A 72089-nucleotide genomic window follows, 5' to 3' on the forward strand; every position below is an offset into this window, starting at 1 on the left:
ATTTTTTTTTTAATAATTACTACATTCGTTGATATTTCGCTTTCATTTTTTAATACCACATCTAAACAAGAAATTATTGAAATATTAAAATTATTGAAAATTATTAAAATAGTATCAGTATTTTACTCCAAAAACTAGAAGTAATATGCTTCAAAATTCTCTTATACAAATAATATATGAATTCCAATCGCCATTAAAATGCTGCAAATGCATATAAAATACATTACCATATCCCTCTTTAGCAGCTGTTAAAGAGGGATATGGTAACAAATGACGAATTACAAAACAAATGCTTCACTAGACATAATTGAAAAAAAAATTAAACTAAAGTTTCATTCAGTAAATAATGACACGTGTTAGTAAATAAGAATGAAACAATGTAAAATCAAAACATACGAAAGAAACATACTATACATAGACAAGAAGTTATATAATATATTATAATTTTAAAAAAAGTAAAAAATTCTTTTAAAGTCTACAAAAATATTCAACTAAGTCAAATAAGTATGTTATAACAAGTTGAGTAAAAATATAGATTGAGCATATAATTCATGATACGTTCATATACAAATGTATCAAATATTGTTATCATCATCATCTTCCGTATTATCATTCTTGTTGTTATCTTGAAATGAGCTATATTTTGCTTTTCCTTTGCCTCTCTCAGGAGCATTCCTTCCGCCTCCAGGATCTCCTGCGTACTTTAACCATGACTTTATAATGTCCTCAATCCTTGCAGTATTTGCTTCAATAGACTTATTCATTTGCACGGCAGCTGTTCAAAACAAGTTAAATATCATATACATAAATACAAATTTATCAAATATGACTTATGGTCTGTGAACTAACTTACCTTTTATGCAATGAACAACTTGCAAATCTTTTACTCCAGCTTTATTGCAATGCCCTGCCCAGTTAAGTTGCTTAGCTAGATCATTGGTAAAAACATTCTCTAAAACACACCTTGTGGTGTCATTAACATTTAAGCCTCCTGTTACTCCCAAGTAAATACTCTAAAAAAATGAATTGGAAAGATGCTTAAAGTTGAAAAGAAATCCATATTTCAGATAAATGTGTAAATAAAATCTTACAACAGATTGAGCGTATTCCTTGTTTTGAATATTTTTTTCTAAGGTTTTAAGATCAAGTAAAGTTTTAACAGGTAAATCTATACACTTTGGTAGCTCATTTGTCTTTATTGCAACCAATGTTTGCAAAACACTAAACATGTTTTGCTGCACTTGAGAAACGCGTAAAAGCTCTTGCTGAATTGTTGCAAGTTTCTCCAAAATTAATTTCAAGGCTGAATTCGGAACAGCAGTTGTAAGAAAAATAATATAAAGCTTAAATCACAAAACAATAAATCATTGAAGAAATAGTTTCTTCAAAAAATTTCTCAAATGTTTATTAGCATACTCAATAACCATTAAAAAAAACTGATGTAGATTAAAACAAAACACATACTTGCTTCAGGTGATACATTTTTAACAAAATCAACCAAACTGTTGTTGCAGGTTGTCGGATTAGCAAACAATATTGATTTTTTATCTATGTCTAAAATTACTAAAGGTATTTATTGAATGATGATATGCAGAGTAAATTATAAAAAAAATTTCTCAAATCTTACCATTTTGCAAACAAACAGGGACTTTAAATGCTGTTTTCAAAAAATCACTAGAACAAGACATGGCGCTAGTACTAGAAGATTTTCTTTTTCTATTTATATCTAAAACAAAAAAAAATAATTTAGAACCAATTTGCAATTAGTAGTAATAAGGGTATGAAAATGATAAGGGGGGATATAATAATAGCTAATCCCCTATCATCACTTTTATAAGAAGTGTTAAAATAAACGTCTCTGTACTAAGTTAACAGATTTTAGCTTTATATAAATTGATATTTTAATAAAAAGTTACCTTTGTTTGACATGTTTGGAAATGCACAATTATTTAACTGGAGTGGGAAAGCAGGTGAAGGAGTTGCAGTAATATTATTCAAGAAAGCTAGCAACATGAAATTTAGTAAATTTTGCAATAATACTAAGTACTTTCTAAATATTATTACTTAAAAAAACTTGATTTAAAAAAAGTAAGAAACAATAATTTATTTTTAAACAATTAGTAATGAATAGGCTTTAATAATTTTTTTGCAACAGACACAACATGCTTGCACTGTAGTTTGTACTAAAATGTAAATAAAATCGTACCATTTTCTATTTTATTAGAAACTGAAATTCCTAAAGACATTGTAGCTGGGAGTAATGATATATTTGTATCACTAGGTTCATCTTCTTCACTGACATCACACACAACTTTTTTTCTACGACTTTTTAAATATACTGAATTTTCACTTTCTGATTCCAATGCAGAAGTGTCAAGTTCGGCTTTAGCTATATTAAGCCTTGCGTTATGATAAGTGTCTTTAAAAGAAAACTCTTTCATAGAAATAAAATACAATACAAATTAGCATTTAAAATAGCAGAAAATGTTCAACTTTTTCTCTTAACCATGTAATTTATTAACATAATTAATTTATTTTAATTTTAATTACCTAAAAAATGCAAAACACGAACATTATTGATGCACTCCCAATCAACTGTTGCATTTTCTTGTTCTTTTACCGATATATCAAGTCTTTATGCACGATAAGGTGGCCAGTAACATAACTTGCCTTCTCCAGCTATCCAAATTGACGGCACAATAATCACAGAATTTTCGACTTTGAAATGCACAATAGCAAAAGCCTTTTATTATTTGTAAAAATTATTTCTAGAATAAATAATTTGTTAGAATAGCTGTAATAATTTCTTATATTTCATATTGATTTATGAAAAGTCCATAAATATGTGGCAATACATATATATAATATGTTTATTTCAAAAAATATATTTTTAATATGTTAAAGAATATAAGTGATATTTTTAAAAAATTCTCTGGCTTTTAAGCCTATTTTGATAATCCTTATTTTTAAAATCAAAATCAAAATAAATATTAAAAGAATTACAGAAATTTTACCAATATATCATCCATAAAATTATAAACATAAGCAATTTAAAACAACAAACAAAAAATTATTTAAGAAGATTTACAATTACTTAAACAATTAACTTATTGTCAATCTTTTTGAACAAATAGATTATAAATGAAATAAACAAAACTAAAAAAAATGAATAAAAACTTCATTTACTAAATAATTATGAAAGTAAGAAATAATCTGGAAAATATATTTAGATAATATTAAATGAAAAAAATATTATTATAATCAATGCAAAATGGGAATAATAATGCATGAATCTTTAGAACTTGGTAAACAAATGCATTTACTAATAATATCTGTTAACTGGCAACTTTTCAATGGAGCAAACTTGTTTCTAAGAACTTTGCGAATACTTAGTCTTGAAGAAGGCAAAGGAAAAGTGAAGGCATCAGAAACAGTGCTAAAATTTTGACATACTAAAATTACATCACTTCCTTTCTCAATGATATTACGTATAAGATTGACACTTCCATCTTTTGCAATAAAACAGTTGTTACCTTCAGATGTTTTAAAATGCCAATGCTCTGTTTGAAGCTGTGAATATTGTCTTACATTTATTTCTCCGGGCATAATAAGAATTCTTTCAAAATGTTCTTTAGTTAAGATTGGAAATTTATTTTTTGAACCTCATTGTTCTTTACAAAAAACTTGTTTTTCTTGAAGTGGACGCAGTAGTTGTTGGATGGGTGATTGAGGTTTTCGAATTAGTTTTTTTAATTGGCCGAGCATATTTTCATATGGAAAACTACTAAATTCATCTAACGGCCCTAAATGTTTTACATCTTGTGCTATATGAACTAATGAATGCACATTATATACTAAACACTCTTGACCATATAGGTTAGCGGCCTTACTGACAAAATCAACTATTAAATTGTTGGCAAAATCTGTGTAATTCTTCGAAAGCTCAGAACTTGTAAGAATTCTAGAGCTAACATACAGCAACAAAAAATGATTGAGTAAATTTGTTGGTAGAACTCCATCTAGTGCAAATGGACCTAAATACAACAGAGACAATCTAAATTCAGTTGCTTTTCATCGCATTATATCACTTAAAGCTCTCGGTTTACTTGCAAATTCAACTGGAATATATGCAACATAGCTCAACGACTTGTCAGATAATTTTGAAACACCTCGTGAACTCATTCGAACATTTAGCGGACCAATTGGTCCTTTCCAATACAATAAAAATCTTCGCATAACTCCTAAATGCATAAAATCAAGTCCAAACTGAGTTACACCACCTATATTAAGTGGTTTTAATGCATAAGAACTTTTATGATGGTCTTCATCACACATTTCATTAAATGAAGCATCAGTTCTCAAAGCATTTATAGCACTTGCTGGTTTTTCTCTGCCACAAAAAACCCCAATAACGAACACTGTTTTAATAATATTGTTCTTTAGCATACCAAGTATGGGCCATAAACTTGTACTACTGCTTTTGAAAAGAGGTAATCCATCCGTACTAAATTGAACTTCAAGACAATCTGCATCAGAGAGCACACAACCTTGTAAAACTTGTTGAATTCCTTTCTCTAGTCCTATATAACTATACTCTCCTCCACTAGTAGTCTCTTAATCACATGTTTTCTAGGAGTATTTAGTAATGTTCTTGGATCTTTTGGCAAGCATGGAAAGTATGGTCTTAGTAACAAAAGAAGTGCTCCAACAGCTACCAAAGAAATTTTAAAATTAACACACCACTCAGCTAAAGATGTGGTAATTCCTTTTTCATCAGGATTGCTATCCAGATCACTTTCATTTTCTGAGTCTGATGTGAAATAGCGTTTATCCTGATCATCATCATATTGATTATTAGGAGTTTGAAAAGGAAAATTATCTTCATCATTGTCAATATCAATCTCATATGCATTGTCATTATAATAAACATTTTCACAATCATTAGAAATGCTACAGGTAGACACATTACTTTTCTGATAATAACTTTCACCATAAATTTCTTCCATATCTTTATCAACTTGCTCTTTCACTCTTCTTCTGTTTGTTGCATATGAAGCAGCCATCTAAACAATTATCAGTTAAATTATAACGTATAATATTAGTAGCATAATATTATTAATCATTGTTAATACAAAAAAACAAGATTTTAAAAAGATTTAACTTGACTACTTTAAAAATTAGAAGAGCAAGAGGTGATTTGATTTAATTTTATAAAATAAGTAAAAATATGGATAAAGTTAAATGGAATGATCCTCCTAAAATAATTAAATATGCAATAACAAGAGGTCATACTCAGAAAATGCAATAGCAATTCACACATAAATTCACTACCACAAGATTTAACTTCTTCACAAACAGAACAGTTAACAATTGGAATAATTAAACAAGAGAGATAATCAACTCTAATAATGTGAATGTCTTCAAAAACAAGTTTGATTGTTTCAAAAACAAACAAAAGAAAATTAAAAAAAATAATGAAAAATTGAAAAATAAAAAATAAGCACTTTTCCAAAAGCTGTCAAAGTTTAACATCTACATTGTATGTTAGATTCACCACATTGTATGTGCACAGCAAAAAAAAAAATTTATTATTATTATCATTATTATTATTATAAAATTCTAACATTTTACATCTTTTACCAATTTTACATTCTATTATAAATATTTAAAAGCAGTAAATTACTTAAAGTTTTTTAAGAACATTAAGAAATTTACTATTAATATTGATTAGTCCAAATATTGATTTATCAATTCAATTTTAATTAAGAAACATATATCTTTTAAATAAAATAAAAATCTAAGAGCATAAAATGTAGTCTTGATGCATGATATGGTAGCCTAATAGAAACGTAATAGCACAATTTTGTAGATTCTCCTGCAATCAGTGCTGCTTTGAGGAGAATTCGGTGAAGCAACACAAACTTCGTTCAGACCATGATAATAAATGGGGTACTCAAGTTCTTGAAATAAAATTAAAAATTCTACAATCTTTAATGTAAAATAGACAAGTTTATTTACAAATTATGTAGCTACATAACTAGTAAACTACTAGTATAAAGTTAAATAAACACAAAAATGAAAATAAATACCTGTATCTCTTTAGCCAACTGGATTCTAACAAAGGGGATTTTTTTTCACAACCACTTCTTCGCGTGATTCAATCTTTTTTGATTCTTTTAATACCACTTCTTCTCGTGATTCAAACTGTTTGTTTTAGAATAATTTCTTTACAACTTCTTTGCATAAACCACAGCTAACTATAAACGGGATTTTTTTAAGAACAGCCGAAATTTTTTTCAGCACTGAAACCTGTAACACACTGAACGTATTCAAGAAAGCAAAAATTCAGTCGTATTCCGACGTTGGTCCGACTTTGGTTTGACGTTATGACTTGAGTGATAAAATAAACCAACGCTTCCGACGTTGTGCCGACGTTGGCCCAATGTATGTGTGCTAGCTGGGTAAGTGCATAATTTGTGGAGTGTTTGCTACGATAACCATACTGGTGATTGTAAAGACATTGAATTTTTTCAAAAAAGTTGTAGAGTCTGATATGCATGGCTTTTTCAAATATTTTGCTTAAGTAAGAAAGAAGAGAAATTGGTCTATAATTTGTGTGGTCGAATTGAGAACCATTTTTATGGAGGGAAATGACTTTGGCTATTTTAAAAACATCCGGAAAAAGCCCTCTTTCAAAAGAATTATTTAATATGGTACAAAGAGGTTTAGAAATAACATGAGCAGCAAGAAGACGAGTGGGAAAACTGTTTGGACCTAAACTTTTCTCATTTTCCAGAGTATTACTTATTACGTCAGATACCTCGTTTTCAGTGACTGGATTAAGGAAAAAGGAACTAGAATTTGGGTTTTTTAAATAATCAGAAAAATTAGTTTAAGAGGAACTAATTTTGCTTGATGGTGGACGTTGTATAGTTTGAAAGTGTTTGTTGAATATGTCAGCGATGGCCACACCGTCTGAGGTTTACCATTATAAATAAGATTATAAGACTTATTTGGCGAAGAAGGTTTGATGTTAATAATTTCTTTTATTCCTTTCCGTGTGTTTTTTGAATTGGTGAGTTTATTAATACAGAAGGAAATATAGTAACACTTTTTAGAACTCTTTAATAAATTGCTTCTTTTATTTCTGTATAATTTAACTTTATTGAATAGAATAATTTTTGTGTTGGGATTTTTAGAATTTAAATTTGTTAAAAATTTAAACTGTTAAAAATTTAAACTACTATTTAAACTGTTAGAAGACATATTTTCATGTTTATTTACTACCATGCTAAACTTCTTAATTACATAATACAATTTTTTGCATGTAATTCTTTTTTTCTTGTGAAGGAGTGCAACTTTATTGTCACTTTTTTCAAGCTTAACTAACAAAAGTTTAACTCTTTTATTAAGATTTTTAATGACTTTATTATAAAAATCTTTCATTTCTTTTATTTCCTTATTTTTTTTTTAGTTTCCGAAACAGGTCGTTTAAAGATCATCAGCTTATATATATCTTTACTTTAACTGTTTTTTTTTAAAGATTTTAATTTATCGATAACAATTTTAATTTTGCTGTACAAGCTCAATATATTTTCAGTTACTGAAAACAAATTGGAGAATCGGCTTCTAAAATTCGAGCACACCATTTTTAAAGATTTATTACTCAAGCATAGATACCCAGCAAACATGACAACGTTAATTCAACGTTGAAAACCGGTCGCAAAAGATGTTGCGGAAACGTTGACAAAGTAATCGATTTTGCAAAGATATGTAACGTTGTTTAATAGACGTTGATTAAACGTTATTGCGTAACGTTGAAAAAACGTTACTTAATGACGTTACAAAAGCGTCGCAACTAAACGTTGAAAAAGCGTTACATAAAAAGCGTTGAATATACGTCGCAACTTAACGTTGAAAAAACGTTACTTAAGCGTTGCATAAACGCTGTTAAAGCAGTCTATTTTGCAAGGATTTGTAACGTTGTTAGTAAAACGTCGATTTAGCGTGACTCAAAGACGTTGAGTAAAGGTTAAAATATAACGTTGAACCAACGCTTAAATGCGCTGTATAAAATATCGCAAAGTATTATTAAACGTAATTAAAGGTGGCTATAATATATATTGAATTGGAAAATAAAACTAAATTGTAATTAGAACTGCGCCCTCGCAATATTTCTAAAATCAATTTTTAATACAAACAATAATATACAATGATATATATAAAAAAGCTTAAAATATACAATTTATAGATATATATATATATATATATATATATATAATATATATATATATATATATATATATATATATATATATATATATATATAAAAGTATAAATATTTTCTTTAAAATTTGAGTGTGTGAGTGTTTGCATATATATTTATGCAATATATAAAAAAAAAATTAACAGGATATCTATCGATAGGCCAGGATATCATTGAGATACAGAATCTAAATCAAAAAACAAAACTTGTACCATTAGTACTCTGAAAGCAAATGTAAAAACAAAAAGTTATAAAATTAGTATAATTATTATCAAATTTAAAAAGTAAAAATAAATATATATATATATATATATATATATATATATATACATATATATAACTTATTTATGTTTATAATTTATAATTATAGGTTCAGGTGTCACTCCATTAACTAGTTTTTAACTATATGAGTGACACCTAACCTTATTTATGGGAGTTTATAAATATTATTGTAAATTTTCATATTTTATGGTTAAATAAATGGATTATTATTATTATATATAAAATATATAGATAAATAAATTACATATATATATAATATATATATATATATATATATATATATATATATATATATATATATATATATATATGTATACATATTTATTTATTATACAGTAGACTCTCGGTTATTTGAAATGGCACTTATTAAAATTTTCTGCTTATTCGAAGCAATTTTCATTTCCTGTGAATTTTCTTTAACAAACTCATGCAATTGCTGTTATGCAGAAATGCAGTTATTCGAACCTGCAGTTGTTCTAAATTTCGGTTATTCGAAGCAATTTTTGCTCCCCTTGAAGATAAAAAAACACATTACAGTAACAAAAAATAAATAAAAAATGGACTATATTTTCAATGAATTGTAAAATATTTATTATTTTACAAGAATAAAACTGAAGTAGCACCAAATTCCAAGGGTCTTTTTCTTTTTTACTTTCTACTTTTAATAAAATTTAAAAGAAACTTAAAGTAGGTCATTTTAAAGAGCATATTCAGTTATTCGAGTTTTGGGTTATTCGAAATAAATTCTTATACCCCTTGGAGGTTCGAATAACCGGGAGTTTACTGTGTGTATATATATATATATATATATATATATATATATATATATATATATATATATATATATATATATATATATATTTATATATATATATATAGTCACAGGCAAAATTAAGTAGCATTAATGATAAAATCGAAACTCAAACAATAAAAACAAAATTATATACGGCAGAATCTATATAACTGCAAAAGTTTTATGTTTTTTTTTTAAATTTGATTCCAGAGAGAAAAAAAAACATTTATAACTCTTTTTAACTCAATGCAAAAGTAACTCTATTAAATGAACTTTGCTAACTTACAGTTTTTCTGTCTAAAATAAATGTGACAAAAGTAAGAAACATCTACATTTTTATTATGAAAAATAATGCTTTGTCAATAACTATTTACTTAAAAGTATTAACATCAAAAATATTTTGTTAAAGTTATTAGCAATAAGCATTTTAAACTATATTTTTTGGAATTTATTTTTAGAAAAAGTTAAAATAATAATAATGGTTTATCATCAAAATTATTCATTGGACATCAGATCTCAGGTCACTTGTGATCAAAAAAAGGGCCTAATCTACAAGCAATGTGATGAAAAATACCAAATATCAGTAAGTGGTGTTAGGAAGATGTGTATAATTTAATTGCACTGATAGAAAAAAAAATTAACAATAACCTCAATGCAGATTGTTGAAAATCCGTATTTAAATGTTTCACGTCGAACTGTACAGAAAAGACTTACTTTAAGTGGTTTAAAAATTTAGGTGGTTTAAAAAACCTTCTTCAGAAAAAAATAAACAAAAAAAAAATTTTAGCATTTGCAAAACTGCATATTAACAAGTGTGAGGCATTTTGGAACTTAGTGTTACGGTCTGATAAGAATAAATGTCAAATACTTGGCTTAAAAAACGACAAAGAGTTTGGCGCAGACCTTGTGATGCATTCTTAAATAGATATCTTACAAAAACATTCAAGCATGGAGGTGGCTCGCCTATGGTTAAGGAATGTTTTGATTCAAGTAGTGTGGGACGACGGGTGAATGTTTAATGTATAATGACAGGGATGTTGTATGTTAAATGGCTTTCAAAAAATTCATGTCAATCCATTAAAGATTTGATCGCAAACTTTTTTTTCACTATTACAACAACTCTAAACACACATGCAAAGTGACACAACAGTTCCTCAAAAAAATGTAAAGCTAACATCCTTAAATGGCCGCCACAAGGTCCAGACCTTAATCCTGTTGAAAATATAAAGCGGCAATTTTGAAATCTAAAATAACTGTAAGATAGCTCATTATATTTTATAGACTTACTTTTACAATGTTTAAAAAAAACTTATTAATATTTTATTTCTTGTTTACAATCAAATTTTAAAAAAGCATAAAGTTTTTGCAGTTATGTAGATTCCAACGTAAATAATTTTATTTTTATTGTTAGAGTTCTGAATTTATCAACAATGTTAATGCTGAACATGTATATACATATATATATATACATATATATATATATATATATATATATATATATATATATATATATATATATATATATATATATATATATATATATATAGTATATATATATATATATATATATATATATATATATATATATATATATATACGTATATATATATATATATATATATATGTATATACATATATATATATATATATATATATATATATATGTATATATATATGTATATGTATATACGTATATATATATATGTATATACATATATATTATATATATATATATATATATATATGCATATATATATGTATATACGTATATATATATGTATACACAAATATATATATATACATATATACATATAAATATATATATATGTATATATATATATACATATATATGTATGTATACATATATATCTATACATATATATATATATATATGTATATATATATATATATATATATATATATATATATATATATATATATACATACATATATATATATATATAAATATATATATATATATATATTTATATACATACATACATATATATATATATATATATATATATATATATATAAATATAGATATATACATTTTATGGAAGTAAATTTTACAATAAAAAATAGTCACAATTCCATACATAAATTAACTAAATTAAACTTACTTGAATAGTTGTAACTATAAACCATCAATTTAAATCTTATGATGTACTTCGTTCATAAGATGGAAACCAGTTAAAACCATATCATTCCTCTCTCTTTGATCCACCAGAACTTTACTAAATAAACTTACACCTAAAATCAAATTATCACATGTCAAATTATCAAATGTCAAAATAATTTAAACAGTATTATCAAAATCAGATATGACTAATAGTTATTATTAAGTTTTATTTATTCTTCACCGTATAAAAAGTTAAATGCAAAGAGAAACACAATCATTCACTAACATACAACCCTGTGTTAAAGCCGATGTCGGGTCGAGCTCGGCTGCCGACATCGGAACACCATCGTTTTTGTCCGTACGGATCGATGTCGGTCCGACATCGGCTAGCCCCCTAAACTATCGCGATGCATAGGCTGACCGATATTAAGCCGACGCGATACCGCTTATATCATCGGCTGGCCGATCTCGCCCCGACGCGATTCAGTAAGGAAACGAAGGATGGCGGTCTAATGTCAGCAGCTGATCTAGGCCCGAGGATTAAAAAAAGCCATAAATGCTCGACCAGACGATGAACTATCGTAAACAAATCTTTACACAAAAACATAAATCGGAATAATATCAAAATCAGTTTAATGTAAGAGTTAATATATCATGTAAGATAACTACGGAAAAAAGGATAAACTGAAGTATATTTAAAGCACAAATATAAAATAAAATTATATATTCTATTTAAATAAATAAATCTGGATCAGTTGAATCATCAAATAAATTTGATCGGGTGAACTTCCAACATTTTTTGTTTACTGACAATTCACTGTGTGCATCTAAAAAATTAAATTTTCACATATCAATAATATATGTAAATGTATTATTGATATGTGTTATAGTAAAATAATATAATTCACAAAGTAGATTTCAACTTAGAAACGTAGAAATCAACGTAGTTTCTACTTTCGATTTCAGAGAACGAAGCAATTATTTTATATTTCTAATATAAAAATTAATACATTTCTAATTAATTAAAAAGTTACTTGGGATTTTTGGATCAGGATGTGCACCGTTCAAAACATATCTCTGGCATTGTTTAATTTATTGCATTCAACAGCCCCTATAACAATTAAATATACATCTATGTATATATGTATATATATATATATATATATATATATATATATATATATATATATAAATATATATATATATATATATATATATATATATATACATATATATATATTACAAACTATATATGCATTACCAATTTTATTACTTATGGAAAAAATACAAGCTTTTAAAGTGTATTATCACATTCAAAACACCTAAATAAGTTGACTTTATGCAGCTTTAATGGCTAAAAGCACCCATCAAGAATTTATAGAAAACATTGGAAATATTATTACCAAGGATTCTTAAATACAAATACATAAATACATAGGTATATTGTTATATATAGCATTTTAAAAAATAATGATTTCAAATAAACAATTGAAACAACATTTCACAAAATAATTATACCTTTAGGATCTTTAGAAATTCGCCTTGCAACCCTGCCTCTTCTCTTTTATTTAAATCCCAAAGTTTTTTTACATCTAAATTAATAACTATTTATAAATAAAAAATTAGCATATAACCTATTATAAAAAAAAAAAAATTTAAAAACATTACTTTATTAACAAAAATTGTTTTACTTAGAAATATAATACTTACAATTGTTTTGAATTATCACGTTCAAAAGCACCTAAATAAATTGACCTAATGCATCCTTAATTGCTAAATGCACCCATCAAGAATTTACATAAAATATTGGAAATATTCATACCAAGGATTCCTACATAACTACATAGGGACATTGTTATATAAAGCATTTTAAAAAATAGTAATGACTTCGAATAACAATTAAAACAACATTTCACAAAATATTTATACCTTTAGGATCTTTAGAATTTCGCCTTGCAGTCCTGTCTCTTCCCTTTTATATTTCAATTCCTAAACTTAGGTATTTTTATTAATAACTATTTATAAATAAAAAACTAACATATTACATATTATAAAAAATAATTTAAAAATATTATTACTTTAGTAATATAAAATATTATTACTTAAGTATGAATTTTTCCATTGTTTTCTGTTATAAAAATCAATTTTAAAACTTACTACTTAAGTAATAACATTTTGAAATTGTTTTTTATAATAGGTAATGTTAATTTTTTATTTATAAATAGTGACATAAGTAAGCAACTGAAATCAGTTAGTCAAAAATTTGTTTGTAAGTTGAAAGTTAAACTTAAGTTAAATTTCGATGTATAAACGTTACCATGTAAGAAAAAAGGATTAAGCAATTAAAATATACACATATAAATCAAAATTAAATATATTTTTAAAATAAATTAATTTGAATCTGTTGAATCATCAAATAAATTAGATTGGCTAAACATCCGATGTTTTCTGGGCATTGGTCTTCGTAATTCATGTGCAGCATCTAAAAAATAGCATAAAATTAAATTTTGACATATGAATCATAGAGTAGTTAGGTTACTGATGAACAACTTTTATTAAAGGTGACATAGTTATTGATGGTGCAATTAATGAAGCGTATGCACCTCCAGCCGATATAGATTTCCAGCCGGAAGAGTATACCTTATTATATTTTTACTAATTAAATAAAAAGTTACTTTGGCATTTTGGATCAGGATGTGCACTGTCACAATCATTTGTATCCATAGCATTATTAAATTTCTTGTATTCAACAGCCCCTATAAAAATTTATATATATATATTATATATATAAATATATATATTATATATATTTTTATATAATATATATATTATATATATATATATATTATATATATATATATATATATATATATATATATATATATATATGTATATACATATATATATATAGATATATGTATATATATATATATATATATATATATATATATATATATATATATATATATAGAGATAAAGAGAGAGAAATAGAGAGAGAGATGTATCACAAATTAAATAAAAAGTTACTTTGGCATTTTGGATCAGAATGTGCACTGTCATAAGCATTTGCATCCTTGGCATTGCTTAACACCTGTTAAATGCAATTACTATTTGTTCGTGCTTTTTTTGGACCAACTGAAGCTGATGCGGACACTTTGCCTTTCAAAGGTTTACAAAAATTTGAAATGTTAGGAGGCGAAATTTGTGATTGGTTTTTATCAACATGTTGTTTAGAAGAAACTGGGGTAGATATATGCATTGGAACTAATGGTGGAGAACAAATCGGCGATAGTGGCTCACTTTTTTAACATTCAGCGGTTAAAGAAACAGTGCTGTAAAAGCATTCCAAAGAGTCCAAGAGTCAGTTCCACTGGTTAGGTTTTCCAACGGCTGCAAAGGTGTGCGTTTATTAGGACGAACTCTAAATAAATTATTAACAGAATTTATTATTAAATTTTTTTAAAAATAAATTTAAAAAATCAGATTTTATAAATACCTGAACTTTATGTACTTCATTAATCACTGTGCACCAAACTTTTTAACTTTAACTACATGTCTGCATTATCAATATACTTAGATTTATTTTGACAACAATTCTTCATATTAATAGTATTAATAAAATCAAGATTATTATTAACACTCTTTAATTTTAATCATTAAAATTTAAGAGTGTTATAAATAATCTTGATTTATATACCATCAAATTAATGGTATATAAACTTTGATTTAAACATCTATTTATAAATAAAGAAAAAAAAAATTATTACTTATAAATACTAACTGATATTATCAAATAAAATTATTTTACAAAGTAAAAGTATCAACTTTTCTATGCATTAAAAAATTTCGTTATTTCAGAATTTCACCATTCAGAACTTCGCCATTCATTGAGGTACTTTCACTCCATTTTCTTTTTTTTAACGGATTTTCTTTTTCCTTATTTAAATCGTTTTATCTTCTTCGTTGGGTTTATTCTCCTTCTCTTGATTATAATTATTATGGTGAGATTTGAGATAATAATGATTTTTCAAATTTTGCGCTTTGACATTGGGAAAGGATTGAAAACTAACAATTTTTTTATTAATGCTCATGTCTTTATAATCAAAGTCCAATTTACCTTGAGCGTCTACTGGAATAAATACTCTTTGGATATTAATAAATAAATCATTTATAACAATAAAAACACAATAACTTGATATGAAAAATTAAAGACAAATTTATCTATAAATAACATCTTAAGTTTGACTCCTGATCAGCAATGTCATTGCTTATAGTTAACGACATAAAAACTGCATTAACATCAGTTAAGTTCTTTTTAAAATATGTCACAACACAGCAGGTATCAGTAAAGGAATGTCAAGTAAAGCCTACAAATACCTAAAAAAAGAAATCCAAAAAAAATTACAATTTTTAATACAAAAGTATTATTTGCATTTTACTGTTAGTAGAATTAGGATAATATTACAGAAAATATAAATAATTAAAAAAATAGCTATAACAGCCTAGTACTATCAACACAAAACACAGTAACAATAGCGCATAGCATAAGATATTTGTAAGCACACATTACTGTGTCTCCAAAAAAATTAAAAAAGAAAATATTATGTAAAAGATAGACAATACAACGTAAAAATAACACCACAACTTAATAAGATATTTTATTAACTAAAATACTTGAACTAAAAGGATTTCATTTGCTACAATATTTGAACAATCAAGGGACAATTTAGTTATTAATTTGTTATCAATTATATCAGAAAATAGCAACCAACTTGCAAGATATTTCTTATAAATGGTCATTATCAATTGTTATATTAAGAAATATGTAATAAGTTTTATTAATTCTCCCTCTAATCTAAGAGAAAGAGAGAAAGAAAATGTTTTCGAAGCAGAATGTTAAAAAAAGTAAAAAAACACACAATAGATAATAGTAACTGGTTTATTATGTTACCAGAAAACAAAATTATTTTTACCTTGATTAAAAGATCCCAGCATTTGATTAAAACTTTCAGCATTTCTTAATTAAGTTCTGGCTTCTCTCTGACTGTTGACTAATGATTAATAGAGTAAACTTAACATCATATTAAATTTACAAAATTAAAACCATGTTTCAACAGTAAGCAAACTAATCAAGTAATGACAAAGACAACTTCCAACTCTAATTAGTGGTTGCTTGCAGCCTTGTTGGAAGCGAAGATGTTTAAAAAAAAAACTATAAAAAAAAGAACAATTATGTTTGAAATTATAAAGAAAAATTAAAACCATTTATTTTATTAACTGTTTGTTTATAAATTGTTGTTATAAACTGTTATTAATCTAAATATTATTATAAATATATTATAAATCACTCAATATATTACTATAAATATATAAATAATATTACTATAAATAGAAAAATTCATACATTGCTTTGTTCTCAAATGTCTAAAGTAAAATGGAATTAACAGACATTAACATTGCTTGACACTGAATTCTCGCAAGTAAGTTATCTGCTTGCTGAGCAGCATTTCTTGCATTTCAACAACGATTAATTTTATCCTATCTAGATCTATCTCTTTTATTTGACAACAACTATTTTTATGTTGCCTATTACCATTTACACTAATAACATCGAGTCTAATATTATCCATTTCAATTTCACTACTATCATTAAACATATATATATTTTTTTTGTTATTCACCTCCTCAAGGCCGATAAAGCCACTACAGATGAGGAGGCTACTTAATAGTGGTTATAACCCTCTCTTAACTCTATAACTCCGAAACACGAACCTTGACAAACAAGGCCACTGCGCGGAGAAACAAGTTGAGCGCGGTACTACCAGGGACGCGGTGGGGATTGAACTCGGAACCTCTCGCTTATGAAGCGAGCGCTTTACCACAACACCACTACCGCTATTACCAATAGCATTACTATTACATACTACATAACATACAACCATACTACCAATAACATTACTATTGTTACAACTGAATAATAAATAGACATAAAACAATCATAAAAATTGCAATCTTTTCTAATCAAAGACTATATTTCAACTTAAAATTTATTATAAACCGTAGGATCTAAATTAGCTGACATTCTCAATAAAACTTTTAAATGACTTTTTGGGTAAATAACCTCCCTGGAAGCAGGAGGACCATCTCCAACAAGTACAACAGCAACTTCACTAACTATAGTTTGCAACTGAAACATTAAATTATGTAAGCAAAGTTGATTGCGATGTTATTACTTTCTAAAATTAACTGCTGCAAGTGGGTCAGAGATATACAGTTGATAATGTTGGCGGAATATCTTGATCTGGTCTAAGATTACCTACACAATAAAAAACTTGACACACATTTTAAAACATGGCGGCCTATGATTTATAAGTTAAACCACATTATCAGTAAATAAAGCAAAATAAAGACAGGCATAATAAATTCTAATATATTTTTAAAAATTGGTATTGAGATATATACATAACTTCCTGAAAATCTTGCAGAAATAGTGAAATGGAAGCAAAACTACCCTTCTATTATGACAACATAAAAAATGTGTTTCATCAAGAAAATTTTAAGCACAGCAATGCTGACAGATCTGACTCATTTCTCCTTAATAATTATAATCTAGAATAGTATCACTTCTTGCTATACAATATATTCTGATTGTCTAGGAGCATTTCGTGCATTTTGAGAATGATTAATCTCGCCTAGGCTATCTCTTTCATTTATGTGATAATTACTTTCAACTCATCTAACCATGTTCTAATTTAGGTTTAAATTAATTTCTTCTTACCAAGCAGCATTTCTTATATTTTGACAACAATTAATATCAGCTTGCCTAGTTCTAATCATTTCACTAAATTATCAATTATTTTTAAGTTGATAGTATTTCTTCTAACAACTTATTTAAGCCTAATATCAACCATCCAAAAAAAAAAGAGAAAAGAAATTAAATAAAAATATCAAAATATTAATAGTCTAAAGTTAAACATATCTACAAAAAGATAAATAATATAAAAAAGATAGATAATATCTACAAAAAGATATTATTTGGTAACAAAAACAAATACACAATGTTGAACCTTACTTGGTTTCTCATCTATAAAACAATTTTATTTAACTATTTAAAAGAAAAAAAATTAAAATGCCTAATGTTAAGCAATGTATTTAAAAAAAAGAATCAAATGCAATTACTTCAGAATATATATGATATATAAACCTCTACAATTTAACTCATTAGCTTAACCATTGGATCAAAAATTATTAAACAAAAATTAAAACAATTTATTACAATTATTATTCAAAATAAAAACCTCTAACAATTTAATTTAGGATTTATTAATATCCATATTTTTTTTGGCAATTTCAGTTAGTATATTTTTATCTAAAGTAAAAAAAAAGATAACACCATTTAAGAACAAATTTAAAAATCTAAATATATAATCAGATACCTTAAAAAGAAGGATAACACAACATTCTTTTAATAACTTCCAATATAATTTTTTTTATTTTCTACTGCTTTTCTCTATTTTCTATTTTATCATTTTCTATACCTTATTTTTTAATCTAAAAGAAAATATACATATAGATACAGAGAAATATACTGAAATATATGCATTATAAATTTATGTAAATACGCTTACATGTCCACAAATAACAGTCTTATTTTATTTAAAGAAAAGGAACAGGCTATAGAAATTAGAAAAATACAAACAACCAACAACAATCAAACAAACATTTATTTTCAATTTTATAGTAAAATTAAACAATGAACAACATCAATTCCTGTTGATACTAAAAATTTATCAGCTCTAATTCACTTGCAGACCTTGCTTGAAAGACCGCGTGGAGTACTGATCCGCGTGTAGAAAAGCTGTAGAAAACTACTACTACTAAATTAGCGTATTAATATTTAGATGCTGCCATTTTTAAAATTTAAAAGAAACATTTTCGGTTTTTTATTTGTATTTTTTTGTATTATTGAAATAAAAAACAGAACCAAATCGGCTGAACGTCGGCTGAACTTCGGCTGAAAGTCTTCTAGGCTATTCGTCGGCGAACAGACATATAACCGACGTTCAGCCGATATTGTTTTGTTGAAAACAGTGTTGCCGATGTTGAACCGATGTTACTAGCTCGGCCCGAGCTAGGCCCGACGTCGGCCTTAGCACAGGGAATAAACAAATTCAAAATTTTACTTATCCCAAAATAAAAATAAGATTTATTAGATGTTTATTTGATATAGTACTTCACCATTATTGTAAAACTATAACAGTTTTTTTATTCATATAAAACAATTAAAATAGCAATGAGTACTGTAAAACTTAATGATCTCCAGTAACTTTAATTCTTTTAACTCTAAGCTTGTTCCATGAATAACTAATTAGAAAACTATTATAGACAGCTTTCATTGCATGAACACCAGTTGACAAAAAGAACCAACCATCTTCTACCCAACAACATAGAGCAACTGCCTCTGCTTCAATCTGTTTCTAAAATAAACAACCTAAGCCCAAGATTGTGAAGTCATTGTAATAGATCATCTAAAAAAAAGACATCATTCGTTTTATTTACATATATATATATATATAAATATATATAATTATATATATATATATTTATATATACATATATGTTTATATTATATACATATATATATATATATATATATATATATATATATATATATATATATATATATATATATATACATATATATATACATACATATATATATATATATATATATATATATATATATATATATATATATATATATATATATATATATATATATATATATATATATATATATATATATATAGTTTATATATATATATAATATATATATATATATATATATATATATACACATTTATAAACAAATATATATGTTTATATGTATATATATATATATGTATATATACATATATATATATATATATATATATATATATATATATATATATATATATATATATATATATATATATATATCATATACACACATATATATACATATACACACATATATATATACATATAAATATATATATATAATATACGTATATATATGTATATATATATATATATATATATATATATATATACATACATACATTGATAAACAAATACATATGTTTATATGTTTATATGTATATATATATGTATATATACATATATATATATATATATATATATATATATATATATATATATATATATATACATATATATATATATATACATATACATAATGTATGTATATATATATATATATATATATATATATATATATATATATATATATATATATATATATACATACACATAATATATATATATACATATATATATATATATATATATATATATATATATATATATATATATATATACATATACATAATGTATGTATATATATATGTATATATATACATATATATATATATATATATATATATATATATATATATATATATATATATATATATATATATATATATATATATAAATATATATATATATTTATATATATATATATATATAAATATAAACACACATATATATATATATATACATACATATATATGTATATATATAAAATATATACATACATATATATGTATATATATAAAATGTATATATTTTTATATATATATTCATAATTACATGCATTAATACATAATATTAAAATAAACAAAAATATATATCAAAGGTATGTGATAAATAACAAATTTTAGAATTAAATATTCAACATCAACTCTAAAATTAGGACTAGAAATAAAAACGTTTTATATACATAGATAAAATGTATATATTTCTTTTATATATATTCATAAATTTACCCATATATACATACATAAATACATATTATTAAAATAAATAAAAATATATGATAAAGAATAAATGTTAGAATTAAATATACAACACCAACTCTATAATTAGGAATTAATACTTTTCCTATTAAAATTAGAAGTTTTTCAAAAAAAATGGAAATAAAGTTTTTTTTATCGAAACGTGTTTTTATATAAAAAAAACACTTAATAATGCATACTTTCATTATTGGTCGAAGATTTTATACTGAAGTATTTGCTTGATAATTAGGGTAAGGTGTTTAAAATTTTTCAAATAAATAAAAAAATTAGTCTGTTAACAGACTAAATTTAGTCTGACTTAATATGTTTTATTAATTTTGATATTACTTAAAACATCTGAATCTTATAAAAATTAAGTGCTATTTCTAACTTAGGAATAACATATTTAATACAACTTTGCAATTTATTAAAATGGTCATTTTAAAATAAATAAATCATCAACAAAAATAACCTGAATAAACCGAATATACTCTGAGATTTATGTATGTTATATACAATTTGATGCAAAATCTAAAAGTTCTAAATTAGCCGCAATAAAAAGAAGTTATAAAACATAACTTTATTAAAATATTTGTTTTTACCATCTGCATGCATTCTATAAAGTTTTCATTGCCTTTACTTTACGGCAAATTATTTTTGTAATGGCTAGTTAATGAGACAATAATTTTCAATGTGTCACTTCCTCAACGTTGTCAAAACAACGTTTAATTAACGTTGGCATAATAACACTTTTTCAACGTTTTTTAACTACCACATTTTCAACGTTGATATATGTAACGTTGAATAAGCGTTGTTTCATAAATAGCTTAAATACGTTGAAAAAGCAGCTAATGTCTAACGTTGATAAACCTACAACTTTGCGACGTTTTTACAGTGATTATTTGCGTACTTTTATTCAACGTTGAATAAACGCGATTTTATGAGAAGATAATATAAGTTGATATTTATACGCTTATTCAACGTTGAAAATGTGACGTTTAAAAAGCGGTTTATTTTTAACGTTGATGAAGCATAGATTTTGAATCGTCTTTAAAGTGGCATTTTGTGTAAGTTGATTCCACGTTGAATAAACGTCTTTTTTTGAGAAGCTAAATTACGTTACAATTTCAACGCTTATTCAACGTTTAAATTTACTGCAATTTAGTATACAAAAACAAACATTGATTCAACGTTGAAAACGCGTTGTTTTTGTGACTGCAACGCTTTTTCAACGCTGCGACCGGTTTTCAACGTTGATTCAACGCTGACATGTTTGCTGGGTACCAATCATATAATTCTTTATTATCCATTATGATAAGGCTAATTTTATACAAATACTGTATTATACAATTAAATTATTATATTGTTTTTGCAAATTAGATACCGAAATAATTTTTGAAAAAACATAATGACAGACTGAAAGGAAGAAAAGGATGGGATTTAGCAGGTTTTAACTTAAATTTAAAAGTTAAGCTTAATAGCCGAATATTAGCAAAAACTTAGTTTTTTAAAGTTATTTTAGACCAACTTATTCATGACAAAACCAAAAAAAAAAAAATAGAAAGAAAGAAAAATATTATATTATTTTAAAACTTGCTAGAACGCAAATAAAATAACTTTAGGCTAAAATAATTACAAAAACTTAATTAAAACCGCTCCTACAGCCAGATAAACTTATATTGAAAATTCTGTAAGATATTTTATGAAAGATTAATCACTTAACTTTTCGTAAAACGTTTTACTATGGCATAATAGGTTAAAAAAATCGGTCTAAATTTAATCTGAATAAGTCTTCTTTATATATAAAATATATATTAAAAACTTCGCAAATTTGTCTACGGAATTTGTCACGTGACTGAAGTGCCTAATTTAATACGTTTAACAAAAGTTTCATCGACTATTTCATTGCACACTTTTGAACTTTTTTTGGGGTTCTCTAAAACTTATAATGATGAAAACAATTTCTTGTTTCAACTCGTATTTACATTTATATTTACTAGTTGTTGTATAAAACTGATGAAAAATGTAGGACATATATTTTTGCAAAGTTTTTAAAGTGCTCCAAGAGGATCTTATAGATTTGCAACAAAGCATTGCAAATATCAAAGAAGATATTTAACAAGAAGTTTAACGTCACCTTCCATCTAATATTGCTAATATAGTTGAAGAAGGCATAAAACATGCAACAAAAATGTGCTTTAAGATAGCATTAATAAAACTAAAAATTATTTTCAAAATATCTTCCATTGATTAAAAAACTATTTTTTTATTTTTATTTATTCATTTAATTATTTCCAAACATAATAACAACACTTGTTTCGAGACTGCCAACTTTAAAGTTTTGGAAGCTTGTATATCCATTGTAATAAGAGCGGAGGCCATTTCCGAAACAAACAACGTGTACAAACACAATAGGATATCCGTAAGAATTAGCTACTGCATATGCCTTGTCCGTACTCTCTCGTGCATTGACTTTCTGTAATTAATAAAAATACATACTGCGTAAATAATTAGCAGCGCGTAAAAGTAGTACAATTATAAAAAATTAATGAATAAATTATGTAAAATGAATAATAAAAATTAATTTAAAGATATTATGTAGTTTAAATCTAAAAACTGACGTGACAAAATATAGTTGATATATATATATATATAAATTAAAAGAATTTGAGAAAAAAACGGAAGCGATGCTTAAAAGACAAGAAGTAAATTTCGTAAATATAATGAACGCAAATTTAAAAATAACAAACGAACGTTTAGATAAAGTTGAAAAGCTATATAAGGACAATACAAGTATTTTGAAATTATTATCAAAAGATGTTGAAGAGTTGAAAATAAGCTTAAACTTCCATGAAGAAATTTTTGAAAACAAAATAAAGACCGCCATTACAGTCGTGGATAAAAAAAAAGAAACAAATGACAAAATAAAAGGTAAGAGCAAATTTGTATATGTAAAAAATGAATTAAGAGAAATAGAAGACCGAGAAGAAATAATCTAAGGATCGACGGAATAGAGGAAGCTGAAAACGAAACCTGGGAAGTGAGTGAGGCAAAGGGTCTAAATTTGTTTGAAGAGCAACTTGGCTTGGTAAATATAAAAATTGAGCGAGCGCATCGCACTGGTAACACGGTCACTAAAAACCCGAGGACTATAGTTCTCAAATTATTGGACTTCAAGGATAAAATTGCAATCTTTAAAAAATCTTCAAGTTTAAAAGGAAAAAATTTATATATTAACGAGGACTTCTGCGCGGAAACAAACCTTATTCGAAAAGATTTGCGTGAAAAAATGATAGTGGAGAGAGAGTCGGGGAAATTTGCCTACATATCGTACGATAAATTAATCGTACGTGATTGGAAAGAAAAGGAAAGTATTTTATGTCCTTAATATACTATTTTCTTATGAGTATTTATTTACCTTTTTTTTGCTTATTTAAATTTTTTAATTTTTTCTTTTTTTTTATCAAAAATGGCGAATAATGTGTTTGACCAATTAGATTTTGAAAAATTAAATTATGATCCTTTTGAAGATAATCTTTTGAACAATCTTTCTGATGACAACTTAAATATTTCTTTAGAAACTCAAATGAGTTTAATTAAAACACCATATTTTGATCCTTATGAATTTAAAATCAAAAAAGATTTAAACTTATTTTCTATATTACACTTAAACATAAGAAGCATGCGGCAAAATTTAGAAAAATTTAAAGAATTTTTATTTATTATAAATTACTCGTTCGACGTCATATCTCTGTCAGAAACTTGGCATGATTCAGAAAGTCCTCTAGAGTTGAATTCGAATTATAGTTTTGCAAATTACAAACTAATTAGCCAACCACGAGGAAGCAATAAAAAAGGCGGAGGACTGGGTGTTTACGTACTTAAAAAGTATCAATTTAAAATAAAAAAGCAATTAAGTGTAGCAAATAACAATTATGAAAGTCTTTTTATTGAAGTAATTTATGCAAAAAAAAAAAATAGTATAATTGGATGCGTGTACCGACCACCTAGTGGTAAAATGAGATCATTTCAAAACTTTATCGAAAAAAGTATTTTAAAAACAAACAACGAGAAAAAAAAATTATTTATCCTTGGGGATAAAAACTTGAATGCACTAACATACCAGAAATTTCCATAAACAAAATCTTTTTTTGACATGTTATATAAGTAAAATGTTTTGTCAGTAATTAATAAACCGACTCGGGTTAATAGAACTTCTGCAACTGCAATAGATAATATTTTTATTAACAATCTCTTTGAAACATCATTTGAGGCAGGAATATTTAAGACGGATATTAGCGACCATTTCCCAATATACATTACCATAAAAAATATAAAAGTTATTCCAAATGATCAACCCAAAATTTTATATATAAATAAACGCAACCTTTCAACTCATAGTAAAAACAATCTTACGAACAAATTATATTTAGAGAATTGGAGTGATGTTTATAAAAGTCAAAATGCAAATGAAGCATGTAATTTATTTTTAGACAAATTCCAAGAGATTTTTAATGAAGCTTGTCCAAATGAAGTATTAAAAATAAAAACAAAAACACTTGCTAATCCATGGATGGATAAAACACTTATTAAATGCTCTAGAACCAAACAAAAACTGTATAATAAATTTCTTAAAAATAAAAGCACAACTAATGAAAAAAATTATAAAGCATACAATTATTTTTATATCGATCTTTTAAAAAAAACTAAAAAAAATTATTACAGTAAACAACTTACTAATTGTAAGCTGGATACTAAAAAAACATGGGCTGTAATTAATGGCATACTAGGAAAAAATAAACATAAAACTTCTTCGCTACCCAAACGAATCAATATAAACAATAATGATATATTCTGTCCTAAAGAAATATCCAAAGAGTTTAATACATATTTCACAAATGTTTGACTTGATCTAGCAAACAAAATTACAACACAACTTAATTCTTATAAAACCTATCTAACACCATCAAATGATAAAACGTTGTATGATTTCGACTTGACATTAAAAGAATTTGAAACGGCTTTTTCTTCGATAAAAAATAAAAATTCATCAGGATTTGACGGTATTCCCAGTAATATACTAATTTCAAATAAAAAAGCATCAGTAGACCATTGTTCTACATAGTCAAGCTTTCACTGGGCCAAGGAATATTTCCTGATGTACTAAAACTCGCAAAAGTAATTCCAGTTTATAAAAATAATGATCATGCAAATGTTTCTAACTACAGGCCTATATCATTGCTTTCTGTATTTTCAAAGATATTCGAACGTGTAATTTATAACAGAATCTTTGACCACTTAACAAAAAATAATTTTTTTTATCCAAAACAATTCGGATTTCAGAAAAATCTTTCAACTGAACATGCGATTATTGAATTAGTCGATCAAATAAGTAATGGCTTTAATGAAAATAAATTTACCTTTGGTATATTTATTGATCTAACTAAAGCTTTTGACACTGTTGATCATTCCACATTGTTAGAAAAATTAAAGTATTATGGGGTAATTAATAAGGACTTCAATTGGATTAAAAGTTACCTTACTGATAGAACACAATATGTTTATAAAAAAGAATACGGAATTCTTAAAGTCCCCTGTGGAGTACCCCAAGGATCAATACTAGGCCCTCTCTTATTCTTAGTTTATATAAACGACTTAAGTAATGCACCAGTGAAATTAAACCCAATTATGTTTGCTGATGATACAAATCTCTTTCTTTTCAACTATAGTATCAAGCAACTTTATGCTGACATGAACTTTGAATTAAATAAGATAAATGATTGGTTTCAAGCAAATAAACTCTCATTGAACGTTAAATAAACAAAGTATACATTATTTTATAAAAAGTCGCAAGAAGTAAACCTTCCCCTCAAATTACCAGATCTTTTTTTAAATAATAAAAAAATAAAACAGGAAGACTCTTTAAAGTTCTTAGGGATACTTGTGGACAAGCATTTATCTTGGCTTCCCCATATTAAATATTTACAATCAAAAGTTAGTAAAGCCATCGGCATGATGTACCGAGTTCGTCCTTATGTTAATATTATATGTCTTAAATTAATTTACTTCTCTTTAGTTCATTGTTTTATCAGTTATGGCAATATTACATGGGGCAGCACGCAAACTACTAAACTTGAAAAAATACTTAGTGTTCAAAAACATGCGTGTAGAATTATATACAGAAAAAAAAGAAGGGAGCGCACGAAACCCTTAATGCTTGACATGAAAATGATGAATATTTATGAAATAAATATTTATCAACACCTAATTTTTATGTAAAAGTTTACAAATAACCTAACTCCAGTAAATTTTAATTGTAAGCTTAAAAAAAATATAAATGAAAAGTTTTTCCTTACAACAAACTAATCAAATTTCATTAAATTGCCTAAGAAACTAAACAAGTTTACAGAGTGCTCAATAGCATTTCGCGGACCAAAAATATGGAACTATTTTAAAAAAAAAAAAGCTAAAAAAGATAATATGGTAAAATCATTAAACTCATTTAAGTTGCTAGCAAAAAAACACATTTTTAATTCGGAGGAATTACAAGAACTCCGTTAAGTTTTATAAAAAGAGTTTTACTTTTTTATTCTTTAAAAAATTAATTGTACATATCTTTTGTAGTTATTTATGCAATGGTGTATATATTTTAAATCCTTGAGTATTTAAATTTGAAGTTTTTACATCTTACTTTTATCTGCAGTTTATTTGAACATTTTGAGGACATTTTATTTTTTCAAGGGGCTCTATGAAAAGATTGTGGTGGTATTGTATCACCCATATCTTCTTTAAGTCCCGGTCTGTTTTTTAAATTGTCTTATTTATTTATATATTTTATTACGTGATAATCTTATGTAACTTATTTTATTAAACAGCAAAATATATTCTAAACTAAATAAAAAAAAAAAAAAATCTAAACGCTCATTTGTTATAAAGTTTCGACAATTTTTGTGAATATTGTGGCATTGCTGTAGCCAAAGAGATCACAAACATTCAATTAATTAAAACAGTTAATATAGAATTGTATATAAATTTTGTACTAAATATAATTGCATTTGTTGTACTTTTGCATTTGTATATGGATTTTATACTTTCGCCGTATCTTTTAATTTTATTAATCATTAAAAAAAAAGATTGGGTACCGTAAACCGGGGTTACTTTGAATAGCGGGGTAATTTTGAAGACAAATCTATTTTTTTCACAAGTTGCATATATGGCAAGAACTTAAATGGATCTGTTCTAACCTTAAACATCAAATTGTTAAAAATAGTTTTTATTTTGGTTATTTAAAGTTTTAATGTGTTTATTGGTTTTTATTGTTCCTTAAAAAACGAATTAAATATTTCGGATACTTTTCTCAAAAAAATTAGTCAGAATACTTTGTACACAGCCTCAGCTAGTGTAGTAGCTTGCTGTCCAAGTTGCATAGTTTTTGTTTATAAATTTATTAGGCATGTGAAATCTAAAGAAGTTTTTTAGCCTACTATCGTTGTGTTCCATTGCTATAGCATAACATACTTTATTGTATACATTTTTTCGCATATGGGGTAACTTTAAATAAGGTTCAAAGTAACTCCACAACATAAATAGTCAAAATCATGAAACAACTTAAAAAGTTCCTTTGTCATACATGCATTATATTTAAGATTATTATGAATAAAAATAAAAATACCATTTGTATAAACAGTAAGTCACACATACATACACATTATTTCTGTATGTGAACACACACAGATATATAAACAGTTATATACGTGTGTGTGTGTTTGAACATAAATACATACACACACACATATGTATATATATATATATTTATATAAATATATATATATATATATTTATATATATATATATATATACACTCACACACACGTATGTATATATATATATATATTTATATATATATATATATATATATATATATATATATATATATATATATATATATATATATATATATATATATATATATTTGATTCTATTCACTCTTTTGACTAGTTTAGTTATTGTTTTTTGTCAAATTGTAGGAGGAAAAGTTCCTATTAGTTATAATCTAAGCAATCTTTACAGTAAAAAGGTACTTAAATTTACAAAGAAAACTAGTATCTTATTGCAAACAAAACAGTATCTTTTTATACATTTGATGATAATGTAAGTTACAATTCTTGTCTAAGACACCACCCGCCGTTACAATTCTTGTCTAAGACGCCGTCCGAGTTAAAGAAAAAAAAACCGGTTTTAAAAAAAGCGAAACAGTGAAAAAAAACCGAGAAACCGAGGTAAAAAAAAAGAACCGAGAACAAAAAAAAGGAACCGAGTAAAAAAAGGTCCTAATAACGTCACGAGAAAAGGTCTCAATGACGTCAAAGTTCCCCAGAGTAAAAAAAGGTCAACGACGTCACGCGCATGCGCAGAAAAAAAGGATAAGGAGTAAAAAAAATTTTTCATATCAAAAACTGTTACAATTTAAATTTATTTTGTTCCCTGAAAATAGGGTAGTGTTTTTTCGCCCAATTCTCAAACGTTATGTTTGGGTTAAGTTTTTTTCCAAACGTGATGAAAGAATTGTAAATATCGAGTTCATCGTCGAATCGTTTGTTAAATTTTCTAGACATTTCTACAACGAATAGTGCTTCTTCAATTGACAAAACAATTTTTTTCACCACACAATTTGAATTTTCAATCAATGTATTAGTTTGCTAAAAAATAAAAAAAATTTATTCATAAAAATATTTACAATTTAAATTAAAGGGGGGAGCGTCACATAACCACTCTTCTTTCAGCTCAAAGGGAGGGGCGTCACATATCCATTTTTCTTCTGTTTTTTCTGGTTGTTTTTCTACTTTTAAGTTCTTTAGCTCTAGTTTAGCACATTTTTCATAATCAAGTCCTTTTAACGGTCTTTTTAATTTTAAATATGGCGGTTTGAATTCGAAAGCTGGAGCCACGAGTTCGCACTCCCAATTTTCATCATTATTAATATTATTCATTTTTTTATATCTAAAGAAAAAAAAGAATGTTAGTATAAAGTTGTATAAAAATAGAGGAATAAAAAATAAAAAACAATAAGGAAAAAAAAAGAGAAAAAATGTGATAAAATATATATTTCTAAAATAAAAAATTAATTTTTTTTAAGTTGACAACTTTGGCATGTGCCACATAGTTTGATACAAAAATAACGCTCGTTTAACGTTCTTAACTGTTTTAAACTTTCTCTTTGCAGTTTGAAAAAGTAGGGATACATTGCTGTAAAAAAAAATAGGATGAATAAATAAAAAAATTTAATGATTAAAAGAATAAACAGAAAAAAATATACCTTTCATTTGATTTCTAACTTTTTTGGGTGTTTTTTGATTTTTGCGTATCCATTTGTTTTCATTTTTATTAGTTTTGCTATAAATATAAAATAATATCTTTCATATGTACAAATTTTTTAGAAGTAATAAAATCATATTGTTGATAAGACCATTCTATATAATTTTTTAATAAAATATAAAATTGATCATATTCAGAGTGGTTTAAAAAATTGTGAAAATAATGTGAATAAAATATTTCAAGTGTTATATATAAAAAATGAGCTTGTTTTTTTTGTAAATGAATGCAAATTTTATAAGTTACCCAAATTCATACACTTTAAGACTACACTTTAATATTTTCAAAAAAATATATTGTTGGGGCAACAGAGCTCATAGAGCAAAAACAGAGCAACTAGTCCCGGTCTCCCCTACAAGTTACAAAAAGGTGGACAGTACTAAATATATAACACGAATAATAATAAAAATCTAATAAGAGTAAGTGTGAATAAAACTAGTAAACTTCACAATGGTATTGTAGATCAAACTTTTTAAAGTTTGAATTAAATGCAGACAGTGAAAAATTGTTGCCAAAATTAACAGTAAAATAATGTTTGGGAATCAAGTCATGGTTTTACTATGCAAGTAAAAAACTACGAATTGATTCCCAAAAAAAAAAGTTTTTAGTAGAAATTAGGTTCTTGTGCTCATTCTGGTATAGGATTATAAAAATGGAATAGTTCTTCTTGTTTGGCTTCTATGACTGCACTTGGATATACTGCGTTTGGTGGTGAATAAACTGGTGGTAGATTTTTAATCATGCTTTCTTCATTTGTTGGCAAACGTGGTATTTTATTTTTATATTTAGTGACAATATCCATTCGATGAATATATAAAATAGTAAATATATAAAATAGTAAATATATAAAATAGTAAATATATAAAATAGTAATTGTATTTCAAAATATTAATGTACATAAAAAAATATAAAAACAAAAAAAGACTACAAAAAAAATTTATTTCCATAAATATACAAAAAAAATTTATAATATATCGCTCTTTGTATATCGCGGTTCTAAATAAAAAAAAACAACTTTTTTTTAAAAAATATTTATTTTTTATTAATAAAAACACTAAAATTAAAAAACTTACGAGGAGAGTCTAGCTTTTTTTTAAATGTTTTAATTCAAATCATTCGCGATTGCCATGCGTTTGTCTAGGAAAAGAATAAAAATAATCTAAAAGAAACATCAGAAGCATAAATAAAAACTTTGAAAATTTAAAATTGATGTTAAATAATATAAGTAACAAGTTTAGTATTATCTGTCTGACAGAAACTTGGTGTCATCGAGACGCGATAAATTCTAACTTTCAATTATCAGGGTATAAACCTATTCATCAACCGAGAGAAAACGGCAATGGCGGGGGCATATCTATTTTCGTCCAAAACTCATTGGTTTTTAAACATGTTGAAAACCTCAAAGTAAATGACGCTAATTGTGAGTCATTAACTATTGAAATAATTAAGAAAACAAATAAAAATACATTTATAACTGCAATATATAGACCGCCAAACGGTAATTACAGTCAATTTGAAAACCACTTAAACTATTTGCTACCAAAGCTTATTAAAAAAAATGTGTACTTATTAGGTGATTTTAATTTGAATTTATTGAATAATAAAGCTAATAACCAAGTCGTGAATTTTATAAATATACTTTTGCAATACAGCGTTTTTCCCATGATTAATAAGCCAACACGTGTGACTAAAACAACTGCATCTATTATCGATAATATTATTACTAATAATTACACAAGGACTAAAATCCAAAGTGGTATTATTAAAACAGATTTAACTGATAACTTTCCAGTTTTTCTGATAATAAATTCTGCAACCCTTGAGAATAAAATAAAAACAAAAACGGTTTACGTAAGGAAAATAAATAATGAATCAATCGCCACGTTTCGTGATCTCTTACATGAAGTAAACTGGGAACTTTTAACTGATTCCAATGACGTTAATGATGGCTACAATTTTTTTATTCGCATGTTTACAAGACAATACGAAAAGGCCTTTCCAAAGAAAGAGGACTCATTAAGTCGTCAAAAAGGAAACAAAAACTTTAACAAAAATTTTTAAAAAAAAAGAACTACAAAAATGAAATCAAATACAAAAAATATAAAAATTCTTTTGAAAAGTTAAAAAAGCAATCCAAAAAAAATTACTACTCTTCGTTACTTAATAAAACATTTGGAAATGTAAAGAAAACATGGAATGTAATTAAAGAAATAACAGGAGTGGGAATTGTGAAAAGTGATAATCTTCCAAAAAGATTGCAAAGAGATGATAATAGAAGAGATGCTTTTGTTAATAAAGAAATTGCTGAAACATTTAATAGCTTTTTTATGAATATAGGAAAAAAGCTTGCCGGTGCAATTCCTGAGGGAAAAAAATCATTTAAATTTTTTTTGAAAAAATCTGATTCCTTCATGGAGGAGTCGGAGCTTTTAATTGATGAACTTCGACTAGCAATTAGTATGCTGAAAACAAATAAAAGTGCGGGTCTGGATGAAGTTAACCCTGATGTTGTAAAAGCGGTCTTAGATATTATAGAGAAACCTCTTTTTAAAATTTTTAATCTTTCCCTAAAAAACGGCATTTTTCCTGACCAACTAAAATTAGCAAAAATAATTCCGATATACAAAGGCGGTGATGACTCAATAAAATCTAACTACAGACCAATTTCCATACTTTTTTGTTTTTCCAAAATACTAGAGCGTATTATGCACAACAGACTGTACAATTATCTTGAAAAAAACAACATTCTTTATCATAAACAGTTTGGATTTCGCAACAACCATTCCACGGAACATGCAGTAATTGATCTTGCCAACCAAATTTTAAATGGTTTTGATAACGACAGTTACACACTCGGAATTTTTCTAGATCTATCAAAAGCATTTGATACTGTCAACCACAAGATTCTAATTTATAAACTACACAATTATGGAGTAGTTCACTCCAATTTAAAGTGGCTGCAATGTTATTTACAAAATCGTAAACAAGGAGTACTATATGACTTAACATGTTCCCCATTTGAATCAATAAATTGCGGAGTTCCCCAAGGATCAATACTTGGACCCCTGCTGTTTTTAATTTATATTAATGATATTTATTTGTCTTCGAAAATACTTAATTATATTATTTTTGCTGATGACACAAATGTTTTCTTTTCTGACTCAAATTTAAAAAATATTTTTTATATTGTAAACACAGAATTAATATATCTTAATGAGTGGTTTGAAGCAAATAAACTTTCATTAAATATTGAAAAAACGAAATATATTTTGTTTGCTAAGTCATCTAAATCCGAGAACCTTCCACTCAAATTACCTGAACTAACAATTAACAATATTAAAATAAAAAGAGTTTTTTCAATGAAAATACTAGGAATAATTTTCGATGAGAATTTAAATTGGAAAAGCCAAATAAAGCTAGTCGAGAACAAAGTTTCAAAGACCCTGGGAATTATGTACAAGACAAAACATCTTTTAAATAACTTATGTTTAAAAAATTTATACTTTTCATTTATACATAGTCATATTAACTATTGTATCATTGCCTGGGCAAACAATCATTTATCTTTCCTAAAAATTATTTATACAAAACAAAAGCAAGAATGTAGATTAGTTTTGGGCGCAAGTAGATACGAAAGTGCCGAGCCGTTACTCAAGGAAATAAATGCTCTAAATGTATACAAACTAAATATATACCATAACTTGTTATTTATGTTTAAACTTCAAAATGAAATGATTCCAAAATATTTTTTTAAAAGTTTCACTCAAATTAATCATAAATATGAAACAAGACATTCAATGAGTAATTACTACATCCCACTAACATCACTCAAAAAATCTGACTTCTCGACTATATGCCGGGGACCACGCTTGTGGAATTCGGTTCTTGACGAAAATATGAAAAAAATAAAGTCTATTGCTACATTTAAAAGAACTATAAAAAAACACTTACTAAATTTAAACATTACGTACATTCTCTCATTTTTTTGAAAAAAAAACCGAAATAGTTTTGTATTTTTAATTTTTTATGTACTTTATTTAATTTTAATATTGTATTGAATATGTATATGCATATGAAGCGAATTAAATTTTTTTTGTTTTGTTTTGTTTATTGTCTTTAATATGTATACGAATATGTACAGATTTGTAATTTTTTATTTGTTATTTCATATTTTAACTTTATCTTAAATTTCTTCTTTTTTTAACTTTAGTTCTTTTTTTAACTTTAAGTTCTTCTTTAACCTTCTAAAATTTCTAACCAATTTTTTTTTTAAACTTAATAATTTCACTCTTTAATGTAATATTGGAAAATGTAAACTTTAAATGTATTTTTTTTTTGTATTTCACAAAGGGGCTTGATGATAAGTCATTTTGACTTCTACTTGCCCCAGTCAGCTTGTAATTATATATATTTGTTTAAATTTTTAGATAACATTGTAAAATGTGTAAAATGACGAAATAAATATAAAAAAAAAAAAAAAAAAAAAAAAAAAAGTTATTATAAAAATGAAAAGAAAGTTATTATATAAAAATTAAAAAAGAATTAACCATTTACCAAGTACAGGATTGTAACGCGGAACAATTGCCAGTGGTATTTTCTTTTTGTCTTTTTTAATAAATAACTTGAAAATGTTTTCTTTTTCTAAGGGATACCACTGTTTGTTTATCCTAATATTTTCCATTTTTGGCTAAAAAAAATTGTTGTTTTTTATAAAAAAAAAACCATGTTGTTTGTTATAATAAACAAAAAACAGTTATAAATAAAAAAATATCATTTTTTTATATAAATGCCTAAAGTAAGATATACTTCTAGATCATTAAATACTGTCAATATGGCGCGTACAAAAACTACAGTTCCTAGAACAAAAAAAGCAGTTCAAACACAAACGAGTAGGGGAGATGGGTGCGCATTGATCGCCGGGGCAGTATGATCTTTTGGCTTTTACTCGTTCATTTTTGCCTTACTAGAAGTGAGGTTGCAATTTAATTAACCATTATGCTTCCCTAATTGATTATTCGTAATATTTTTTCATAAGGTTATCAGCGTCAAAAAAAATAAAGAAAATATTGTTTTTCGTCATAAAAAGTGATTTTTTTAAATCGTACTATAATTCAAATATATTTTTATTTAGATGTCTGTATGGGTTAACAACAATTTTATTTTAAATTTGTAAGTGTTAGGTGTATAATATAGTATATAATTTTTATTTGGCTGCAATTTATACAGTAGATATTGCTATCAATATGTTACATATACCTATTGGGGTACATTGATCTTTGACTATGCGGGGCCCATTGATCGGAGGATCAAAGTGCCCCATAGAAGACGAAGTGCCCCATGTTTTTGTTTATAAGCAATACAGTTAAACGAATGGAATTGTATTTATAATTAAAAAAAAAACTATATTTAAACAAACAATAGCTTTTAGCATTTCATTTTTTAAATCTACTTATGTTATAAGCTAGTAATAATAATACTTTTATTTTATAATATAAAAAGAATAATATTTAACATAATAATTAAAAAATATTTAACATAATATTATTATGTTAAATATTAGCATTTATTAAAAACATATGTTTTTATTGATATATTTTTTTACAGATCTTAAAATGGTTAGAAATAGAATTAAAAAAACAAATAAAGTTGCTATACCAAGTGAAACAATGAAAGTAGCTGTTAATAAAGTTTTAGAAGGAACACAACTGAATGTTGTAGCACGTCAGTTTAACATAGATAGAATGACTTTAAAAAGATATTGTCGTAAAAAGAGGCTTAATCCAAATGAAGCTTTCAAGCCTAACTACAACAATAGACAAGTTTTTACAGCAGAAGATGAAAAAAGTTTATCAAGTTAATTACTAATTGCATCAAAAATGAACTATGGCCTTTCAACTAGGTCAACGCGATTATTGGCATATGAATTTGCTTTAAAAAACAATAAGATATGCCCATCATCATGGATCAAAAATAAAATTGAGAGTTTTTTCAAAATCGTAAAACGGTAAGAAATCGATATAAATATAATCGTAACTGTATATATAATGTTGATGAAACTGGTTTAACAACGGTTCAAAAGCCGGTAAAGGCTTTAGCTGGTAGAGGAAGCAAACAAGTTGGAAGAATCACATCTGCAGAACGAGGAACATTTGTAACTGCATGTTGTGCCTCTAATGCTATTGGAAATTCCATTCCTCCATTATTTATTTTTCCTAGGGTAAAGTTTCATGATTACATGATTAAGGGAGGACCTCCTGGATGTGTGGGATTTGCAAATCCTTCTGGTTAGATGAACTCAGAAATTTTCATAGAATGGATTAAATATTTTGTTAAATATTCAAACTGTTCTCAGGAACCTCCAGTTTTGTTACTTCTCGACAGTCATGAAAGTCATATTTTTGTTAAAGGTTTGGAGCTTACAATTCAACACGGAATTACAATGATAAGTTTTCTTCCCAATTGCAGCCATAAATTGCAGCCATTATATAGAACTATTTTTGGACCATTGAAAAGGTTTTACAATTCTGCATGTGATAATTGGATGGTTTTAAACCCATGACCAATGACCATTTATGATATTGTTTCAATAGTTCGAGAACCGTATACAAAAGCTTTCTCACCATCTAATATACAGACAGGATTTAGAGTAGCTGGCATTGAGCCATTCAATTCTGCAATTTTCAAAGATGACGAATATTTACCATCATCAGTTACAGACAGAGCTGCTCCAGATACAGTTACTATCACTCCTATCAACAACATGGAATCTGAAATGATACCAGCACATGTTAATCATATAGAGTCTGAAATAACTATAGTAAATATTGAAACAAGTATTTTAAACAAAGTGTCAACAAGTGTTGCTTCTATAATCTCACCTGATGTTTTAAAACCTTACCCAAAAGCATCTGCCAGAAAAAAAAAAGTTAAAAGTAGGCAGTTAAAAACAAGGATCTTGACTGATACTCCTGTCAGAAATGAAATTCGTTTGTCAAAAGAAAAGAAAATTTTGAAGCAAACCAAAAATCAACAAAAAGTCTCCACAAAAGATAAGAAAGAAACTAAGAATTATTTGCTTAGGAATAAAAAACAATGTAAACCAAAAGCTGCTTCACAACTTGACTTTCACAAATGATGAAATATTCTTAATCAAAATATTGTACTTTTAACAAGTTTTGTAAACTTAAAAGTTGTATTCTTATTTCAGTCTTTATATTTCAGTTCTTATAAATTTCAAGTTGTTGTAAAGTTTTAAACGTATATAAAGCGGGTAGCTTATAGCTGCTGTGATTTATACATTTTTTAATTAAAAATTAGACTAGTGGGTTTAACTGCTATATTTAAAAAATAATTAAAAAATTTAGATGTATTATATGTTATACAATATTACCCTTTGACTAAATTATTTACAAGATTTAGTTATAGAAGTGTTAAACGTTTAGATAATATTACGCATATAAGATCAATGTACCCCAAGTCGGAGATCATAGTACCCCATAGTTTGGGGTACATTAATCTTTTGAGAGGGTTGTTTAAAAGTTAAAATTATTCATGTTTATCATTTTTTTAAATCAAAATATTTATATATTCCAAAAGCCAGATAGCTCTACATGTGTTTCGTAGTTAATAAGTTTTTACATCTCTTTCAGTTTCTGCGCAATTTTCAAAACACTGCTACGGCGATCAATGCGCCCCCATCTCCCCTACAAAACAAAGTTCAACATCGACACAGACTGAAAATCAGTATTTACGGAGCAATTGTAAAAGAATATTATCATGTTTACGAAGAACAAATAACAGATATAAAGATAATAAAACAAATTGTAAATTTGGAAGAGTTGGTAAAAGAATAAAACACTGGGTTCATACTGCCGAATCCTATGTCGATATTAAACATTAATTAAAAGAAGCAAATATTAGACGAAAAAATAGAAACAAATAAAACTATAATTTATTATATTCTTGAAAAAATTATTTTATAAAATACTAGCTTCTTCTTTTGGAGTCGTAACGTTTTATTTTAACGAGTCGTTAACAACTTTTTTTTTTTTTTTTCTAAAAAAATAAAAATAAGACTCTTAAAAAATATATTTTTTTATAAAAAATTATAAAATAAACAACTTACTTTTTTATTTACTGGAGCATTTATTTCTGTTTGCGTTGTTGTGTTTTTTTGTTCAATAGAAAAATCTATTTCTGTTTGTGTTGTTGTTGAGTCTTGTGTTGTTGTAGATGACTCGCTTATTTTAAATAATCTTTTCTCTATTTCATCATCGTCTTCAATTAAAATTACATTATTTGTTTCTTCTGTAAATTCTAACTCTTGACCGATAAAGTCTCCCATTGTAGGTTTTAATTTATTATAACGTTTTACAACTCTTGTTCGTGCCTTTGGTTTTGTTAACAAAAAACACGCTTTTTATGTATAAAAATTTAATCTCTACAGATTATTGCGAAATAAAGGCTAAAGTTATGCAACTTTATGCAATGAAAAGAAAATGCTGTGTCATGCTAGTTATATTTAGAAAGTTTTAATACCACTTTTATGAACAAGATTAAAGAGATTAAAATACAGAGTAAACAGCTTTTTTTAAAAACTCTGCGAAGAAAATAAATCTCTGTGTAAAGTGTTAAAATAACAATTTAAATAAATTCAAAACTTCATGAACCATCACGTCGACGTAGCATAGTGCATTCGCATTCCGCACTATGTTTCAAACGCCATGACATTTACCCACCGTGGGTTCAAATCTTGCTTAAGGCATATCATATCATTCTATATTAAAACAGGGGGCGCTCATACCGCTCACTGATGTAATGTCTAGAAAGTTTAGAAAGTTCAATGTTAACGCAGGGGTATACGTTCACTGACTTCAGGGGACGCGTGCTCACTGATGTAATGTCTAGGAAGTTTAGAAAGTTCTATGTAAACACAGGGAGTGCTCATACCACTCACTGAGCAGGGGGCTAACGCTCACTGATGTAATGTGGAGTGCGTGAGAACGAGTGAGCGCACGAGTGTGTGAGTAAGCAGGCTAAGGATTAAGGCAGGACTAAGTAAGTTAAGTAAGGACTAAGTAAGTAAGTAAGATAAAAAATACGGCCGTATAAAAAATAAACACTATAAGAAATACACAAGTAAGTAGGCCTACTAAGATAAAATAAAGACAGAATAAGTGAGGTAGTGTCAGGGTGACACCGTGTTTTTTATCTTGTAAAAAAAAAGATATAAAAAAATACAAGTCAAAAAAAAATACAAGTCAAAAAGTTAGTGTCAAAAAAGTTAAAGTCAAAATGGCTGCAGATGATGTTGATTTTTCGCGTATGATTCTAAGACGGAATTTATTTTCAACACCTTCATATAAAAGCAATTTAAGACCTAAATATACATCTAAATTACCCAAATATACGGTAGATGGAAAATAGCCTTTTCATAGAGATGCTTTTTTTGATTTTTTTGATAGGACCTCCTTTGATGAAAACGAGTTAACCGATCCCAATAATACAGAACTAAGAACTCTAAGACGTAGAAGAGTTAAGAAAAACTTTAAAAAAATAAAGCGTCAAATTTGTAGAAAAGCACTGATGTGTTATCGAAAAACGAAAAGCAAGTATATAAATAATAAACAAAATCGTGAAATGAATCAAGTAGGAAAACCGCTATATCGTTTTGTTTTAACAAAAGTGGATCGCGATAAACACAGAAATAATTATTAAAATAATGAGACATAGAAGACGTAGAGGTCATAGAAATGCTAAAAGATATATTTTTGTTCATCGAAAATCGAGAGCTCATCCTAGACCTTATCATTCTTTAATCGGTAAAGGACGAAAACGTATACTTAGAAAACGCGGTAAAGGTATCCTTGGTAACCTATTAGGAGGTATTCCCTTAATTGGTGGTGTATTTAAAACTATATTTTAATTGGATTAAAAAACATGTATAAAAAAGCTCAACTCTGTAAAACGTTTATTTACAAAAATGAATTCAAAAATATGCAAACATGCAAATAGAAAAACACATATAAAAAAATATTGCGACAAATGTTTCGTACAAAAATTTCGATGATATGATGAAGAAAATTCTAAAGAAATTTTATGGTTAATAAAAGACTTGAAAAAACACAACGACAAGTTAAAAAATTTAAGAACAGATACAAGCTCGCGAGGAGAGTATATTTTAACTTATGAGTACGAAAATGGCATTGCCGAAATCATCAGTGGTAATAAAGATACTGGTCACACAAAAATATCTACGTTTTTTGGTGGTTTTATTATGGATTTAGACATTATAAATAAGTTATATTGTATTTCGCATATTAATGACGGTGTTTTTTATGTAGGTAATAAAATACCAAAAATATATTGATAAAAAAAATATTTAATAGTGTTTTTTCTGTTTTTTTTTAAAAAAAGTACTATAAATTTGGTTTTTTTTGAAATAAAAAAAAATTCATTTGAAGAAAAGAAATTCATTTGAAATAAACAAAAAAAAATGGAGTTTAAAACTTGTTTAAACGAATTTTATAAAACGATTAATAATTTAGAAACTTCTTCCTTTACAACGGATGATAGTTTAAAACAAGTCCAGGGTAATTTTAAATTATTTTTTCGTTTGGATGGAAGTAAACAAATCAAAGTAACTCGTGTTAATAATAAAGCCCATATTGTTTTTATTAATGGTGAAAACAAACACGAATTTGAAATGGGTTATGAAGACTTTGTTGATGTTATTAAAGAGTCATTTAACGTTTGGCTACTCGAAGAAGCAGACATAAAAAATGAGTTTTGAAGTTTATGCAGAGATTTGTTTTCCGTTTCCGCAATTACGAGATTTTTATATTTCGCTATTTAAAGCAAACAGTAAAGCAAAGGGAGATTTTTCCTTGTCACATTGTTTAAAACAGGGACAAGTTTTTAAAGTAACTCGTTCAAATGAACATCTCACTATTGTGTTTATATATGAAGATGGAAAAGAACATTTTTTTAAAATTTCATTGGAACATTTTTTACTGTATGTTGACAATTCTCAAAAATGGTTTATCGAAAAAAGCAAAAGAGACTTTATAGATCAAAAATATGTCGTAATAGAAAAAGGATACGCAGAAGAGGAAGAGGATTGGCTGATTTTGTAACTCCTAAAAATGTAACCAACGCATTGCAAGTGGGTTCGCTGTTATACGGTATAAAAAAAGCGTGGAAAGGCAAAAAAACAAAAACAGCTCCTGTTCCTGTCGTTACAAAACCCGTCAACCCTTATATGCCTCCGGATAAAGTGTTTGAAGTATATTAAAAAAACAGTTGTAAAAAAAGTGATATATTCTTTTATTTAAAGAATAAATATGTACAAATAAAATAATGTTTGTTATTTCTTGTTCTTTTTTCTTTTTGTATCGTTTGATGGTCAATATTTTTTTTCCTTTACAAGTTAAACACTGCGTCTTGTGAAGATGTATTTTGGCCGCTCTTTTAGTAACGCTGTTAAATATCCACACTTCGTTATTTATTACGTGAATCGTGCAGTTTTTTAATAAAACATCATTTTTTTATCTTTTAATACGAGGAAATAGAGTTCACCATAGCCATTAAACGTAGCACATTTTCTTCGAAAATTTCTTCTAGTAATGTGTGTGCTGTTCTCTTCATGATTCTGTTTATAATAAATTCAGAGCAATCTTCCTTTTTATTTCTTTTTTAGTCATGACATCATCAATGGGTACATCTAAAAATTGATTGGCAGTCTTTAAACGAGTGTAATTGTTTGCATAAATTCTATCCATTTCATTTTGAATCATATAATAAATATTTTCCTCGTTCATCACAGATGGAATAGCTTGAATATCCAATAGAGATAATTTATCCCACGTAGCTTCATAATTTGTTCATAATAATCCTGCATCTTTTAAAAATCTTTTGATAGCATTTTGAGCCAATATTTGTTTTTCATAAATATCATAATGCAAAGGAATTTGTTTTGTTTTCATAGACAATAGATCACGTTCCAGATTTTCCTGTTTAATCATATATAAATGCAACTGCATGTCTTTTTCAAACAGTTGTTTTGCAGTGTTATCAAGGTATTGAAAGAGCTCTTGTTTAATAAGTTGAAAAATTGAATAGAGATTTATCTGAACTAGTGAAGAGGCATGAAGCGTTGTTACTTCATAAAAATAATGGTTTAACAGTCTGACAACGAAGGTAAATATATTTGATCTGTATATAATACATTTTCACTGCGAAAGACTAAAGCAACAAAATAAGCGGCAAATGCTCCACATAAACTACTATCATTCCATTGAAAAGGAAATTTATTGTATGAAAAAAATAAGTTTTGATTGCCAGTGATTTCGCTATATTTTAAAATAAATTTGGTAAACCAATAAAATGCACGATCTTCTGCTGTCCATTCTGTAGGAAAATGATTGGATTGTCTTATATAAGAATTAATTTCAATTTCGTTGTAGTTAATGTTAATAATGTTGATTTGTATATTGCTATTGACTTCTTCTACTGCTTCAAACAAATATTTATTAAATCTTAAATGTTTTGGAACTTGTTGCAATACACTTTCTTCACCTAAGCTATCAAAACAAAAAAAATGACCCTTGTCTATTTTCATCAACACTCTCCAATGTTGACCTGCTTCTTTTGTAGTTTCATTGTTGTAAATGATAAAGGAGCCGTTTTTTTTCATTTGTTGAATAATATGAATATGAGTTTTTGTTTGACTTAGTTCATAAAAAGCATATATTCCTCTAAAATAATTCTTAAATTCTGAATTTTTAAAAAAACGAGACAAAGATTCATCAGTAGCCATTTTTTTATTCTTCTTTTTCTAAATTAAAAAAACTCGCAATAAATAGTGTTACAATAGCGTGTAATATATTAACAAATAAAGTTTTTTTATCGCCGGTTCCTTCCTTTATAATTCCTTCAATGTTTCTTTTAACTGATTTCTTTTTTAAAGCACCATCTAGTTTTTCTATTAAAGAAGAGACGGTAGGTATTACTTTTGAAGTAAACGTATCTACGAAACCGTCAGTTTGATCACCCTCTGTTAGATTCATAGGTGGTTTGATATCTCTGTCTAGTAGCAAAACAGTAAGCTTGGCTTTATACAGTTCAGCTAAGTGTTGCTCTTTCAAATCATTGAAGCGGTTGAGATGAAAAGGGCAAAGTTGAGAATTTTCGAGTAAATTATTAAATTGACTGTTTTTAAAACATTTTCAATACTATAAGAATTTAATGTTATCCTCTTAGAATCGAGTACATTTTGTAAAAATTCAAATGAACTTTTATCTGTAAAATGTTCTTCTTCTACGTGATCAGATGAAGGCGAAGAATTTACAGACTTGAGTTCGTAATGATTATATCTTTTAGATACTTCATCAAGCGCGCACACTGCGCAATTGTTGTGAATTTTTTTAATGATGCTATCAACGCGATTCATTTTTTAATTAAAAAAATGTAAAAAATATTTTTTTTAAAATTTGATTTTTTATACTTTTTTATTCATTTTATTAAAAGAATACGCTTCTTTTTTAATAAAAAAGCTTTTTTTTTTCTAGTTGTGGTTGTTAGATTTTGAATTTATAACCAATAAAGAGATTCACAAGTGGGGAAGAAACTGCATTAGAGAATTATGTTTGCGATCACTTGTTGATAAAAAGTTTTTTCACGTACAAGTTATACCATGTGAAAAGTTTGAAAATTTGGATGAGAAGGATAAAAAAGTATTTTCCTACTGCTTAAAGAATATTCATGGGCTAGAGTATTATCCGTCTTTCAAATATACTGGAGAAATTATATTTTGCTGTTCCGCAGTGGAATACTTATAGACTATATTTTCGAAATTCGAATATAATGTCGTATTTTATAAAGGTGGAAACATGGAAAAAGATGTTGGCTACGATAAATGAGCAAAAAATAGTTACATTCGATTTAAACAAATTATTGTTTCCCAAATTGTGTAAATTGCCTTACTATTTTAACTTTGAAAGTTTGTGTTTTGAACATTATCAACATAACTATACGAAAAATCATACCCACGAACATTGTCCTAAATATGAAACATTTATGTTTGCGCACTATTTAGAAGATTTTGCGAACGGGTTTATAGAAAATATCGACGTGCAAGATTATACAGAATTAAATGTTGAAGAATACTCGAATTTTATTAAATTTATAAAAGACAATATCAAATGCATTTACATATTAAAAAAAGACAATTGTGAATGTTTTGAAAATATATTTAAAATAAATATTCTTGTATATCAACTTTTTGATATGGAAAAAAAAATACAAAAATAAAAAAATTGTCTTGTTTATAATCCTTCTTCCGCAGTCACATAATATTTGGTATAATTAGTGTTTTTGTGTATAGGTTGTTTCGATACTATTTCGTTAGTATTGTAATTATAAACTTCGTCCTCTTTTCTGTATAATACCATTGAAATGTTAAAGTTTCTTTTAAAGAAAAAAAACCATTGAGCAGTGGGGAACATTTCTATTAAACTTTTTTTGTGAAAATTGCAACGTTCAAAGGCTTTGTAAATGTACACTTTATCTCCTTCTTGATGTACTTTTTTTTGTATAAAATATTCATATATAGGAACTGGTGTATATAGGGTGTAATAGGCATTATGAAAAACTTTATCGTCAAACGAAAAGCAAGGCGGTTGGTCCATGCAAGCTGGATAAACGTAATTTAATATTTTACAATTTTTCTTCAAGTTATCATACTCCCATTTGTTAGATAGATAAGGAAACAAAAAATAATACTTTAAAGTCGGTTTAAGTTTGCTTTTCCACGAAGTACATTTCTTTCCATGTTTTTGATTTGTAATAAAGTTTATATACTTTAATAAACTCTTCTAGTTGTCTTTTTAATTCTTTGTGTTGTTTTTCTACAGTTGTTTTAATTACATTTAAAAAATCATCGTTTATCATGCGAAATACTTCTAGCATGCTCGTTCTCCATGATGGTGATTGTTCTTCAAAATTCATATAACGACGAGAAGGTTTTTCAAACAAATGAAGCCTATTTTTATAGTCTTTAGCTATAAAGATATAATACAAATCCTTGTATTTTTCTTCTTCCAAGTTCAACTCCAAGTTAAAATTTTTTAAATACGTAAATATAATGTCTTGCCATTCTTCATACGTGTTATTTAAATGGTGAAATTCAAACAACATAGGATGTAATTCATTATCTGGATAAAAAAGTTGAACAGCTTTAATGAGACTTTCGTCGAGTTGTTTGCTAGTCATTTTCTCTTTCAAAAATGAACTAGCATTTATTTTTTTTTACCCTTTATATAGGAAATAGAGATCAGAAAAAACAAGTTTTTTATTGTTAAAACAGGTTTTTTTTAAATTCAAAAATTACAAAAATTTTTTAATTTCAAAAATTACAAAAAAAAAATTATTCTTTGTCTTCTTCTGGTACTTCTGGTACTTCTGGTTCGACTTTAGCTTTTTTAGTTTCGGTTTCAGCAAGCTCACCACAAGCTCTCTTCAAATTTTGATTCAAATTTCTAGGAACACCATTTTTAATTAACGCGTTGTGAAAAGTTGGTTCTATAGCCAACAATCTTTCGTATTCTGTAACATGAATTTTGTCCTCTTCTTTTGCTAATCGTATATCAAAACTGTTAAACTCGATTGTTTTTAATATGCGAGTTTTAGGGTAAGCTACTGTCATATAGGCTTTGTTTTGAGCATCTTGCATACTCACCATCAAACTTTGCAACACTTTTTTGGTCATTTTGTTATGATTAAATTTAAAAACCACATTATTAGTAACTTCACCTTTGGACATTTTAAATGTGTTGTCGTCTTTTGTTAATTTCAGCTCAGATCTAAACAAATAATTTGTTTTGTTGAGATCGCACATCTCCCTATATCTCCATGGTAACAAGATTTCACAGCCCTCATTTTTTGGTTTGTAAATCAATTCTTTTTTATGATAGTTAAATTGTGCCAATGGTTTAAGAGGAACAGTGGAATATTGTTTATCTTTAATATTTTTTTCTTCTTTAAATTCAATAAGCCACAAAGTAGCAGCTGCTAAATCTGCAAATTTAACATAGGTGTTATCATTGCAGTAAACAGTTTCAAACTCTGCTATTTTTATTTTAGTTGTGTTCTGAATGAGTTTTTAAATGAAAATGAACTCTTTTTATACTGTTTGAGTTGAAAAGAGAGATTAAAAAAACAAGTACTAAACAAGTTTTTTTGAAAAAATGTTAATTCCTAATCTAGAGTCTAAAGTTCAATGTGGTGTGATGTACTTTAAACTTTGTACTTTGAAACTTTTAATTCTATTTTAATGATAGAGATAATGTTGTTATGACTACCATTGGATATAAAAAGGGTGAAAAAATAACTTGTTCAAATCATCTTCTGGTCAAGACAGCGAGATAGATAAAAATGTGTTTGAATTGTAAAATGGAAAAGGAAGAAAATAGTTATTATAAAAATACAAGACTGAAAATTGTAAAATTAAAATACAAACATTTTAATGGTAATATTCAATTAGAAAAGTCTTTAGTTGTAGAAGAACACGATAGAGAATTAGTTAAAAAAATAGATGATTTATTTTTAATATATGTGGATAGATACTGAGTTAAATACAGGTGTACCGTTATTACCTTATATTAATGAACTATTTAATAGACCTTTAAACAAAAACGATTTGGAACAATTTGAAGTTTATTATTATTGGTTTGGTCATTGTGAACTTTGTGAAATAAAATATTTGTTTTGTTTTAATTGCTTTTTTTGTAAATAAGGTTTTTGTAAAAATTGTATTGCTGCTCATAAGGAAAAAAGAGAACATATAGTTTATTCTTTAGAAAAAAAGCACAATAAATGTATTTAAATTTTTTTTAGATGATTCAAATAAAAGAGGATCAATGGTCTCTTTACGAAGTAAAAGAGTTTAAATCACTCGAAATTACAGATATTCATGAATGGTCTTTTTATGAAACAAAAGAGAGCGCTTGTTTTGATCTAAGAAGCTCAAAGGATGTTATACTTCAACCACATCAACGTGTTTTAGTAAGTACTGGAGTGTATATCAATAAAATCGATTCAAATTTAGCAGGACAGATATATTCAAAATCAGGTATAGCTTACAAAAATGACGTGGTAGTGTTTAATGCTCCAGGAATATAAGACGCTGATTATAAAGAGGAAATTAAAGTCTTATTGATGATTAATTCTGAAGAAAATTATGTTATTAAACGTGGAGATGCTATTGCTCAAATGGGATTTGTGAAAATGTTTAAAGCTGTAAAAAATGTAACAGAATTTGATGGTTGTTGTTGTCGTGGAGTGAAAATGACAATGATTAAAGGCATAGAAAGAAAGGGTGGTTTTGGTTCCACTGGAGAATAAATTTTTTACGTAATATTTTTTTTATTATTTTAGATTAGTAAAAATTATGGCTTCATTTATTTACACTGACAATCCGAGTTTTTTATTTAATGGATTATGTATTGACAAAATAAAGAATTTAGATTTTCGACTATCCATGTTGGAAGAAATGCATCATAATAATGGTCATGGTTCTAAAATATGGATTTTTGAAAATTTTAAAGAGCAGTTAAAAGATGAAAGCAAGGCTTAATATAGTGTTCCTTTTTATTATAAAAATTATCAATTTTTAATGAAATTGAGTATCAATATGAAATGTGATAATCATGAAGAAGAAGAAATTGGTTTATATATAATGATGCGATCTACACCTTATGATGCAATATTAAAATGGCCTTTTATTAATCGTGTTATTACTTTAAAAATATGTGGTCCTCATGGTAAACAAATAAAAAAAAGTTTTTCTACTGAAAACAATGTGTCTTTTCAACGACCAGTCAAAGATCAAGAAAATGTTGATTATGGATATTGTAACTTTATAAAGACAGCAGACATAAACGATTATTTAATTGAAAATAATTTGTACATCAAATGTAAAATTAAGTAAATCAGGATTTACAATAACATTTTAAACATTTATCTGTATAATTTTTTTTAGATAACTAATTTAAAAAATGGATAAACAATACGTTCTTTGGAACGCTTGGAATGACATTAGAAAAATAGATTCCGATCAACATACTCGTTTGGAAATCATATTAGCGTTTATAGAAGACTGTCAAGTTATTTTATTTACTGAAGCACTTGATAATATGATTAGAATGAAAATGAAATTTCATCAAACGTTTGGAACTATTCATTAAACTATTTCATTAAATTTATGTTTGGTTGTTTTTGAAAATATTTATCATCAATGCAAAACTACAGAAAATTAAATTAAAAACATGTTATCATCATTTAGTATAATAGATGAGGATTATAGTATAGAAAAATATTTAACAGATGTAAAATTTATAGAAAAAATTTTTTTAGAATTAATAACTTTTGCTTATAAACATATTGAATGTAAACAAGATTTAGTATATAAATTTAATCAATTAACTGTATAATTTTTTTTAGATTAACTAATAAGAAACATGGATAATGAAAAATGGTCTGAAGATCGCATTTGGTTTGACAAAAGTTGTAAACTACATTATTCTGAAAAGGAATTGTGGAATAATTTAGAATTATTATCACCTGTATTTTATTTTCATTTTGTTATCCTTGAAGAATTTTTAATCAAAGATGATCATCAAGATGGAATATTGGCTCAATTTGAAAAAATAACAGAAATTATAAATAAAAATAACGAGCTGATCAAAAAGCATCTCAATATACGTCATTTTTTAATGGAATTGTTAAATTTCATGATTGTCATTTGCAATGTTGCAATTGAGGAAGACGAATTTATTGTAACAAAAGAAAAAGAAGAATTTGTAAGAAGAGATGAAGTCATGTTCTCTTATATGAAATCAAACGTGGACATGAAAAATTTTCATTATATTTCAAAGCACGAAGAAAGATTATTGTTAAAAAAAACAATTAAAAATTATTTTATGGCTACTCTTATAAATAATTTTAACGAGTAACCTATTTTTTTTAAATTTTTTTAGTACTTTAAAACTTTGTATTTTTTAGGTAAACTAATAAAAAAATGGATTTTCTTCAAGAATTTAAATGGAATTTAAATGGAAAATACATATCTTATAAATACAAAAAGTTTGATAAACTTAATGCAGATATTGCTTACGAATATAAAATAGTAAAATATTTTGTTAAATATGGTGAGATTTTAAAGATTTTGATAAAAACTTTCACGACAACATATTAAATGAAGCAATAGATGAATTGAATAAATTAATACGAGAAGATGCTGAGAAAGATGGTTTTATAGACAGATTAAAAACATTGCAACTGTATATGCAAGCCATGTACAAATTATTTACGACAAATCAAGAATATATTGGATGGCTTAAAAGAGAGATAGCAGTAGATAAAGAAAAACAAAAAGAAAGAGATGTCGCTATGTTTGAGTATATTGAAAAAAATGTCCCTGAATTTCGCAAAGAAAAAATGAATAATTTTTCTTTTGTCAATAAGACTGAAAAAACAATACGTATTCGCGAAGAATTACAACGTTCATTTTTAAAAACAATGGAATATTTGAGTACTTTTTTTGATTAAATTTTTGTATTTTTTTCTTTAGATTACATAATTAAAAAATGGTAAAATTAACAGTACAAACAACTAATAGTTTTATGACACCTGTTGTTACCACATCACGTTATATAGAACTATGTGCAAATTCTCAAAAAACTAAAATTGTTTATGTAATGAACGAACCAAAGAAAAAACTTTTATAATTATTATTGTATTATTTTAGATTACATAATAAAAAATGTCTTTTAATCTTCAATTCAATAATCTCATCACACAACTTTTATTTTCAACAGCTGTTATTCACGATCAAACTCAAACGATTGGGAGGTTATTGGATGAAGCAGAATCTTGTCCGAAAGAAACTTGTAGAGGCTTAAGTACTTGTGAATCTTGCAAAGAAACATACGAATTTGTGCGACGTTATATTCATGAAGAAAATATTAAAAAAACTATACTTGAAATGTTTGAAAATTATACTTTATTACAAATTTTTTTGTAATTATTTTTTTGTCAATTTTTTAGGTTACATAATAAAAAAATGGATGTGGTTTGTGAATTTGAAATTGTTAAAAACAAAGATGGAAGCTTTGGCGTTATTGAAGATATTGATCATGACAACAACGTTGTTCGTTACAGCAATGTTCTTCAAAGTTTTACAAGACTAACTTATTTGAATTCTAAAGATTTTTTTATGAATGAAATGTCTCAAGAAGAATTTGACGAATTTGTAAAACAAGTGCGACAAATCAAACCTGAAAAACTGAAAAAATATTCAGAAGAAAAAAATTTTAAAAAGGAAAAAGAACGTATATTAGAAAGTTTTGGTGAATTGTTATTTTTAGGTTGGTGGTTAAGTGAAAAGGATTTTGAAATGTGTGAAAAAGTATCAAAAAAAAATAGGAATTACAAAAACATTACTCAAAGTTATTTGTAAAAAACGTGATTTTGTTTATGATGGTTTAAGTAAAATAGCTCAATGTGAATGTTCACCTCATTGTGTATTTTGTAATTTAAATGCTTGTCACATTTATGTTGTATTAAGAAGAATTTTTGGTTATTATTTTTTTGGTAGAATTTTTTAAAAATGTATTTTTTTTTAGATTACATAATAAAAAATGTCAACCTTGAAAAGTTTCGATTCAAGCAAAGATTTTGTTGAATATGCTGCCATCAAAGAATTTGTTATAAGTTACAGTGATGATTATGTTAGAACTTTGGAAGAATTTGATATTGTTAGAGAAGTAGACAAGAAAGATCTCGATTTTGATGATTTTTTAGAATATGTTGCAAGTTCTGATCCAAGTGGTGAATTAAAAAGAAAAATGCTTTCAACAGACAACTGTGATTCTATTCCATGTGAGACTCTTCAACAACTTGTTGATTTTCAAGATAAAGCATGTGCTAGTTGTCGAGAGATATATAAAAATTTAAAAAAATATATTTACGTCAACGATTTTGTAAACAAATTTCAAATGGAAACTACAAAATAATTTTTTATATTTTTAAAATAAATTTTTTTTAGATTACATAATAAAAATGGAAAACAACATAATGTTGGCTTGTAAAAAATTGGGATTGAGCGAAATTTTTCTATATTGAATTTTAATTAAATTTTGTATACATTTTTTTGTATTTTTTAAGATTACATAAAAAAATAAAACTAATACAATAAAAATAAATACAACGAGAATTGATACAAAGTCGGTAGCATATAAATTGGGTATACCAGAATATACGTTAATAGAAAATTTACACTGGGTTAGAAGTCAAATTTTGAATTTGTCATCGTGTCCATGTACAACGAACAACATGTGTTTAAATTGTCAAACGATCAAAGATGTTATTGGATTGCATCGCTATTTATTTAGATAAATGGCCAAAACTTTGAAAAAATTTATTGTAATTTTTTTATATTTTCTTGGATTACATAAAAAATAGAAAATAATATAATGATGAATGGAAAAAATTGGGTTTAACAGAAGATTTGTTAAAAAAAATTATTGAATATCCTCAAAGTCAAACTTTGAGATTGTCAGTGTGTCCATGTCAAAGGTTATGTTCAAATTGTAAAACGATCAAAGATGTGATTATATTTATCGAACGCCATTTATCGGATGAAAATAAACATTTTTTTATATTTTGTTAATAATTTTTTATTGTCAATTTTTAGATTACATAATAAAAAAAAATGGAAATGAAACTAGATGACATTATATTGAAAGCTTCAAAAAAAATTGATTTAACTAAAGAACAACTCTTGGAAATTTATGAAAATCAAAAAAAAAGGATTGATTTTTTAGCCGAATGTCAATGTCAAGAATACGACGATTATAATTTTCTTTGTTTGTGTTGTGGTTATTCTGTGGATACAGTAAAAGAATTTTACAATACGATAGTAAAAGCTTCTAACAAGCTTGGTTTATCGATGGATTTATTAAACAAAACTTTTCATATTCATAAATACGAAATACGTGATTTAGCTAGTTGTAATTGTGTTTTGGAACAAATGTGTGATGATTGTAAATTTAAAAAATTTTTGGTTTATCGATGGATTCATTAAATAAAGTAATCATCTGTTTTCTTTATTACACTTTTTAACAATATTATTTTTTTAGATTACATAATAAAAATGGAATTAACAGAAAATGATTTGGATTTTTTAATGGAAAGCATATCCAAATTCAATCAAGTTCACCCAGCTACTTTGGAAGAAATTCGAATGTATGCGATTACTTCAAGACAAATTTTATGCCATCATTGTAAATGGTATTATTTGAAATACAAGTGGGATGGATTTTTCAATGAAGAAATGAAAAGAATACCTTTTATATTGATTTTGATGGTCTTTCAATATATTAAAATTCATTATCATGTTTATTTGAATTTAATTTTGAAAGTTTTTATGATTTTTATAAAATGTCATCTAAAGAAGATTTATTAAATCATGTAAAAGAAAAATGTGTAGAAATTGAAAATTTTAAACATTATTTAAACGAATGTGAAGAGAGCGATGAATATAGATATTCTGATGGGGAAAGTTGTTCGTTTATATATTGTGAAAAATGTTTTGATTCAGTATATTGATTGTAATTTTTTTTTTAGATGAGTAAAATAAATGAAAACAAAAACTTGTTGGAGTTATTAAACAATCGTAACGAACAAATAAATGTAGTAAACGAGGATGAAATGTTAGCTGTGAAATTTTTATTACTTATTAATGGGAACAATTTTTCAACTCGACTGGAAAAACTTTTCAATATAAACATTATATATATGATATTTTTTATAAAATACGGTGTAATGTATTTATATTCCAAATAAATTTTTTTTAGATGAATAATATTAATGAAAATAAAAAAATGTTGGAAAAGATCATAAATATGAATTCTTTGGTGAAGGAAAATTGCGAAACTTTAACTGACGACAAAATAGCATCTTTAAAATTTTTGTTGAATGAAAACGATACTGACTTTTTATTTAAAATACGAACAAATTTAAATTTTAAACTTAGTTTTTTGTTCTTTTTTATCAAGTATACTTATTTGTACTTTTATTCAAAATAAAAATACGTTTTTTTTCAGTAAATAATAAAAAAATGTTATCTTTGCAACAACAAAAAGCACTTCAATGGCTTGATGAAGGAAAAAATATTTTATTACTGGTGGCGCTGGATGTGGAAAAAGTTATATTGTCAACCAAATTGCTCAAAGTGAACAAATTTATAAAACAATGCATATAACTGCGAGTACAGGTAAAGCAGCTTATTTAATCAATGGTGTCACAATACATGCTTTTGCTGGTATAGAAACTGGTGTTAAAAGTGTAGATTATTATAAACGTCATATGCATCCAGACATTAAAAAAACGTGATTGGAAACTGATGTTTTAATTATTGATGAAAGTTCAATGATTAACGCTTCAGCATTTGATTTATTACATTTAATAGCTTGTGAAATTAGACAATGTTACGATGAATTATTTGGTGGTGTACAAGTTATTGCTTGTGGTGATTTTTTTCAGTTGCCACCTGTCACAGGACAATTTGTTTTTAAATCACAAATATGGCAACACTACATGACGGAAGTGTTGGTTTTAATTCAATGCTTTAGACAAATAGAGGATGAACAATTTTTTGGAGCTTTAAATGAAATACGTTTTGGTCAAGTTTCAGATCAAACTATTGATTATTTTATGACGCGTTGTTTTGAAAAAGATGAAAATTTAAACTCTAAATATACGAGATTAATTTTTAGAATTATTGAAGTGGATGTTTATAACAATCAAAAAATGGAGACTATCAAACAAGAAGGGTATTGGTTTTATGCTAAAGATGTTATTAAAAATCGAAATATTCCAAGCGCGTTTCAAATTCCAGCAGCTGTTTATCTTAAAATAGGTGCTATTGTTATGCTTGTAAGAAATATTAATGTGGAAGAAGGTTTGTGCAATGGTACTATTGGTACCGTCATTTTAATAGAAAATAATGCAGTTTGGGTGATGATGAATAAAAAAGAAGTCAAAATTGAATGTGTCAAAGAAGAAATTTTAGATTGCTCTCATGCTGTCGTAGGCTCAAGATTTGGTTTACCTTTAAAATTAGCATTTTCTTTTACTGTTCATCAAGCTCAAGGAAGTACAATGAATAAAGCCGTTGTTCAATTTAATTCAAAGGCTTTTATTAATAGTCTTTATTATGTTTCTTTATCACGAGTTTGTAATATTAATGATATATTTATAGTTATTAATAATAAATTTGATTTACGAACAATATTTAAAAGTATTACTGTTGATTCCGATGTTTTGGAATTTTATAAAAAATACATGTAAATTTTTTTTTAGTTCATAAAAAATGAAATTTGAATATCAAACTGAGGAAACTCAATTTAGTAATAACAGTATATACACTGAACATTTCTTTTACATTAAAGACGATTATAAACATGAAGATATTGTGGAAGAATCACAACTTTATTCATAAACTCAAAGTCCTGATGAAATTGTTTATCACGTTGAGCAATAACAATGGAAGGATTTGAAACAGAAATGAAAAACAGTATTCTTTTTGCAGACTTGTTCCAAAATTTCCTATTGGGTTATAATATTGTTACTTTGTGTTGCAAATCTATTGGAAATGGATATTGTAAAATAATGAACGTTGTTACAATTCACCTGTTTATTTTATTAAACCTTTAGAAGGACCGACTAATTTACGTTTTATTCAAGATGCCAATGTGGAGCTGTTTTTAATATTTTAGAAAACGATAGCGGACGGAGGTTGATACGATTATGTAATATTAAAATTAAAACTCTATCCAATTTAACAGAAAGATCCATGATGAAATTACAAAATTTTGAATTGTCTGGTTCAAAAAGAAAAATGTTCATGACAGACAAGCAAATTGAAAAAAAGAAAAAAATCAACAAAACCTATTACAAAAAAATAAAAAATTACTAAATCAACGAAAGAAACAAAAAAAACATCAAAAGAGAAAAGAAGTCGACGAATGGTTTGGAGAATGGTATAGACCTCATTCTATAACACAATGGGAAAAATCGCTAAAAAGTCTATCTTTTACTAAACTCTCTTATGAACAAAAAAGAAAAATGTTTTTAGATTATAGCATTTTGTTCGAGTCAGGATTATGTTTTTATTCAGCTTTTCTCATCTCTTTGTTGATTCGACAATGGAATGTGTGCACCGTTAAAGAATGGAATAAAAAAGTGTTGGAAAAAAATGCTACTGATTTATATTCTGAAGAAAATATTTTACAGCTTCTTTTTGAAGATCAAGAAGAGCAAAATATTGTAGCTTGGAAAAACGTTTTACAACAATTAAAAGAAAAATCTAAAAATATGTCATTTCAAACTTTGATTGATTTGTGTCATTGTTTTGCTTACGAAAATACTTTTGATCGTATTAACATTATAATTTTTTCCGTTAACAAAAGTAACACCAAAATTCGTTTGTTGCATTCTAAATTAAAATCACAATATAAAAGTTCTCTTGCAGAATTATTAAAAGTGGTTTACGAAAGCGCAAACATTACCAAAGACGATCAAGATTCTCAAAGAGTTTTTATTAACGACGAAGAAAGAAATAAAGCCAATCCACGGAAAAAAACAATCAACACTATAAAATTTTGTATTTTTCAAATTCTTTTCACGCTATAAGCATGTTGAATGAAAAATTTTCTACTAGGTATTTTTGTTCTAACAACTCACGTGTTTGGTTTCAATGTTCAGAATGTGGACAAAAATTTAATACAGAAAAACACAAATGTCAAGGTTATTATAAATCGGACAAATTTACATATGGCGATTTCATTAGTCATTATCGTCCGCAAAATTCGTTCATGTGTACAAGTAGAAACTTGTTTCCTTTTTTAATGACATTTGATTGTAAAACGAGTATTACAAAATCTGAAGAAAATGCTACTTCCAAAGTCAAACCTTTATCTGAGTTGAATTATCATTGTCATTCCATCGTGATTAAATGCATTTATAAAAGTTTGGCAAGAGAATGTTTCGGTTTGGAAGAACAAGATCACGTGATCACTCAATGGATTTTTTATTATGAAAATACGGTTGAAAGTTTAGAAAGAAATCCTTTAACCTGTCTACCTGACTATTTTCAACCAGGAGTTTCTTTACTTCACAAGACACACAGACGTATTTTGTGGGAAAAGTTAAATTGTGAAAATAATGAAAAATTAAAAATGGAATTGCGAGTTTACGATTTAATAGCTTTAGCAGATACTTTGGTTCGATTTGCTTATGAAATACCGCGTTTTCAAAATTTAAATATATCAACTGAAGAAAGAGATTTAATATGGCAAAAAGAAAATTCTTTATGTTCTATTTGTAGAACTCCTGCAGATAAAATACGCCAATCTGATGTTTATAAAAATAAATTTTTTCAGATGAGTCCTCAAGAAATTGAAAGATTAAATCATAATGAATTTCGTATTTACAACGACAAACGAATTCAAGTTGTTAACATTGTGTTTCAAAGAGTAGGACGTTTGGAATTGTTCATGTTACCTTGTCATGTTCAAAATTATTTAATCGACAACGATGCTGAAAAAATAAAACAAAATTTATTTCGAGTATCCACTTTGTATTACATTTGTTGTAGGTGGTGGGAAAAATTTCAATACCTACCTGCCACTAACGGTTTGTTGAGTGATTATGTGAGAATAACCAGTGGCGAACTTGTAGATTATATGAAACAGTTGTCTTTACTTATCCTGACCGAACATCAATTTGAAAACTATTTTAATCAAGAAGATATAGAGTTGTTAGAAGATCCCTACTTTTTAATCAAAATCTTTCGCAAATGTATCAACGAAAGTGGTGGTCAATGTACAGATAACCTTCATTTTTTGTTTCTAATGAGAAAATTCAAGCAACCCGTCTATGAATTATGGTACCATGCCATGTTGGTTGCTTTTAATAATCAATTTGAAACAAAATTTAGTTTATCTGATTTTATTCAAGATGAAAAAAATCGATAAAAAGTTTTGAATAAATGCAACTTTTTTCTCAACGGCTTTGAAGATTATCTTGTTATTGATCACGATCATTTTTCAGGACAAGTGTATGGATTAGCTCACGATTATTGCAACAAAAATTTGGGTAGATATAGTCAACATTTGTCTTGTCCTAGTTTTGCTCACAATGCTTCTTTTGATAATCGCATTATGATTGTTGAAGGTTTAAAATTTTTTTTGGATATTCCGTTATACGGTCATTTGGCTGAATCTGAAACTACGCCTTTTAACGCTTTTATGAAATATAGCAACATGGAAGATGTTTTTGTTATATCTAAAAATGTGAGCAAAGTCAATATTATTTGCATCGGTAAACATATTAAAATTGTGGATAGTTTGAAAATTTTAAACTGTTCCTTAGAACAAGCCAGTAGTATGTTGTCACGAAAAGCTCAAAATCAAATTGTCAACACCATGTTGCATCATTTACGACCTTTTTATCCCGAAGTGAATGGTTTAACCGACAATCATGAGTTTAAAAACTGTTTTATTAAAAAAACATTATTCCCTTACTCGCAAATAACAGACGAACTCTTAAACATTGAATATAAAACATTTCCACCTATTGAATTATTTGCTCAAAACGATTTAATGAAGTCTAAAAATTTACAAGAAGAAATTAAAAAAATCAAAGACGCTTATGAAGGTGTTCAAAAATTGTGGAACTTTTTAAATTTAAAAACTTTAAAATTGTTATTGCATATCTATACTGTGCTCGATACGGTCGTATTAGGTTCTGTCATGATTGACTTTGACGAAAGAACATTTGAATTTACAAAATTTCATATTCTTAATGATGTTAGCATTTTTAGTTATACCAGCAAATTAAATTCTACCATCAGTTTAAATCCTATCCAATATCCTGCGACCAACGAACATCAAAAAATGATTGAAAAGAGTATTCGAGGCGGTATGTCAACCAACGGTACACAAAAATTCGCCATTGATACAGATTATTTTGAACCTAAAATAAAAGAACTCAAATTAAACAGCGAGTTGAGTGGATGTTTAATTTTTATGGACGAAAATGGACAATACGGAGGAGCTCAATTAAAACCTTTACCTTTTCACATGAAATATTCTTTTGATTTGGAATGTATCACTTTAGACGATGTGATTCGCAAATATCATCGCGTTAATTTAAATGGATTCTCAACTAGCGCTTTTGTGCATTGTCAAGTTACTATGAAACCAGAGTATCAAGATCAAGGAGGAGGTTTTTCACCCATGGTAGAAAAAGAAATTATATCCTTTCAAGATTATTCACCCACTGAAATTGTATCCAAACGTTATCTCAAAAACAATGGAAGCTACGGTATAGAAAAAGACAAAACTAATAAATTGGTCATGAAATTAAGTTCGCATGAAACTTGTGAATTTTTAGATACTGTAATATGGTTGACTACGTGTTGTGGATGCGTTGTTGAAAAAATTTACAAAGTACTTCCTTTATGGCGTTATCCTTTAGCTCAAAAAATGGTAAAAAGAAATATGGAAAAAAGAAAAGAAGCTATTAAAAAGGGTGACAAAGTAGTTGATGCTATTTGCAAATTGCAAATTAACGGTCATTACGGAACCTTGAGTCAACAAATTGCACAAAGACTAAATACTACTTTTATTAACCACGAAGAAAAAGCATTTCAAAATAGTATTGAAAATTTTCAAAACATTCGTCGTGTTTTAATTCAAGAAAGGCAAACAGATGAAAATATTAAAATGTTATTCCCTTTTGATTTTCAAAATATATTATATAACGGATCCTTATTTATTGGTGTTGAACCTGAAAGATATAAATTGGATGTTTTTGAAAAAAAAAGTATGTTTAGATGATTATGAGACTGTTGATTTTAGTTATGATGATTATTTTAAAGAAACTCTGTTTAGTTTGATGAGTGATGTTAAAACCAAAAGTATTTTATTTCACGATGAAGACAATCATCATGAAATAAAAGACGCCTTTGAACTCTTAAAATCAAAAGATCATAAAAATGATCTCATTTTAACAACTAGCGAAAAATGCGAACTCGTTAACACATCTTTACGTATTGTAGCTTCACAAATTTTATCTTATGCCAAACTCAACGTAGGACGTTTTAGTTGGGAATTGGGACAAGTATTAAGAAATCATGGAGCCGAAAAACATTTGGTAGTAACAGATACTGATTCTGGTTGTTTTTTTATTACGCAAAAGAAACTCAATATGCTTTCTTCAACGTTTCGGGAAAAGGTAGAAGAATGGATTTATTTTTCAAGTTTTGGAAATCGTTGGATGGATTATTCCAATTATAAAATTACTCATCCTTTTTATTCCACTCTTTACGCCAAAGAAACGGATCATTTTCAAAACGAAATACCTCCCCCTTATTACATTGCGCAAGCTTTTGCTATGGGACCTAAATGCTATACTGTTCATAGTGTCAACGGAGACGAAGAAAAAAACTATTATAAAAATAGAGCTAAAGGAGTACCCAATTCAAATCTTTTATTTTCAAATTATGTCAACGGATTTGATACCTTTGCTGCAAAAAGATTGTGTAAACAAGTTACTTTTCCAGTGATAAAAGAAAATCAACCTATCGAACAAAATAGAATGAATGTCAATTACAAACAAGTTAAAATACAAACACACACTATTGATTTTTTAAAAAGATTTACACAAAAAAATTATGTTTTTGATGACGGAGTCATGACCGAAATTCGAGATCATTATCTTTTGGAACCGATACTAGAAGCCAATTTAAAAGTTTTACCTGATATGGAAAAATTTTGTAGCGATAAACACATTCAAAATTTACTTCAAATTGAAAAAAATAATATAAAAGAGTCAGCGCGTTATCATACAATGGCGATGTTTAATCGAAAAGTTTTGATACCTTTATTATACGATATTAAAAAGAATATAAATTTGTAAAAATTTTTTTGTAAATAAAAAAAATGGAGTTTTGTTTTTTTGATCAAAAATTAACAACCCTACAACTCGAAAACAAGTTAAAAGAAGTTGGCTGAAAAAATTTTTATTTAGTAGAAAATACAGAAAACGAAGTTCAATATTATCACGATAAAAAAGGATTTTTTACTTCTCGTTTAATTCTAATCACTCTAAACGGACGCGAGTTAATCCCTGAAGCATTTTTAAGTTGTTGTACAGAATGTTTACTTGAATATTTGAGTTTTGTATGTCATCTAGGCTGTTATGAAGAAGATTGTAAGCATTGTGAAGATTTTAATAGAATACATAATTGTTCTTGTCTTTTAGAGAAAAAAAACGAATCATAACTTAATCGAGGACACTATATTACTAACAGAATTAGCAAGACGATTGGCGATCAATTGGAAACCTTGTGGAAGATATTTAAAACCCCGAGAAACCCCAAGAAACCCCGAACCTCGAACCCTAACCCCGAACCCTAACCCTGACCCTAATCCTAACCCTAACCCTGACCTATTATAATATAAATATCGAAGAAAAAAGTTTTCAAATGTTAAAAATATGGAATTGTAACGGGACAAAAGAACAATTACTTTACGTATTGGATAATATACCAAGAATGGACATTAAAAAAAAATTATTTTAGACCGTTTTTTGTAAATTTTTTTTTGTAAAAAAAAAGATATAAATTAAAAAAATTGTTGTTTTTTTTTTAATATAAAAAATGGAAGAAAAAGAAGAAAAACCTCTTGAACAAAAACTCGAAACAGTAGAACAACCTGCAGAGATACCGTTAGAAAAAAATGATGGTAGATCTATAACCGAAATATTAAACGAAAAAAGTTTTCATGATTTTTATTTAAAAGGAACATCAAAAGAAACTGAACTCAAAGACGAAGAAAGCAATTCACAAGTTAAATTTAATATTTTTAAACCTACTCAAGATGTATATCCTGAAAATACAATTATTACAGGACCTACAAACAGTGGAAAATCGACTATGGCCAGAGAATTATTACATTGTGGAAAATTTCCTGATGCTGAAATGTTATTTGTAATACAAATGAGAGAACCTAGCGAATGTCAACACAAAACATGGAAAAATATTATGGAATCTTCTAAAAATAAATTAGAAGCGTATCATATTATAACAGTTAACAGTCCCGAAAATATAGATTCAGTAATACAGAGAGCTATTGGTTTTTCAAAAAATAATTACGGTATTCAAAACAGCGATCATCGTTTATTAAAAACAATACTTTTATTCGATGATATTAGCGCTTTTTGCTTAAAAAGTCAACAATACACAAGCGCATGTTCTAGCGGATCTCATCATGGAGTAGGTACCATTACCATTTTTCATTCCGTACCTTCTATAGCCAGTCAGTGTTGGAACAATTTAGTATCTCATTACAAATGTATTATTTCTTTTGATAACAACAGCGAGATTGAAAAAATATTTAAAAATGATTTTCCTTCAACCGGCAAAATGCATCATCACGTTATAAGCGATTTGTTAAATAAAGAAACTTCTAATCAGCACCAACATTTGGCTTTATTTAAAAGAAACTCTTCTGTAGCACGCTTAAGAACTCAGATTACGAGTAAAAAACAAAAAATATTTATTCCAGTAGACGCTCAAGGTAAATTGGACTTTGATTATAATGACATGAGCGTGAACAAAAAATTGTTAGTTTTCAATCCTTTCCATATGTCAAGGCACCCCAATTAAAAAATCATTATTATCTCAAATCACATCGCAACAACAATAATCAAGAGAAGGAGAATAAACCCGACGAAGAAAACAAAAATGATATAAATAAAGAAAAAGAAAATCCGATAAAAAAAAGAAAATGGAGTGAAAGCGAAAGAGCAACACAGCTACTCAAAGAAATGAAAAGACAAAAACGTTATGGGTTGTGCGAATCTACAGACGAATCTTCAGACAGTGAACCCAGTTCTGATTCTGAATCATTGGGAAAGCGAAGAATTTTTACGAATTTTACAAAACGATTACAAATTATGCAATCCTTCTAACAAAACAAGTAAACGTCAAGCTATGAGACAAAAGTTGGCTGTTTGAGGACAAATTTTTATTCCCAAAATGAATAGAAGAAAAGACATTGACGAAAACGAAATTAAAATATGGATAAAAGAAATTTTAACGCGTTTTAATGCTGTAAAAATGCTAAAATGTGAACTTTTATCGGATCACGAAAGACAACAAATAAAAAACGCTTTTCAAGAATACGTTTGTATAAAAATTAAACTCTTTGTCAAAGAATATTTGTATCCGTATCCAAAATTTAACGAAAACGGAAAAGTCATCATGAAAAAAGAAAAAATGAAAGATAAAAATCAAGCTATATCAGACTTTGCTTATAACAATTACAACGTTTTAAAAGAATATTTCAACTCTACTCGTTTTAAACTTTATCACGAAATTATAAATTATTACGCTAATAAATTAATCTCATTCGACACTATACAACCTACAAAAACTGTAATCAATTTATTAAACAACAGTTTGACGTTGATTATTGTCAAAAAGAATTGTATTTTCAAAATAATTTGTATTTTTATGAAACATGAATAGATATAGACCTTATCACGAGTCTCCTTTATTAACTTTACGTAAATTATTAGCCAAAAATGCCTACAACATGGATGTTTTTAACAAAAAATTATTGCAAATCAACGATCAAGAAAACGGACAAGTAAACCTAGAATCTGAAGAAACAAACACCTCAAATGTGTCTGAGATTATTCAAAGATATGATTTACCTTCTTCTCTCAATTATGCTGATCCCATCAATCTCGAAAATCAAATTGGTGGTGAAGTGAGCTTTCAACAAAATTTACATGCTTTGTTACCTCTAGACACTATGCTCGACAGTGATATAGCTACAAGTTTAATCAGCAATCAAGAAAAATGGAAAACCTATCTCAACGTAGGAGGAGATGCTTACACTTTTAATAGCATTTTAAATTTGAATAAACAAAGCGAATTCAAAAAACAAATTGATCAAAGAAACATTAGCGAATCTTTAAGAACGATGAGAAATTTAAAAAGATTTCCTATTCAAGACAACTCTCTTACTGCTAAACCACCCACCTCTATTCAATCTACATTAAACACTTTACCGCGTTCTACTACTTTAAATACTATTCCATCGGCTCATAAAAAAATTTATACTTTGACACCTTTTAATAAATTTTTAATTTTTCACGAAACAGCCAATGCGAGTGAAATTTTGGAACAGCTTTATAAAAACGAATCTGTAAAAAAAATTCCGAACTTACCTAAACATCTGGTGGACATGTGTAAAAATCAAGTTATTTATCGCTTTGGATCACATCAAATTTCCTTACGCGTTTAGAAACCGAGAAACGAAAAAGCCACTCTAAACAATTTAAAAATTTATACTTTATATCAAGCCAATGTCGTAGATGTAGAAGAATCCATAGCTAGTATTATTAACAATGTTAGCAACTTTGCCTTTGAAAAAATAAACGATCCAAAACAATATTCCTATTATGCTAACGAATTTTTAACTTTACTAACTTCTTCTCATTCTGTAGCTAACATGAGAATAGTAGCCAATTATTACCAAATAAGACAACTGACATTTGCCAAATTATGGAGTTTTATTAAAAAATACAACATACCCTTCCGAAACGAAACTAAATTAACCTCCGAAGGTGTATATGCTAGTGTTCTAGCTTGAGCTCCTTACACTGTTATGACTTCTAGTTTTATAGAAAGCGAATCTATAAGCGATAAAAGTTTTGGTGGAAAGAGAGCTTTTGAAATATTAACACAAACAAAAGCTATTATTCAACAAAGATGTATACAATATGGCGAAATGTTTCGAGGTGATAAATTTGAAATATTGAGAGAATACATTCAAGTAAAGAGTTATTTACTACCTAATAAAAATACTTTTGTTCGAATGTTAAACAATTATAACGAAAACGCATTAGCCAACAGACCCATCGGAGAAACAATGGTCTATTTAACGTTCAAAACTTTTCTCAACACTGTACCTTCTTTACCTTTTAGAGATGTAACAGATGTAGCCCTATTAAAGGAAGAAGTAGAACAAACTTGTGCTAAAGGAGGTGTGTTGGGATTATTGTAACATATTAAATCCAATTCAAATCAATTTTACAGCACAGAAAATACAATAAAAGAAAAAAGTTTACTCGAAATGTTGATGATAATGGGTGCAATGTATAATTCTCAACTTGCTCGTTTAAATTCACTTTAAATATCCTATAAAAAATGTTTTTTTAACGTTCAAAACTTTTTTCAACACTGTACCTTCTTTACCTTTTAGAGATGTAACAGATGTAGCCCTATTAAAGGAAGAAGTAGAACAAACTTGTGCTAAAGAAGGTGTGTTGGGATTATTGCAACATATTAAATCCAATTCAAATCGATTTTACAGCACAGAAAATACAATCAAAGAAAAAAGTTTACTCGAAATGTTGATGATAATGGGTGCAATGTATAATTCTCAACTTGCTCGTTTAAATTCACTTTTAATATCTTATAAAAAATGTTTTGAAATGGATTCTAATAATATTGAAAATTTTGCCAACGCTTTAAAACTACTTACCCATTTTAAAAAAAGAAATTTATTCACTCATCCTTTAACAAAGTCTTCCTTATTAGAAATTCCTACACCCAAAAAAGAACCACGAACACGAGCATCCGATCCCTATTTAACACCAGTTGAAACTATAAAAGAAGAAGAACCTACTGAAACAACTGAAACCGTATCTACTGAACCTGAAACTGCTCCCGAATTATTAGGAGCTACTGCTTTACCTGAAACAACTGAAACCACAGTTGAACCAACAACTGCTAGTGCTAGTACTGAAACTCCAATGTTAACTAGAAGTGCTCATATAGGATTAAGAGCAAAAAAACAAACTACTAGATCGTCATCCACAAATCCAGAAGAAAGAAAAAGAAAAGCTCCGATAACAAAATATTCCGACTTTTAAAAAAAATAGACAATGTTTTGAGAGACACTATTGACAACCTTGTAGAAGATCAACTGTCTAAATTATCGAGTCGTTTATTTGCTTTGACAGACGTACCTAAAATTAAAAAAGTTTTGCTTCAATTGGACACTTTAAAAAAAATCCAACCGATTTAAAATTTTATGAACAACTCAAAGCTCTTTTAGAAAGTTCCATTTATGCCAAATGGAACGGTCTCATAACAGCTTGGTTACACGTTACTTTACTTTTAAAAAAAACAACAGATGTCAACGCTAAAAAACAAGCGCCTCGGAAACTTTATGTTTATGAAACGCATCAATATTCGTACGATAGACCTCGGCAATATTTTCAAGCTGATTTGGCCGATATGAACAGTTTAAATTTAAATTTTGCTCCTCATTGACCTGAATTTTGTTTAGTTGTAGTAGATGGAGTATCTAAAAGAGTGTATTTGAGAGTCACTAGTAAAAAATCGGCCGATAAAGTGTTGAGCAGTTTTAAACATATTTTTGAAGATATTAAAAGACACGATAAAACTTTTATTTACTTGCAAACTGATCAAGGTGGAGAATTTTTTAACAACAAAATGGAAGAATGGTGTTATGAACAAAACATTGTTCATTTTAGTTCAAAAAATTATGGAAAAGCTTACTTGGCCGAGTCAACAATAGGACGTTTAAAACAACTTTATCAAAGATTAAGAAAACAAGGAGAACTTCAAAAAAACAATTGGAGTTTTTATATCGAGGACATAGAACAAAAACTCAACGAAAAAGAAAGAGTAACAAGTGGAATAGCCCCTGAAGAATTGGATGCTGACGACGCCAAAGGTAAAGCTCTTCGTTTAGTAGATCAATACCGAGACGACAAAAGACGAGGTCTTCATTTTTCTTCCAACATGTTACATCGAGTAGAAAAAGAATACAAAAACGAAAAATTAAAATTATACCAACCTCTCTCTATTGGAACCGAATGTTATTTGAAAAAATATAAAATAGATCCCAAAGACACTTTTAGCAAATCGACTACTCGCAATCAACCGTATTGGGACACTACCAAAAAAGTGATTATTATCAAAGTCTCTAAGCGAACTAACCCTTCGGTAGAAGGTTATTTACCCGTTTATATTTATAAAGTGGAAGTAGTAGGCAATTTAAATACGACTTTCAAAATGAAACGAGAAGATTTATTACCTATTAACGAAGAAGATAAAGACATTTACTATAAAAACTTTACCGAATATGGTAATACTTTTTTAAAACCTTTGAAGAAAATACTGCAAGAAAATAAGAAAAAAAAAATTGAACAATTTAACCTTTGACGATGTTTTAGATGTAAATAAATATGATTGTACTACTTATTATTTTAGCGAAATTAAAAATAAAAATAAACCTAGCGTGCATTATAATGTCTTGAATGATTTTAGTTTACCGTTTACTCCCAACGATATCGACAAACCCACATTTAAAAATAATACCATTCTACATTTAGCGAGTATGGATGTTCCTACTAATTTAACTCGAGTAGATGAAAACCTATCCTTCTTAGAAAACAATTACGGATTAAGAATGGAATCCAAACCTGCTATAAAAAAAATGTTATCAGATATTCAAAGCGATATAATTAGCAGTCTTACAAGACACATAAAATATTTTTATCTTGTTACTAAAAATGTTGTCTTGTACACCAATCATATACCCTTACCAGGTGATACGTTTCCTTGCTATGACATATTAGATATGGAAAACATAAACGCCAATCATTTGAGTTATATGTGGACCTTTAATGCGTCAGGTGGAGGTAAACTCTTTGGCGTTATGTCACCCACCGCCTATCAAGATGATTTTTTTGTTAGAAACTTGGAACTTTATAATTCTAAATTAAATAGAGTTTTATATTTTTCAGACTTTTTTTCAAGTTATTATAACAAAGATGGTAAAATTTCATCAACAAAATATTTTAATCCAAAATATTTATTTGATCCTTCGACTGAGCTTCGATATAAAACGGCTGTAATCGATTTACCCATGATAAAGTTTAGTTTAGATAGCAACAACAATGTTCAACATAATTTATTTAACGTTAATACTTCCCCATTTAGTAATAGAATCAATTATAATTTATTATGGTATTATAAAAAAAAAACAAATACGCAAGAAATCCTTCTTTTTTACAACCGATTCGATCTACCTTAAGCGTGATCTCGCCTTTACAAGAAAGAGGTTTATCTTATTTCGGTTTTTTTTCAAATAGAACAAGTGATAGTGTGTACGTTCTAGAAGATTTTACAAATTTATTACAATTTGATTATATCACTACTATTTCTCTATACGACAACATATTCAATTTATCATTAAATACTCACACTAATAAAAATTATTTAATTTATGCAAAACATCCGCTTTTAACCGCCGCACAAATAGCAGCTATTTCACCCGAAAGACAAACTATTCTAAACGGTATAGAAGAAACCTTTGTTCGACCTTTTATTCATATTATGCTCTCACCCAATTATAAAAATCCGGCTTTAACTGGAACAAATTTAACCGCCGACAATAATATTCTTAGTGTTGATCTAGATGTGTATGTTAATAACTTTTTACCTATTGCAGTAAGTACAAAATCAAAAATGAAACACATTTTACCGTGGCAAATTGCTTTCTTTTTATTAAAAATAATAACCAACACCAACACAATACCCTTTGAAGGCAACCTATATAATGTAGAAACTAATCTTAACGATTTCAACACACCTTATAATGTCAACCTTCGCATTCAATCTTTATGGAAAATTTGGAACGATTATGTCGACACTAAAAACCCACTTTATCCTGGAGTTTATACCATTGAAAAAATAGTACTACCACAATTTGTAGATATTATCAAAGCTGCTTTTACAACTGCTTTTCCAACTGGATTTGGTACAAAACTTATCTATGTTACAGCAGCAGATTTAGGCGTAGAACCTACAGAATTATTAACAAGTTTTTATCAAATTTATTTTCCTCTCACATCCAAAAGAAAATATTATTGTTATACTTTAAAAAATATACCGTTAGCTTCTTTACCTTTACCTTTTTTTAACGTAGATCAAGTCATATGGCCTGAAAGAGAATTAAAAAAGATGGATGTTTTTACCGAAAGTTTAAACATGACAAGCAATTTACTCAATCTCAATTTAAATAACTTGACTTTTGACGATCATACTTATGCAGGGTCCGATTTTAACATGTTTAGTAAATATCTTACAAATAAAGCAAAGAGTGTGCCTTCATGCATTCCTGATCCTATAGACAGAACTTCAAATTATTATACTTTTTTTTCTTTACCATCCTTCCAACGAAAATTATTATCACCCATTAAATTGAGCACATTACTTATGAAAAGTAACGCCTGTTTTGAAATGAAAAGTAACTCCTATTCAGATTATGATACCAGTTACACATGGAATAATGTTCCTATTGGTACTCCCGAAATGAAAGGCACTCCCTTTCAAGTATTACCTTCAAACTTACCTGATGACATTTATAAAATATGGACATCCGATAGCTTTTTAATCGCTAAATATAGCGCAGAAACTTTTATTGAAGTTTTAATATATTGCGAACAAAGCAAACCTATTTTTTCAAATACCATCAAAGTACCTCTTGTCACTACAGCTAGTTTCGAAAGAGCTACTACACCGAGTCATAAAACATGGTTAAATAGTGTAAAGGTATATTACAAGGAAATTAATATTTTATTGCACTTCGCTTAATAGGCAATTCATTTATCAAAAAAAGAGCGATAGTACTATTGTACAAACTTGGACAGACAGTTTACCTTTAAAAAATATCATTTTAAAAATGTATCAACCTGTTGGAAACAATCCTATACCTTATACTTTACTTTTACAAAGAGATTAATATAGTTTAACTCAACAAATCAATCCCTTTGTTATGCAAGTGGATCAAAATATGACCAACACCATGCCACTCGATTTTAAAATTCAAAAAAAAAGACTCGCTTTCTTAAGATATGCTCTTGTAAAATTAGTAATTTTAATAACACCGTTTCCAATTTTCCTACCACTACAAACGCTTACATTTTTATCAAATGCGATCGAGCTGTAAATTGTGGAATGTATATAAACAAAATTTATGTTCCCGGTATTGTTGCTTTTTTCAATTTATTAGACTACACCAATTCTACTTAAGTCACCACCAATATTGATTTTACAAAAAATCGTAATACTTCTATTCAAGGACAATTATCCACCTTTGATATCAACGATGTAGACGATTGGAAACAAACAAGATGGTCGTTTCTCAATTCAAAATCTGAACCGCTTATCTTTAATAATCTTAGTTCTACTGTTTTTTTTAATCCTACTTTAAAGATTCAAATGGTTCCGTTTTACAATTAACTAGTTTGATTAGTATAAAACAATGTCTTTTATTTTTTATTATGATTAAGAAAATATAAAAAGAAAAAAAGTTGTTATTTATTTTTTCTCTCACTTACTCCTATATACAAAAAAATGAGTCTCTTTTGTGCCAAAGGAAGATATCATAAAAATTTAGTCAATTTAGAAGAAAAAATGATGTAAGAATCAAAAATAAATCCTAAAGAACAATTCAGTCAAATTAAAAATCACATGCAACAATTGCAAAATCAACTTACTCAATATTCTACTAAAACTGAATTGCAAAACATGAAATCTGAATTGGATGAAATTAAAAAAATAAAAAAGAAGAAATACCAAAAGAAAAACCTCCCAAGAATAGGAGAAAAAAGGAACAAATCAAATCCAAACCTAAAAAACGAAAATATTCAGTATCTGAAACCGAAAGTTCAGAAGAAGAAGAACTTGTTGAAAAAAAACCTAAAAGCAAATCAACTCCTATACTTATTTGTTCACAATGCTTTCAAGAAGTCAATGCCGTCGACAAAATAAACGGTTTATGTAGAAACTGTATTATTCAACAAAGAGCCATTTTATCAAGTCCACTCATGCAGAATAACAACGAAAAAAAGAAAAAAAAATTGAATAAAAAAAGTCTAATTGAACTTGGTTACACTCGTGCTTTAAAAGACGTTAAAAATAAAAAAATACCATTAAAAAAAACCACTTCAGAATCAGAAGATGAATAAATAGAAAAAAAAATTATTTTCTTTTTTTAAAAAAATGGGTTCGTTAGCTAAATATATGAGAGATGGTGATGGCAATCGTTATACACCCAATACAAACGGTCATGTTACTATTGAAGATGTTTTGGCCCAAGCCGACCACGAAAATCGTTTATTGCAAGAAGCAACAAGTGGTAATATTAGCGCAGAATATAAAGCACTATTAAATGAAAAATGTCCTGATTTTCAAACAGCTCAAGCTCAAGATGAAGTCATTGCTGTTAATAATCAAAAATTTTTTTATGATCTTACTTCTGACATGGCTAATTTAATTTCCTTTACCACTATACTTAACGAATGGACATATCTACCAGATTATTATATAGATTTTGATTTATTTCTTTATAAAAATGTGAACACGCAAACGAGATTTACACCTGTAACAGACGATGACTTAGCAAAAAAAGTCTGTCTTTGCAACAACTTTATACATGCTTTAATTGAAACTGTCAAATTTTATCCCAATTATCAAAAAAATAATACTACTTGTGCAAACAACGCTATCTTTAATCGTTCTTATGATCGTTTTAGAGCAATGCTAATTAAAAAAAGTTATATGAAAGCTTTTAGAGAATTGATGATTAATTCTAATTTAGGTTTAACAGAAGACACTGAAAATGCTACAAGCCCTATAAATTATACTGAAACCAAAACGCTTATACAATCCGCAGACCCTAATGGACTCATTCTTCCTCTCAACACAGCAAGCGGGGCTGCTCCAGCACCTGCTGGTTATCAAACAGCACTAAGAGATAGATATAATGCTTTCATGACTGGGGAAAAAGGTTGTAAATTTAGAGTACCTTTGAGTTTATTATGTGAAGTTTTTCAAATGAAGGAATATTTTGGAAAAAATAAACAAACTAGATTGGAGTTTTATATTGAAAACGATATGAATCAACTATTAGAATGGGTAAGACCTATTTCAGACGCAGACGTAACAGCGCTTGCTAATGTAGGAGTGGCTATAAAAAACCCAATGATTTATTGCAATACGTATAGACTCAAACCTAGTTTACCCTTGGAAAAATCTTTATATCTTAACAGTAAAAAAGACGAAATGTATACTTTACTACGTATTGCTCACTACGAACAAGTTGTCACCAATGTAGAAAATGTCGCAGAAGTCACTGTCAATTTGGGAAGTATAAAAACAGCAGATCTTGTGCC

At 27.0% G+C, this 72089-nt stretch overlaps 1 protein-coding gene and 3 long non-coding RNA genes across 5 annotated transcripts; 1 reads left to right on the top strand and 3 right to left on the bottom strand.

Moving 5' to 3' along the window:
- Nucleotides 1-8356: 8356 nt before the first annotated feature.
- LOC136091606 (uncharacterized) lies at nucleotides 8357-22201 on the bottom strand. Of its 2 annotated transcripts, none has more exons than XR_010644115.1 (4): nucleotides 21908-22201; nucleotides 19765-19940; nucleotides 11465-11594; nucleotides 8357-8453 (listed from the first exon to the last, which is right to left on the bottom strand). It is a non-coding gene; the product is annotated as an uncharacterized LOC136091606 (long non-coding RNA). The 2 variants fall into 2 exon arrangements; XR_010644114.1 differs by having other exon boundaries at nucleotides 21778-22201.
- Nucleotides 12173-12576, bottom strand: LOC136091607 (uncharacterized). The gene is made up of 2 exons (XR_010644116.1): nucleotides 12498-12576; nucleotides 12173-12290 (listed from the first exon to the last, which is right to left on the bottom strand). It is a non-coding gene; the product is annotated as an uncharacterized LOC136091607 (long non-coding RNA).
- On the bottom strand, nucleotides 13786-14577 carry LOC136092269 (uncharacterized). The gene is made up of 3 exons (XR_010644308.1): nucleotides 14491-14577; nucleotides 14139-14219; nucleotides 13786-13945 (listed from the first exon to the last, which is right to left on the bottom strand). It is a non-coding gene; the product is annotated as an uncharacterized LOC136092269 (long non-coding RNA).
- A 31963-nt stretch (nucleotides 22202-54164) lies between the features above and the next one.
- LOC136091801 (ATP-dependent DNA helicase PIF1-like) lies at nucleotides 54165-55085 on the top strand. The gene has a single exon (XM_065819513.1). The coding sequence runs from the start codon at nucleotides 54165-54167 to the stop codon at nucleotides 55083-55085; it is 921 nt and encodes a 306-aa protein (XP_065675585.1).
- The last annotated feature ends 17004 nt before the right edge of the window (nucleotides 55086-72089 follow it).

The sequence above is a fragment of the Hydra vulgaris genome, chromosome 15 (genome assembly GCF_038396675.1).
Source record: "Hydra vulgaris chromosome 15, alternate assembly HydraT2T_AEP".
Taxonomy (NCBI): Eukaryota; Metazoa; Cnidaria; class Hydrozoa; order Anthoathecata; family Hydridae; genus Hydra; species Hydra vulgaris.

What these genes read in the sequence shown, in the direction of transcription:
- LOC136091801 (XM_065819513.1), top strand. Translation starts at nt 54,165, where the DNA reads ATGATTAACGCTTCAGCATTTGATTTATTACATTTAATAGCTTGTGAA.